At 49.2% G+C, this 72,089-nt stretch overlaps 1 protein-coding gene across 1 annotated transcript; it reads left to right on the forward strand.

Moving 5' to 3' along the window:
- The first annotated feature begins 5,688 nt into the window (after positions 1-5,688).
- LOC138511127 (zinc finger protein 845-like) lies at positions 5,689-59,773 on the forward strand. Its single transcript, XM_069626611.1, has 2 exons — positions 5,689-5,831; positions 54,948-59,773. The coding sequence occupies exon 2, from the start codon at positions 55,181-55,183 to the stop codon at positions 57,077-57,079; it is 1,899 nt and encodes a 632-aa protein (XP_069482712.1). The 5' UTR covers positions 5,689-5,831; positions 54,948-55,180; the 3' UTR covers positions 57,080-59,773.
- The last annotated feature ends 12,316 nt before the right edge of the window (positions 59,774-72,089 follow it).

Genomic DNA, 72,089 nt, shown 5'->3' on the forward strand with positions numbered 1-72,089 from the left:
CTTCCGAGCCCAGCTTACCTGCACATGCGCACTGAGACCACACCATCTACCGGTCACGAGTCAGGAAGTTACGCGGCTTCCTAGCCCGGCTTATCTGCACATGCACAGTGGGACCACACCATCTACCGGTCAGGAATCAGGAGATTACGCGGCTCCTGGGCCCAGTTTATCTGCACCTGCACAGTGAGACCACACCATCTACCGGTCAGGAGTAAGGAAGTTACGCGGCTACCGAGTCCGGCTTATCTGCATATGCGCAGTGAGACCACGCTGTCTATTGGTCAGGCGCCAGGAAGTTACGCGGCTTCCGAGCCCGGCTTACCTGAACATGCACAGTGAGACCACACCATCTACCGGTCAGGAGTCAGGAAGTTACGGGCTCCTGGGCCCAGTTTATCTGCACCTGCACAGTGAGACCACACCATCTACCGGTCAGGAGTCAGGAAGTTACGCGGCTTCCGAGCCCAGCTTACCTGCACATGTGCAGTGAGACCACACCATCTACTGGTCAGGCGTCAGGAAGTTACGCGGATTTCGAGCCCAGTTTATCTGCCCGGCTTACCTGTACATGCGCAGTGAGACCACACCGTCTACCTGTCAGGAGTCAGGAAGTTACGCGGCTCCCGAGCCCGGCTTACCTGCACATGCGCAGTGAGAGCACACCGTCTACCGGTCAGGAGTCAGGAAGTTACGCGGCTCCCGAGCCCGGCTTACCTGCACATGCGCAGTGAGAGCTCACCGTCTACCGGTCAGGCGTCAGGAAGTTACGCGGCTCCCGCGCCCAGCTTATCTGCACATGCGCAGTGAGACCACAGCATCTACTGGTCAGGCGTCAGGAAGTTACGCGGCTTCCGAGCCCGGCTTTCCTGCACATGCGCAGTGAGACCACACCGTCTACCGGTCAGGAGTCAGGAAGTTACGCGGCTCCCGAGCCCGGCTTATCTGCACATGCGCACTGAGACCACACGTCCACCGGTCAGGCGTCAGGAAGTTGCACGGCTCCCGAGTCCGGCTTATCTGCACATGCGCACTGAGACCACACCGTCTACCGGTCAGGCGTCAGGAAGTTACACGGCTTCCGAGCCCAGCTTACCTGCACATGCGCACTGAGACCATACCATCTACCGTTCAGGCGTCAGGAAGTTACGTGGCTTCCGAGCCCAATTTACCTGCACCTGCGCAGTGAGACCATACCATCTACCGGTCAGGAGTCAGGAAGTTACGCGGCTTCCGAGCCCGGCTTATCTGCACATGCGCAGTGAGACCACACCATCTACCAGTCAGGCGTCAGGAAGTTGCGCGGCTCCCGAGCCCGGCTTATCTGCACATGCGCACTGAGACCACACCGTCTACCGGTCAGGAGTCAGGAAGTTACGCGGCTTCCGAGCCTGGCTTATATGCACATGCGCACTAAGACCACACCGTCTACCGGTCAGGAGTCAGGAAGTTATGCGGCTCCCGAGCCCGGCTTATGTGCACATACGCACTGAGACTATACCGTCTACCGGTCAGGAGTCAGGAAGTTATGCGGCTCCCGAGCCCGGCTTATCTGCACATACGCACTGAGACCACACCGTCTACTGGTCAGCGTCAGGAAGTTACGCGGCTTCCGAGCCCGGCTTACCTGCACATGCGCATTGAGAGCACATGCGCACTGAGACCACACCATCTACCGGTCAGGTGTCAGGAAGTTACGCGGCTTCCGAGCCCGGCTTACCTGCACATGCGCAATGAGACCACACCATCTACCGGTCAGGCGTCAGGAAGTTACGCGGCTCCCGAGCCCGGCTTACCTGCACATGCGCACTGAGACCACACCATCTACCGGTCAGGAGTCAGGAAGTTACGCGGCTACCAAGCCCGGCCTATCTGCATATGCGCAGTGAGACCACGCTGTCTATTGGTCAGGCGCCAGGAAGTTACGCGGCTTCCGAGACAGGCTTATCTGCACATGCGCAGTGAGACCACGCTGTCTATTGGTCAGGCATCAGGAAGTTACGCGGCTTCCGAGCCCGGCTTATCTGCACATGCGCAGTGATACCACACCATCTATCGGTCAGGCATCAGGAAGTTACGCGGCTTCCGAGCCCAGCTTACCTGCACATGCGCACTGAGACCACACCATCTACCGGTCACGAGTCAGGAAGTTACGCGGCTTCCTAGCCCGGCTTATCTGCACATGCGCAGTGAGACCACACCATCTACCGGTCAGGAATCAGGAGATTACGCGGCGCCTGGGCCCAGTTTATCTGCACCTGCACAGTGAGATCACACCATCTAACGGTCAGGAGTAAGGAAGTTACGCGGCTACCGAGTCCGGCTTATCTGCATATGCGCAGTGAGACCACGCTGTCTATTGGTCAGGCGCCAGGAAGTTACGCGGCTTCCGAGCCCGGCTTACCTGAACATGCACAGTGAGACCACACCATCTACCGGTCAGGAGTCAGGAAGTTACGGGCTCCTGGGCCCAGTTTATCTGCACCTGCACAGTGAGACCACACCATCTACCGGTCAGGAGTCAGGAAGTTACGCGGCTTCCGAGCCCAGCTTACCTGCACATGTGCAGTGAGACCACACCATCTACTGGTCAGGCGTCAGGAAGTTACGCGGATTTCGAGCCCAGTTTATCTGCCCGGCTTACCTGCACATGCGCAGTGAGACCACACCGTCTACCGGTCAGGAGTCAGGAAGTTACGCGGCTCCCGAGCCCGGCTTACCTGCACATGCGCAGTGAGAGCACACCGTCTACCGGTCAGGAGTCAGGAAGTTACGCGGCTCCCGAGCCCGGCTTACCTGCACATGCGCAGTGAGAGCTCACCGTCTACCGGTCAGGCGTCAGGAAGTTACGCGGCTCCCGCGCCCAGCTTATCTGCACATGCGCAGTGAGACCACAGCATCTACTGGTCAGGCGTCAGGAAGTTACGCGGCTTCCGAGCCCGGCTTACCTGCACATGCGCAGTGAGACCACACCGTCTACCGGTCAGGAGTCAGGAAGTTACGCGGCTTCCGAGCCCGGCTTATCTGCACATGCGCAGTGAGACCACACCATCTACCAGTCAGGCGTCAGGAAGTTGCGCAGCTCCCGAGCCCGGCTTACCTGCACATGCGCACTGAGACCATACGTCTACCGGTCAGGCGTCAGGAAGTTGCACGGCTCCCGAGTCCGGCTTATCTGCACATGCGCACTGAGACCACACCGTCTACCGGTCAGGCGTCAGGAAGTTATGCGGTTTCCGAGCCCAGCTTACCTGCACATGCGCAGTGAGACCATACCATCTACCGTTCAGGCATTAGGAAGTTACGTGGCTTCCGAGCCCAGCTTACCTGCACCTGCGCAGTGAGACCATACCATCTACCGGTCAGGAGTCAGGAAGTTACGCGGCTTCCGAGCCCGGCTTATCTGCACATGCGCAGTGAGACCACACCATCTACCAGTCAGGCGTCAGGAAGTTGCGCGGCTCCCGAGCCCGGCTTATCTGCACATGCGCACTGAGACCACACGTCTACCGGTCAGGCGTCAGGAAGTTGTACGGCTCCCGAGTCTGGCTTATCTGCACATGCGCACTGAGACCACACCGTCTACCGGTCAGGCGTCAGGAAGTTACGCGGCTTCCGAGCCCAGCTTACCTGCACATGCGCAGTGAGACCATACCATCTACCGTTCAGGCGTCAGGAAGTTACGTGGCTTCCGAGCCCAGTTTACCTGCACCTGCGCAGTGAGACCACACCATCTATCGGTCAGGAGTCAGGAAGTTACCCGGCTTCCGAGCTCGGCTTACCTGCACATGCACACTGAGACCACACCGTCTACCGGTCAGGAGTCAGGAAGTTACGCGGCTTCAGAGCTCGGCTTACCTGCACATGCGCACTGAGACCACACCGTCTACCGGTCAGGAGTCAGGAAGTTACGCGGCTTCCGAGCTCGGCTTACCTGCACATGCGCACTGAGACCACACCGTCTACCGGTCAGGAGTGAGGAAGTTACGCAGCTTCCGAGCCTGGCTTATATGCACATGCGCACTGAGACCACACCGTCTACCGGTCAGGAGTCAGGAAGTTATGCGGCTCCCGAGCCCGGCTTATATGCACATGCGCACTGAGACCACACCGTCTACCGGTCAGGAGTCAGGAAGTTACGCGGCTTCCGAGCCTGGCTTATATGCACATGCGCACTAAGACCACACCGTCTACCGGTCAGGAGTCAGGAAGTTATGCGGCTCCCGAGCCCGGCTTATGTGCACATACGCACTGAGACTATACCGTCTACCGGTCAGGAGTCAGGAAGTTATGCGGCTCCCGAGCCCGGCTTATCTGCACATACGCACTGAGACCACACCGTCTACTGGTCAGCGTCAGGAAGTTACGCGGCTTCCGAGCTCGGCTTACCTGCACATGCGCACTGAGACCACACCGTCTACCGGTCAGGAGTCAGGAAGTTACGCGTCTTCCGAGCCTGGCTTATATGCACATGCGCACTGAGACCACACCGTCTACCGGTCAGGAGTCAGGAAGTTATGTGGCTCCCGAGCCCGGCTTATATGCACATGCGCACTGAGACCACACCGTCTACCGGTCAGGAGTCAGGAAGTTACGCGGCTTCCGAGCCCGGCTTATATGCACATGCGCACTGAGACCACACCGTCTACCGGTCAGGAGTCAGGAAGTTACGCGGCTCCCGAGCCCGGCTCATCTGCACATACGCACTGAGACCACACCGTCTACCGGTCAGGAGTCAGGAAGTTATGCGGCTCCCGAGCCCGGCTTATATGCACATGCGCACTGAGACCACACCGTCTACCGGTCAGGAGTCAGGAAGTTATGCGGCTCCCGAGCCCGGCTTATCTGCACATACGCACTGAGACCACACCGTCTACCCGTCAGCGTCAGGAAGTTACGCGGCTTCTGAGCCCAGCTTATATGCACAAACACACTGTGATCCTCCAGCCAGGCGTCATGAAAAAAAAATCACGGCTTCTATACACATGCGCACAATGATCCTCCAATCTATTGCTCCGGTGTTAGGAAGGTGCAAGTTATATCCGCACTTGCGCAGGGTTCGCCTGCATTCTACTATTCAGCCACGATCTTCTTTTACGTATGCGTACCGAGGGGGTGCCGGGCGTCATGACGTCACTCCCTCTCCTACACATGCGCAGTGTGAAGTCTGCCTATCTCGCAGCTAGGCGTCAGGAAGAGACGGGGCATCTTTGCAAGTGCGCATAGTGAAGTCCTCCTATGTCGTGGACCGGCGTCATGACGTTCAATTCTCTGCACATGCGCACTGTGACATGCGCAGTGTGAAGTCCCCCTCGCTTGCCTGCACATGCGCAGAGTGAAGTTCTCCTATCTCGTGGCGTGGCCTTGTGAAAAGGCGCGCTTCTCTGCACATGCGCAGTGTGAAGCCTCGTGAAACGGCCTCGCTTCCCTGCACATGCGCAGTGTGAAGTCCTCTATCTCGTGGCGTGGCCTCGTGAAGAGACACTCTTCTCTGCTCATGCGCAGTGTGAGGTCCTCCTATCTGGTGCCGTGGCCTCGTGAAGAGGCGAGCTTCGCTGCACATGCGCAGTGTGAAGCCTCGTGAAGAGGCCTCGCTTCCCTGCACATGCGCAGTGTGAGGTCCTCCTATCTCGTGGCGTGGCCTCGTGAAGAGGCACGCTTCTCTGCACATGCGCAGTGTGAAGCCTCGTGAAGAGGCCTCGCTTCCCTGCACATGCGCATTGTGAAGTTGTCACTTCCTCCTCTTTTCGTGGTCATCTGACCGGAGAGACGGAGCCATTTTCTTCACATCGTGGACCCTCGTTTGCCACTGAAATCTTGCGCGGCTGTGGACGGTGAGAGATTTCCCTCCTGACTGTATCCTGGACCCTGAGCTCTCACGGGCTGCCTGGTATATATACACCCCTGGGAGGGTAGTGCCACCCTGAAGTATCTGGGAATACACCCACATACAGCCCTGTAATACCTGAGACTACTCCCACCATGCCCCCCTGCAGCAGCCAGGACTACTCCCACCATGCCCCCCTGCAAGCCAGGACTACTCCCACCATGCCACCCTGCAGTAGCCAGGACTACTCCCACCATGCCCCCCTGCAGTAGCCAGGACTACTCCGACCCTGCAGTAGCCAGGACTACCCCCACCATGCCACCCTGCAGTAGCCAGGACTACTCCCACCATGCCCCCCTGCAGTAGCCAGGACTACTCCGACCCTGCAGTAGCCAGGACTACTCCCACCATGCCATCCTGCAGTAGACAGGACTACTCCCACCATGCCCCCCTGCAGTAGCCAGGACTACTCCCACCATGCCCCCCTGCAGTAGCTAGGACTGCTCCCACCATGCCATCCTGCAGTAGCCAGGACTACTCCCACCATGCCACCCTGCAGTAGCCAGGACTACTCCCACCATGCCACCCTGCAGTAGCCGGGACTAGGCCCACCATGCCACCCTGCAGTAGCCAGCACTACTCCCACCGTGCCACCCTGCAGTAGCCAGCACTACTCCCACCGTGCCACCCTGCGGTAGCCAGCACTACTCCCACCATGCCCCCCTGCAGTAGCCAGGACTACTCCCACCATGCCACCCTGCAGTAGCCTGGATTACTCCCACCATGCCACCCTGCAGTAGCCAGGACTACTCCCACCATGCCACCCTGCAGTAGCCAGGACTACTCCCACCATGCCACCCTGCAGTAGCCTGGATTACTCCCACCATGCCACCCTGCAGTAGCCAGGACTAGGCCCACCATGCCATCCTGCAGTAGCCAGGACTACTCCCACCATGCCCCCCTGCAGTAGCCAGGACTACTCCCACCATGCCCCCCTGCAGTAGCCAGGACTACTCCCACCATGCCCCCCTGCAGTAGCCAGGACTACTCCCACCATGCCCCCCTGCAGTAGCCAGGACTACCCCCACCATGCCACTCCCCCAGCAGTAGCAAGGACTACTCCCACCATGCCACCATGCAGTAGCCAGGACTACTCTCACCATGCCACCCTGCAGTAGCCAGGACTACTCCCACCATGCCACCCTGCAGTAGCCAGGACTAGGCCCACCATGCCACTCTGCAGTAGCCAGGACTACTCCCACCATGCCCCCCTGCAGTAGCCAGGACTACTCCCACCATGCCCCCCTGCAGTAGCCAGGCCTACTCCCACCATGCCACCCCGCAGTAGCCAGGACTAGCCCCACCATGCCACCCTGCAGTAGCCAGGCCTACTCCCACCCTGCAGTAGCCAGGACTAGCCCCACCATGCCACCCTGCAGTAGCCAGGATAGGCCCACCATGCCCCTGAAGTAATGAGGAGACGACCCAGGGAAGCTTTGTATAAGCTTTAATGAAAGGCCCCCGGTGGGTGGGCTGCTATGATGTGAAATGAATTGAACACTCTGAGTGAGAGCGTTCAATTCCAAACATTCCAGACTGACGTAAGGTCAGTGTGTACATATCATAACATCTCCCTTACAAGGAAGAAAGAAGGGGAAGGAAGAAATGGGAAAAAGGGAAAGGAGGACAATGAAATATAACTGTAACACTTTCTCATCAGGAATATAACTGTAAGATTTCCTCGTAGGAGGTTTCTTCTTGGCAGTAGACTGCAGTGCTTAGTGCATCAGTAATAAACGTAGTCATCGTTATAATTTTGGATGATTCTCCGGTTCCTCTTAGAGAGGCTGACTGTAGGTTCAGAGGTCACGTCACTGTACTCATCACAGTCTTGTTGATGTGTGTCTTCTGGCTGGATAACCTCTCTCGTTAGTATGTCCTTACTTGTACTGGGCTTTTTGTGGTCTCTCTCTATTTTCACTAGGTCATCGCCGGACCACTTCTTTCCATCCTCCAACAGTACAGATTTGCCAAAGCATCTCATTACCCTTTGCGGGGATCTAAAGCGGGATTCTCCCTTGAGGATCTTCTTGGGTTCTTTAACACAGACCAAATCTCCTTCTTGAATTGCCATCTTTCTTACTTTGTTTTTTGAGTCATAGTATGTTTTGTATTTGTTCTGTTTCTCTCTTACACATTCCTGAATGTGATCCATGTCCAATCTCACCTCTCCATTGTCCATAAAGATCCAGGCTGGTCTCAGTCGATTGTAGGCAACTCTGCCTCTCATCATTGTGAATGGTTCAACACTGGTGGTGGAGTGTGGAGTTGTCCTGTATGCGCATAAGGCCTCCTTGAGCGTCTCTTTCCACGGAAGTGTGTTGACGATGGCTAATTGAATCACACTTTTCACTAGCCTGTTCATTCTCTCTACGAGGCCATTGGAGATTGGATGGTACAAGGAGGTGGTGATGTGGTGGATAGCTTTGTTTTTGAGGAACTCCTGGAATTCTAGTGACAGGAACTGTGACCCATTGTCTGAGACTAGTTCTTTGGGATCACCTTCCCTATTGAATATGTCCGTTAGGAATTCAGTGATTTTCTTTGTGGTTACGTTTGTCTCTGCTACACCCCACTCTGTCCATTTAGATGTATAGTCTACTAAGACTATAATATAGATTTTGACCGCTTCTAGATTTTCGAATGGCCCCATGATGTCTATGGCCACTTTAGACCATACATTCTTTGGGCTTTCAATTGGCTGTAATGGTGTTTTCCTTGTGGTTTTGGACTTGTCGCTTGAGGAACAGGCGGAGCAGTTTTTGACTAACTCCTCTGCTTCCCTCCACATGTTCGGCCACCAATAGTTGCACCTTAATCTGTTCTTGGTTAGGCTTCTCCCCAGGTGCCCTTCATGTGCCAGATCTAGCAACTTTTTTCTGAGCTGCATTGGTGGGTTTAATCTGTCACCTCTGTAGATGTGTTATTTGTCCATGTATATTTCTTGCCTGATGGGAATGAAGTCTGTAAGACTTTGGGATGGCGTTGTCCAATCGTCTGCTATTGCTTTCCTAATTTCTCTTTGCTCAGGATCACTGTTTGTTTTGCTTTTCCACTTATCGATGGGAATGGCTGGGTTTATGGTTGCTATAATGTCTTGGTCTGGATCTTCAGGTTCAGTGTCTTGATTGGTCAATAGCCTGGAGAAGCAGTCAGCCACTCTATTTTGTGTCCCTGGAGTGTAACATATGTTGATGTTGTATTGCATAATATCGAGGATCCACCGTCTTATTCTCGGGGATATGAGATGCGGTGTCTTTGACTGAAGAATGTGTACAAGTGGTTTGTGGTCTGTTCTGAGTGTAATGGGTAAACCCCAAATTAGATTCCGAAAATGCTGCAGGATCCACCTTACTCCCAGTGCTTCTCTCTCAATCGTGGAATAATTTAATTCTGCCCCCTTTAGTACCCTGGATGCAAAAGCAATCGTTACTTTGCCCTTGCTATGGATTTGCTCCAGGACCCCACCTAGACCGATCTTACTGGCATCCACCGATATGATTGTTTTTGCCTTACAGTCAAACATACCTAAGGCGGGTGCTTGATTGATGTTGTGTTTTATTTCCTCAAATTCTGTTTTGCATTTTTCGGACCAGTCGAACTTGTTCATCTTGTTCATGATACTCCTTATGTTCCTGGTCTTGTCGGCATAGTTACCTACAAATTTTGAATAGTACTCGGTCATTCCAAGAAAGCTTCTCAATTGGTCTTTGTTTATCGGTTCAGCAATGCTTAGGATGTTATCTATTAGTTCTTTCTTGATGCCATTGGAGTCTATGGAGTGGCCAAGGTAGGACACTTTGTTGCATTTGATGTTGCATTTTTCTAATTTTAAGGTGAGGCCACTTTTCTCAATCACTCTTAATACGCTGGTAAGTATTGCATCGTGTTCTTGTTCTGATACAGCCGATATGAGGATATCGTCTTGGAAACAATGTACTCCTTCCAAACCCCCAAACAGGTGTGACATTAGTCTTTGGAACGCAGCAGCGGCAGATGCGAGACCAAAAGGCATCCTCTTAAATCTGAATGCTCCTAGAGGAGTCACAAATGAGGTGAGGCTTCTGGAACCCTCTTCCAGGTCTATTTGGTGATATGCAGATGAAAGATCTAGGGTACTGAAGTACTTCGCTGGCTTCATGGTCGTTAACAGCTCAGATATGTTTGGGAGGGGGTGCCTGTCAATCCATATGTTTTTGTTTAAGTGTCTCACTCAACGCACATTCTTATGGAGTTATCCGGTTTCTTCACAAGCACTATGGGAGCAAGCCATTCTGAGCTTTCAATGGGTTGTATAATGTCCTGCTCACATAAGCGCATTAGTTCTTTATTGAGTGCTTCTTTTGTTCCTATGGGGACTCCACAGACTCTGTGGGCTACAGGAATGGCCCCTTTCTTGAGAATGATCTTATTCTGAAACCCCTCCAGGAGTCCAATTTTTTTAGAGAACACTTTGGGAAACTGTATTGCCAGGGTATCTTTGGTGTTTTTCACGTCGCTCAGAACAGCCATTATGGGGTTCTCCTCGCCGGGATGGATTCTCACACAAAGAGCGGCTTGATCTTCCCAGCCTACTATGGATGAACCTTTATTTGCTACGAAAAGCTTGCAGTAGGTCGTTCTGTCGCGGAACTTTAGTTGTACCCATGTATATCCAATAATGTCAATGGGACTCTTCCCGTACCTCGTACTGTGGTGTTCTTTAAATCACTCATTTTACCAGATAGCTCAGACAGAAAGGTTTCTACACCAACCATTGTGTATGGGGATCCTGTACAGGCAGTGACACTCCGTTGATCTGCATGTTGACCCAAGGGCCCTTAGAGTGTTGTAAAGAGGTGACGGTCAATATTTGTATGGGTGGGCTCCTTATGTTAACAGTTAGCATCTCATCGTGTTCCTGAGTATTTTCGACAGCTCGCACAGTGCCTCTCGTTGGCCTGGCGAATGGCCTCTTAAAACCACTCGACCTGCCTCTTGTATTTTTGCACACTTTGGCGAAATGTCCAATCTGATTGCATCTATAGCACTCGACAGCTGCTGCAGGGCACTCTCTGTCAACGTCGCTGTTTCTGCCAACCACATTTTTGGCATCGTTGAGAAGGTTGATTGAAGCGTAGCGAGTTCCTCCCTCTAGGTGGATAGGGCCTCAAGGCATGCGATGATGTCTTCCTTACGAGGGCTGTTGCAGGTTCGCTTATATTAGCTTCGATGGATCTCACTTCAGAGGTCCCTGCCTGGTCGAATCTCTCCTTCAAGCAACGGTCACCCAACTCAATGCTCCTGGCGATCTCAGTGGCCTCCTCCAAAGATGGGTTCTTGGATTGCCACAGTCTCTGTTGAATTCGTGGATTAGCGACATTCAGCACCAGCTGGTCTCTGAGGTATTCATTTCCGACACCAGTGAAGTTGCAAGTCGACATGAGTGTCCTGGAAGACGCAAGGAAGGCATCAACAGTTTCACCTTTCAATTGTTTTCTGGAGAAAAATCTATACCTCTCCATGACGACGTTTGTCTTGTTGCCGAAATGTTTGGATAATTTAGCCAGTGCGCTTTCATATTTGCAGTTGGCGTTGGCGTCACCCCCTGCATCATCTGGCTCAGGAAGCGCCCTGAATATCCTGAGGGCCTCTGCCCCAGTACAGTTAAGTAGAGTCGCCTCTTTGAGGTCATCGCTGAATTTGTTACCACCAATGGCCCTCAGGTAAACCTGAAAGCCATCTATCCACTGTTCCCAGGGACATGTGGGAGTGCCAGGACACGGAAGAAACTTGGTTGGTGGAGGAACACTCTGCATGGCGGTGCACAAAGAAGACGCCCTATGAGATCAAGTGGGGCTGCGGGGGATGGTTCCGGCTTACAGGTGATGGATAAGTGGCTGCGTGTGTGTCCTACAGACTAGCCCTCTGGACGCATGCCATGGTGCGCTTCGGTAGAAACCTGCGTAGGTGGGGCACAGCACGTTGTGCACAGCTATGGATGGAGATGAGATGCCTATGGAATATTCTGTGCTGCAAAGTCTCCAGGTGTCAGTATAATGAATGGGTCTCGGCATGGACTGTGACTTCACAATGGGCTGACATGTAGGATGGCTGGTCCTGGAAAGTCTTTAATGGAATGTCCAGATCGGGTTCTGAAATTGGATCACAATGGCAGCAATGAAGGCTTGAAGCAGAGTGAAAGTTCCTGAAATTCCTTCTTGCTGCGTGCGCACAGCAGGGCAACAAAGTGGCAGCTTTTGAAAGAGAGACAACGTTCTAATCAGGGCAGCGGTGTCAGTTTCAATGGCAAATGAGGTGTATTTAATTAAAGCTCAAACAACCAACAAAAAAAATGCGTGCGTTTGTATGAAAACGCGTGCGTTTGCGTGACAGTTCAAAAATCTTAGTTATGTTCTTCCTCCCCCCACCTCTGACCTGATGGCTGGACAGCTGTTCTGCTGCGTGGAGCACCGTTGAAGCCGAATTTTATGAGATGTGCGCCGCTCTGAACTCCCAGCAGGGAGGAGCGGCACCCTTCACTGGCCTCTCTCGTGTCTCGTCTGGCAGCCGGGTGGGGAGGGCAGGACAGAAGGTGCGGCGCAGGATGCAGTGGGAGCGATGGGTACAAGATGGGGCAGGCAGGAGCATGGAATGTGAACCGCTCCAGGGGCCTTATGGGGTGTTCCTCGTCGCCATTTGAAGTAATGAGGAGACGACCCAGGGAAGCTTTGTATAAGCTTTAATGAAAGGCCCCCGGTGGATGGGCTGCTATGATGTGAAATGAATTGAACACTCTGAGTGAGAGCGTTCAATTCCAAACATTCCACACTGACGTAAGGTCAGTGTGTACATATTATAACAGCCCCCCTGCAGTAGCCAGGACTACCCCCACCATGCCACCCTGCAGTAGCTAGGACTATTCCCACCATGCCATCCTGCAGTAGTCAGTGTTGTACCCTGGGGAAGCCCTGTGATGGTGTGCGGGCCTCCCAGGGTCGGGGTAACAGCGCGCGCGGGTGAGCGCGCAAGAACACACGCCGGAGACGTCTGCTCGTTCCGGTGCTCCGGCGCGAACTGCCGGGCACCGCCTTTATTAACTAAACACGCATGCGCCGGCCCGCTGGGCCGCGCATTTGCACTTCGTGTACCACGTACACAACATCCCTCCTTTTCCCCCCAAACAACAAACACATTAAACAGGGGACCAACATGGCTCAAATCAAACTGTACTTAACAGGTTTTGTTACTCATGCCGCTGAGTCCATGATGAAATCTTGGAATCTTTGCGGTGGACGACGTCCTTCCCTGCGCGGGTACCTGGGCGAACCTCTCTCGGGGTTCTCTGGTCCCCCAGGGTCCTCGGGCGGCTCACCGCCTCCATGCGGCGCCTCCGCTGCTTGTCCTTGGTCAGGATTGGTTTCTTCATCCGCTGCCACGGGTCCTATGCGCTTGAAGAAGGATACGTTTCTGGTTACCGTACCTCGCTTTCGCAGCTGTGACCATTGACCCTTTGACATGAGTGACTCCCATTGGTTGGGTTTCGTAAGTCATCGAGAGTTTTCCTTCCGGTTTCCTGTTCCGGACTAGGACGGTGTCTCCTACCGCTATCTCTTTTTCTGGCAGCCTCCGCCTTGTTGTTTCGTTCTCGTTTCTCGCTGCTCTATCTGCTGTCACCCGTGCTCTATCGATCACCCCTGGGTGTCGGTCTCCCGCTTCGGGTATCAGCCCTCTGGGTATTCGCCTGAACAGCGCCTCGGTGGGTGCGATTCCGGTGGATCGATGTGGGGTGGACCGGTACTCACGAAGAAAGTCAATTAGATTGTGTCGTAGGTCCTCCCTCCCCCATTGACAGAAATCCGAAAAATTTTGTTTAGTGTCCGCATGAATCGCTCCACCTCTCCATTGGCCCTTGGCCATAGCGGGGTTACCTTCCGGTGCTTGATGCCTCGTTCATCGCAGTATCTGGCTAACCGCTGTCCTTGGAACGGCGCTCCGTTGTCTGAGCAGATCTCAAAGGGGAACCCATGGGTGGCGAAAATTTTGTCCATCGCCAGGATGGTGTGATCACTGGCGGTGTATTCCACGAGCTCCACTTCCGGATACCTCGTCCACTGGTCTGTGACCACCAGGAAATACAGGCCCCTTCCGGTCGAGCCGAAGTCTGCATGTACCGTTCCCCATGGCACGTCGCTCCGCTCCATGGCCTGAATGGGTGGGCCCCTTTCCACAGGACTCGTGGCCTGGCAGGGAATGCAGGTCCTCACAAACTCGGCCACCCTGTGCTCCAGATCGGGAAACCAGACCTTCAGCCTGAGGCGTGCCTTCATCTTGGCCATGCCTTGGTGCCCTGTGTCGGCCAACTGGAGGACCCTCATGACCAATGACCTGGGGATCACGATCTGGTGCCCTCGCAGTAACAGGCCGTCCATGGACACCGAGAGGTCGTGTCGAGCTTTCCACAGCAGTTGTAGGTCCCTTTGTACCTCTGGGTTCCTCCTGGCATTGTTCAAAAGGATGTCCCGCCACTCTCCTGTGGCCACCGCCCTTTTCACTCTTAGGAACGCCTCGTCGGAGTTCGAGTCGTCCGCAATGTCCTGTCTCGATAAGGCCTCTGGCAGGGCCGATTCAATGACGAGATGTACAGCGTCCCCAGCGTCGGTTATCTCCACGGGACTCTGGATATCCCTCGTGCCTGGATGACGGGAAAGGTAGTCGGCTGGGTTATGTGTACCTGGGCGGTATACCAGCTTGACGCCGTATTCAATGAGGGATAGCATCCATCTTTCGATGCGGGGAGGCGGCTTGGATGATGTTCCTGACAAAATAGGAATCAGGGGTTTATGGTCCGTTATCACGACGACAGGTTTGCCGAGGATGTAGATTCTGAAGTGTTTGCACCCCCACAGGATGGCAATGGCCTCCCTTTCTATCTGGGAATATCTCCTCTCCGTGTCGGTGAGGGCTTTGCTGGCATATGCTATGGGCCTCATGACCCCTAGTTCGTCTGCCTGCATGAGGACTGCCCCCAGTCCCACCGGGCTGGCATCGACCACAATCTCCGATTCCCGGCTGGGGTTGAAATAGGCCATTGTCTCCTGCTCTGACAGGGCTTCTTTGATGGCCTTGAATCTTGTTGTTCATTCTCAGTCCACTGCCAAGCCACGTCGTTCCTGGTAAGTGCCCTCAGTGGTTCCGACAGAGAGGCTAAGTCCTTGATGAAACGGCCGCAGTAGTTGACCATCCCTAAGAAGCTCCGAACTTCTGCCGGTGATGTGGGTGGAGGCGCATCTCTAATGTCCTTCACTTTTCCAGGTTCCGGGGATATGCCCCCCGCATGGAAGGTGAACCCAAAGAATTCCAGTCGGTCTTTTAGGAATTCGCACTTTTCTTGGTGCAGGGTTAGACCCACCGCCTGTAGTCTCTCAAAAGTGTTCTCTAGCCGTTTAAGGTGTTCAATTTCCGACCTGGCGAAGACCAAGATGTCGTCGGACATGTTAATGACACCTTTCAGTCCAGGCAGGGCTCCTCTAATGGCGTTTTGGAAGACCTCTGCTGCGGACGAGATTCCGAAGTTTAGTCTTTTGTACTGGTACAACCCCTCGTGAGTAGTGAATGTCGTAATGTACCTCGACTCGGGGTGTAGCTCTAACTGGTGATACCCAGACCTGAGGTCCAGTTTAGAGAAGACTTTGGCACCTTGGAGTTCTCCGACGATGTCATCTAGAGTGGGTGTGAGGTGACGCTCCCTTTTGATGGCGGCATTTGGGAGTCTCATATCCACGCAGATGCGTACTGCCCCCGGCTGCTTCGGCTTTGGGGCTACTACGATGGGCGAAACCCAAGGGGTGGGGCCTTCCACTCTTTCAATGATGTCCCGGTCGACCAGCTGTTGCAACTCCTCCTCCACTTGGGCTCTTAAGTGAAAAGTAATCCGGCGATGTTTGAGGGCTGTCGGCCTTACGGACTTGTCGATGTGTAAGCGAATGGGCTCTGCATTCAGCTTTCCAATGCCCTTGAAGAGAGTTTCAAATCTGTGTAGCATGCTTTTCAGATCGGCGTGGTATACTCAGAACGTGAAGTGGACAATGTCGAGTGCTTCTGACGCCGCACAGCTCAACAGGGAATGTGGGCTGACGCTGGTGACAAAGAACCTTGCTTTGATGGTGTTTTGTCCATGAGAAACCGGGGCTACGAACACACCTTGGATGGGTAGGGGCGTTTCCCCACGAACGCATATATTCGCGCCATGGACGCTGACAGCTCCGGTGGGCCTGGCAGGGCCTCATAATGTTTGGTGGCTAGCACACAGACCGAAGCCCCAGTGTCTATGAGAATGGGGGTGGGGACGTCATCGATGTTAACAGTGCATGTGGGTTGGCGTCTCGTGCCAGGACCTTTTACAATGCTTGAGATGAAGAAAATCTCTTCCTCCTCCTCCTCTTCTTCTGCTATGTCCAGGTCTTGCAGACCCTGATCGATCGATGAGATGCCTCTCGCTCTGCGAGCGCCTCCCCGTCCAAATCTCTCCGGTCCTCTTCCTGCCGCTACAGGGGCGGCAGCCCGGCACATCCTTGCATAATGCCCCGGTGTGCCACACCGGCCGCACGTTCTCAACTTTGCTGGGCATTCACCTCCGTGGGGGAGATCATACCCACAGTAGGAGCAAGATGAGGCGTTGCCTGGTGTGGGCGGGGCATCAGGCCTTCTCGACGCCCATTTCGACCTTCCCACTGCTGAACGTCCCACAGCAAATGCGTCTTCATCATTCTTCGGTCGCGTGGCAGCGTCCATTTTCGCACCTCTGGCTTCCGCCAGCTCATGTGCTCTTCCCAGGTCCAAAATTTGCTGGAGGGTCAGACCAGGTTCTCTCAGTACTTGCCTTCGAAGTTTGCTGGAGCTGCACCCCTGCAGTAGTTGGCTGCGGACCATTTCTTCCTCATCGACCCATCTGCAGGAGGTCGCCAGGTGTCTCAGACGGGCACAGAATTTGTCTAGGGGCTCGTCGTCTAGGTGTCTTTCGGCGCCCATGACAAATCTATCAAAATCCACATTAGCCATGGGGAGAAAATGGTCTTTGAGTGCCTGCTTGACAGCGTCATACGTAACCACGGGGATGACGAGGGAATTGTAGATTTTGTGGACTTCTGCGCCTGCCGAGTAGATCATGGTCGCGATTTTGGTGTCATCATCGTTCACCCCAGATACCCTGAAGAACATATCTAGCCTCTTGACCCACAGCAGCCACTTCGGGCCCAGTTTGGAAGGGGGGCCAGTAGTATCGAATTCAGGCATGGGGGCTAGGGAGCTGCGAGATCTGCGCGGGATTGGGGCAGCGGCACCCTCATCATCAGTGTCTTCGCCCATTTCTGCGTCACATACTCACAGTTGTCTTTCTTAGAATGATGGGCGGCTTGTCCTGGGCTCGTAGTAGTGTTGGGGTGTAGAAACCCACTTCTTTCTTCTTTAATGCCACAGCCCTGCGCCTGCAGGACTGTGGGAGTTCCAAAAATTATCAGTGTCCCCTAAACACAGCTGGTAGGTGGCGCACGAGCACCCTTTCGGGCCGCAACCACTGCCGCTACGTGTGAAGAGAGGAGCGAGCGAAATCAAAATGGCCACCGGCACTCCGCGGGTCCGTAATACGGAAGAGCTTTCCGTCTCTCCGAGGCTGTCGGAGCAGGGAAGTAGTCCGTACCTCCTCGTCGCCAGTGTTGTCCCCTGGGGAAGCCCCGTGATGGTGTGCGGGCCTCCCAGGGTCGGGGTACCAGCGCGGGCGGGCGCGCAAGAACACACGCCGGAGACGTCTGCTCGTTCCGGTGCTCCGGCGCAAACTGCCGGGCACCGCCTTTATTAACTAAACGCGCAAGCGCCGGCCCGCTGGGCCGCGCATGCGCACTTCGTGTACCACGTACACAACATCCAGGACTACTCCCACCATGCCACCCTGCAGTAGCCAGGACTAGCCCCACCATGCCACCCTGCAGTAGCCAGGACTAGGCCCACCATGCCCCCCTGCAGTAGCCAGGACTAGGCCCACCATGCCACCATGCAGTAGCCAGGACTACTCCCACCATGCCACCCTGCAGTAGCCAGGACTAATGCCATCATACCACCCTGCAGTAGCCAGGACTACTCCCACCATGCCACCCTGCAGTAGCCAGGACTAGGCCCACCATGCCACCCTGCAGTAGCCAGGACTAGGCCCACCATGCCACCCTGCAGTAGCCAGGACTAGGCCCACCATGCCACCCTGCAGTAGCCAGGACTAGGCCCACCATCCCACCCTGCAGTAGCCAGGACTACTCCCACCATGCCACCCTGCAGTAGCCAGGACTACTACCACCCTGCCACCCTAACAAAAGCCAGGAGAAGGCCCACCCTGCAGTAACCAGGACTACTCCCACCATTCCACCCTGCAGTAGCTAGGACTACTCCCACCATGCTACCCTGCAGTAGCCAGGACTACTCTCCCCATGCCACCCTGCAGTAGCCAGGACTAGGCCCACCATGCCTCCCTGCAGTAGCCAGGACTACTCCCACCATGCCACCCTGCAGTAGCCAGGACTAGGCCCACCATGCCACCCTGCAGTAGCCAGGACTAGGCCCACCAGGCCACCCTGCAGTAGCCAGGACTAGGCCCACCATGCCACCCTGCAAAAGCCAGGACTACTCCCACCATGCCACCTTGCAGTAGCCAGGACTACTCCCACCATGCCACCCTGCAGTAGCCAGGACTACTCTCACCATGCCACCCTGCAGTAGCCAGGACTACTCTCACCATGCCACCCTGCAGTAGCCAGGACTACTCCCACCATGCCACCCTGCAGTAGCCAGGACTAGGCCCACCATGCCACCCTGCAACAGCTGGGAATACTCCCACACACAACCCTGTAAACTCTGAGAATACACCCATCAAACCACCCTATAATAGCTGAGACTACTTCCATCACACCACCCTGTAATAGCTGAGACTACTTCCATCACACCACCTTGTGATAGCTGAGACTACTCCCATCACACCACCCAGTAATTGCTGAGACTGTGCCCTTCAAACCACCCTGTAATAGCTGAGACTATGCCCATCAAACCACCCTGTAATAGCTGAGACTATGCCCATCAAACCACCCTGTAATAGCTGAGCCTACATCCATCAAACCACCCTTCAGTAGCCAGGACTAGGCCCGTCATGCCACCCTGCAGTAGCCAGGACTAGGCCTCCCCATGCCACCCTGCAGTAGCCAGGACTACTCCCACCATGCCACCCTGCAGTAGCCAGGACTACTCCCACCATGCCACCCTGCAGTAGCCAGGACTAGGCCCGCCATGCCACCCTGCAGTAGCCTGGACTACTCCCACTACGCCACCCAAAATGCCACCCTGCAGTAGCCAGGACTACTCCCACCACGCCACCCTGCAGTAGCCAGGACTAGGCCCCCCATGCCATCCTCAGCTCTCTGGGGCTGTCTGATATATACACCCCTGGGAGGTTATACATGCACACCCCGACTGTCAGTGTGTAGTTCCACCCTGCAGTAGGCAGGACTACTCCCACCATGCCACCCTGCAGTAGCCAGGACCAGGCCCACCATGCCACCCTGCAGTAGCCAGGACTACTCCCACCCTGCAGTAGCCAGGACTACTCTCACCATGCCACCCTGCAGCAGCCAGGACTACTCCCACCATGCCACCCTGCAGTAGCCAGTACTAGGCCCACCATGCCACCCTGCAATAGCTGGGAATACATCCACACACAACCCTGTAAACTCTGAGAATACACCCGTCAAACCACCCTATAATAGTTGAGCCTACACCCATCACACCACCCTGTAATAGATGTGCCTACACCCATCACACCAACCTGTAATAGCTGAGACTACTCCCATCACACCACCCAGTGATAGCTGAGATTACACCCATCACTCCACCCTGTTATAGCTGAGACTAATCCCATCACACCACCCTGTAATAGCTGAGCCTAAACCCATCATACTACCCTGCAGTAGCTGAGACTACTCTGCGGATACCACCCTTTAGTAGCGGGGACTACTCCCATCACACCACCCTGTAATAGCTGAGACTACTTCCGTCATACCACCCTGTAGTATCAGCATACCACTGTGTAGTAGCTGAGACTACTCCCATCATACTACTCTGTAGTAGCCAAGATTACTCCCATTATCAACTCGGTAGTAACTGAGATTACTGAAATCATACCACTCTGCAGTACCTGAGACTACTCCCATCAAACCACCAGTAAAAGCTGAGACTACTCCCATCATACCACCCTTTAGTAGCGGGGACAACTCCCATCAAACCACCCTGTAATAGCTGAGACTACTTCCGTCTTACCACCCTGTAATAGCTGAGACTACTTCCGTCTTACCACCCTGTAGTAGCTAGGACTGCTCCCGTCACACCACCCTGTAGTAGCTGGGACTACTCCCATCATGCCACCCTGTAGTAGCTGGGACTACTCCCATCATGCCACCCTGTAGTAGCTGGGACTGCTCCCGTCATGCCACCCTGTAATAGCTGGGACTGCTCCCGTCATGCCACCCTGTAATAGCTGGGACTGCTCCCGTCATGCCACCCTGTAGTAGCTGGGACTGCTCCCATCATGCCACCCTGTAGTAGCTGGGACTGCTCCCATCATGCCACCCTGTAGTAAATGGGACTGCTCCCATCATGCCACCCTGTAATAGCTGAGACTACTCCCATCCTGCCTCCTTGTAATAGCTGGGACTGCTCCCATCATGCCACCCTGTAATAGCTGGGTCTACTCCCATCATTCCACCTTGTAATAGCTGGGACTGCACCCATCATGCCACCCTGTAGTAGCTGGGACTACTCCCATCATGCCACCCTGTAGTAGCTGGGACTACTCCCATCATGCCACCCTGTAATAGCTGGGTCTACTCCCATCATGCCACCTTGTAATAGCTGGGACTACTCCCGTTAAACCACCCTGTAATAGCTGAGACTACTCCCATCCTGCCACCTTGTAATAGCTGGGACTGCTCCCATCAAACCACTCTGTAGTAGCCAAGACTACTCCCACCATGCCACCCTGCAGTAGCCAGGACTACTCCCACCATGCCACCCTGCAGTAGCCAGGACTACTCCCACCATGCCACCCTGCTGTAGCCGGGACTACTCCCACCATGCCACGCTGAGTAGCCAGGACTACTCCCATCATATCACCCTGTAGTAGACAAGGATACTCCCATCATGCCACCCTGCAGTAGCCAGGACTAGGCGCATCATGCCACCCTGCAGTAGACAGGACTACTCCCACCATGCCACCCTGCAGTAGCCAGGACTACTCCCACCATGCCACCCTGCAGTAGCCAGGACTACTCCCACCATGCCACCCTGCTGTAGCCGGGACTACTCCCACCATGCCACCCTGCAGTAGCCAGGACTACTCCCATCATATCACCCTGTAGTAGACAAGGATACTCCCATCATGCCACCCTGCAGTAGCCAGGACAAGGCCCACCATGCCACCCTGCAGTAGCCAGAACTACTCCCACCATGCCACCCTGCAGTAGCCAGGACTACCCCCATCAAGCCACCCTGCAGTAGCCAGGACTACTCCCATCAAGCCACCCTGTAATAGCTGGGACTACGCCCGTCTTACCACCCTGTAGTAGCTGGGACTGCTCCCGTCTTACCACTCTGTAGTAGCTGGGATTGCTCCCGTCACACCACCCTGTAGTAGCTGGGACTACTCCCATCATGCCACCCTGTAATAGCTGGGACTGCTCCCGTCTTACCACTCTGTAGTAGCCAAGGCTACTCCCATCATGCCACCCTGCAGTAGACAAGGCAACTCCCACCATGCCACCCTGCAGTAGCCAGGACTACTCCCACCATGCCACCCTGCTGTAGCTGCGACTACTCCCACCATGCAACCCTGCAGTAGCCAGGACTACTCCCATCATACCACCCTGCAGTAGACAAGGCTACTCCCATCATGCCACCCTGCAGTAGCCAGGATTAGGCCCATCATGTCACCCTGCAGTAGCCAGAACTACTCTCACCATGCCTCCCTGCAGTAGCCAGGACTACTCCCACCATGCCACCCTACAGTAGACAAGGCTACTCCCATCATGCCACCCTGCAGTAGACAAGGCTACTCCCGTCACGCCACCCTGTAGTAGCTGGGACTGCTCCCGTCACACCACCCTGTAGTAGCTGGGACTACTCCCATCATGCCACCCTGTAATAGCTGGGACTACTCCCATCATGCCACCCTGTAATAGCTGGGACTACTCCCGTCTTACCACCCTGTAGTAGCTGGGACTGCTCCCGTCTTACCAGCCTGTAGTAGCTGAGACTACTCCTATCATGCCACCCTGTAATAGCTGTGACTACTCCCGTCAAACCACCCTGTAATAGCAGGGACTACTCCCACCATGCCACCCTGCTGTAGCTGGGACTACTCCCATCATGCCACCCTGCAGTAGACAAGGCTACTCCCATCATGCCACCCTGCAGTAGCCATGACTATTCCCACCATGCCACCCTGCTGTAGCTGGGACTATTCCCACCATGCCACCCTGCAGTAGCCAGGACTACTCCCACCATGCCACCCTGCAGTAGACAAGGGTACTCCCATCATGCCACCCTGCAGTAGCCAGGACTAGGCCCATCATGTCACCCTGCAGTAGCCAGAACTACTCCCACCATGCCACCCTGCAGTAGCCAGAACTAGGCCCACCATGCCACCCTGCTGTATCCGGGACTACTCCCACCATGCCACCCTGCTGTATCCGGCACTAGGCCCACCATGCCACCCTCCCACCATGCCACCCTGCAGTAGACAAGGCTACTCCCATCATGCCACCCTGCAGTAGACAAGGCTACTCCCATCATGCCACCCTGCAGTAGACAAGGCTACTCCCGTCACGCCACCCTGTAGTAGCTGGGACTGCTCCCGTCACACCACCCTACAGTAGCCATGACTATTCCCACCATGCCACCCTGCTGTAGCTGGGACTACTCCCACCATGCCTCCCTGCAGTAGCCAGGACTACTCCCACCATGCCACCCTACAGTAGACAAGGCTACTCCCACCATGCCACCCTGCAGTAGACAAGGCTACTCCCACCATGCCACCCTGCAGTAGCCAGGACTACTCCCACCATGCCACCCTGCTGTAGCTGCGACTACTCCCACCATGCAACCCTGCAGTAGCCAGGACTACTCCCATCATACCACCCTGCAGTAGACAAGGCTACTCCCATCATGCCACCCTGCAGTAGCCAGGATTAGGCCCATCATGTCACCCTGCAGTAGCCAGAACTACTCCCACCATGCCTCCCTGCAGTAGCCAGGACTACTCCCATCATGCCACCCTACAGTAGACAAGGCTACTCCCATCATGCCACCCTGCAGTAGACAAGGCTACTCCCGTCACGCCACCCTGTAGTAGCTGGGACTGCTCCCGTCACACCACCCTGTAGTAGCTGGGACTGCTCCCGTCACACCACCCTGTAATAGCTGGGACTACTCCCGTCTTACCACCCTGTAGTAGCTGGGACTGCTCCCGTCTTACCAGCCTGTAGTAGCTGAGACTACTCCTATCATGCCACCCTGTAATAGCTGTGACTACTCCCGTCAAACCACCCTGTAATAGCCGGGACTACTCCCACCATGCCACCCTGCTGTAGCTGGGACTACTCCCACCATGCCACCCTGCAGTAGACAAGGCTACTCCCATCATGCCACCCTGCAGTAGCCAGAACTACTCCCACCATGCCACCCTGCAGTAGCCAGAACTAGGCCCACCATGCCACCCTGCTGTATCCGGGACTACTCCCACCGTGCCACCCTGCTGTATCCGGCACTAGGCCCACCATGCCACCCTCCCACCATGCCACCCTGCAGTAGACAAGGCTACTCCCATCATGCCACCCTGCAGTAGACAAGGCTACTCCCGTCACGCCACCCTGTAGTAGCTGGGACTGCTCCCGTCACACCACCCTGTAGTAGCTGGGACTACTCCCATCATGCCACCCTGTAATAGCTGGGACTACTCCCGTCTTACCACCCTGTAGTAGCTGGGACTGCTCCCGTCTTACCAGCCTGTAGTAGCTGTGACTACTCCCATCATGCCACCCTGTAATAGCTGTGACTACTCCCGTCAAACCACCCTGTAATAGCCGGGACTACTCCCATCCTGCCACCCTGCTGTAACCGGGACTAATCCCACCATGCCACCCTGCTGTAGCCGGGACTACTCCCACCATGCCACCCTGCAGTAGACAAGGCTACTCCCATCATGCCACCCTGCAGTAGCCATGACTAGGCCCACCATGCCACCCTGCTGTAGCTGGGACTATTCCCACCATGCCACCCTGCAGTAGCCGGGACTACTCCCACCATGCCACCCTGCAGTAGACAAGGGTACTCCCATCATGCCACCCTGCAGTAGCCAGGACTAGGCCCACCATGCCACCCTGCAGTAGCCAGGACTAGGCCCACCATGCCACCCTGCTGTATCCGGGACTACTCCCACCATGCCACCCTGCTGTATCCGGGACTAGGCCCACCATGCCACCCTGCAGTAGCCAGAACTACTCCCACCATGCCACCCTGCAGTAGCCAGGACTAATCCCATCATACCACCCTGCAGTAGCCAGGACTACTCTCACCATGCAGTAGCCCGGACTGCTCCCACCACGCCACCCTGCAGTAGCCAGGACTACTCCCATCATACCACCCTGCAGTAGACGAGGCTACTCCCACCATGCCACCCTGCAGAAGCCAAGACTACTCCAACCCTGCAGTAGCCGGACTGCTCCCACCGTGCCACCCTGCAGTAGCCAGGACTACTCCCATCATACCACCCTGCAGTAGACAAGGCTACCCCCATCATACCACCCTGCAGTAGCCAGGGCTAGGCCCACCATGCCACCCTGCAGTAGCCAGAACTACTCCCACCATGCCACCCCGCAGTAGCCAGGACTAGGCCCATCATGCCACCCTGCAATAGCATATACTACTCCCATCATACCACAATGCAGTAGACAAGGCTATTCCCATCATGCCACCCTGTAGTAGCTGGGACTTCTCCCGTCACACCACCCTGTAGTAGCTGGGCCTGCTCCCGTCTTACCACCCTGTAGTAGCTGAGACTACTCCCATCATGCCACCCTGTAGTAGCTGAGACTACTCCCATCATGCCACCCTGTAGTAGCTGAGACTACTCCCATCATGCAACCCTGTAGTAGCTGGGACTACTCCCATCACACCACCCTGTAGTAGCTGAGACTACTCCCATCCTGCCACCTTGTAATAGCTGAGACTACTCACGTCCAACCACTCTGTAGTAGCCAAGGCTACTCACACCGTGCCACCCTGCAGTAGCCGGGACTAGGCCCACCATGCCACCCTGCAGTAGCCAGGACTACTCCCATCATACCACCCTGCAGTAGCCGGGACTAGGCCCACCATGCCACCCTGCAGTAGCCAGCACTACTTCCACCATCCCACCCTGCAGTAGCCAGGGCTACTCCCACCATGCCACCCTGCAGTAGCCGGGACTAGGCCCACCATGCCACCCGGCAGTAGCCGGGACTAGGCCCACCATGCCACCCTGCAGTAGCCAGGACTACTCCCAACATACCACCCTGCAGTAGACAAGGCTACTCCCACCATGCCACCCTGCAGCAGCCAGGACTTGAGTGGGTTACCAAACATAATTATGTTGGATTTGTTGGGATTGATCGCTTTGGCTGTAGTCCTATATGGGTGTTATCCATCAGTGTTATATCGTCAGCATATGCCAAAAAAAGAGCTTGCACTTGTCTATGGCAGGAGAGACAAAAGTTGAATTTTCCATAAAGGCAGGTAAATCGGCAAGATATGAATTAAAAAGAGCAGCCAAAAGACACCCTTGCCTTATCCCTTTAGCTGTGGGTATCAAAGAAGTTAAGTCACCCCCCTAGATTGATTCTAACCTGGACTGTTGTATGCTCATGGAGAGCTATAATGATTTGCAGCAGGCCCATCGGGATATTCCAAGATTTAAATTTAGTCCAGAGTTTTAACCTATTAACTAGGTCAAAAGCCTTTGACAAATCAATCAGGGCAATGTAAGTAGGTGATGACATTTATTGTTAAGATTGTGCTTTTACAATGTAAAGGCACAATCTTACATCAGTCCGTTGAGAGCTCTTTAGGAAAACCCACTTGGAATTTGGAAATTATATGGTGAGTAGTAGCCCAATTTTCAAGATCTTGTAGAACCAACCTAGCAAAGACCTTAAGATCGCCATCCTTTAGAGCAATTGGACGATAATTTACAGGATCTGATTTTAAGCTTTTTTGTAAATTGAAATCACTATTGCTTGTTTCCATGACTTGGGTATCTTATAGGTATTGATAATCTTCTGGAAAAGTTTGCTAAGAATAATTGCCCAGTTGTGAGGTTCAGAAGTAAAGATTGTGTTAGGTAGGCCGTTGAGACCGGCTGTACGAGATTTGGATAGATGTCTAACTATTAGCAATATCTCATCTTCAACAATATTGAGCATCCATGGAATATTGCAACAATATTGAGCATCCATGGAATATTGCAATCTGTGTGTGTGTGAAGATGTATTTTGAATGATGTTATCTGAGAAGTAAGCCTCCCATACAGCCGCTGGTATAGTAGAAGTTTGGCGGCCAGTTTTATGGTTATTGAGAGCCCAAATTGTTTTTGTTTGAGTTGGTAAAAGCATTGAAAGCATTTACTGACCGTCATAAATGTTGCGCAGAATTCTATGGCCAATGTTTGTATTTTTTTTCAGTTTGTTCTTTGTGGCGGAGTGGATATATGGATTAAGACACTGCTTTAAGACCTCATGACCTTTCATTGAGAAATGTTTTGTTTGTGTGGGTGATGGATTTTTAATTTTTATCTGTAGTGAAAAACGAGGGATTTAAGTCTCTTATAAATTCCATTAAAGTACCAAGAGAACAAAGCATGTCATGGACGCAATCGCATCCAAACCTGACTAAAGAGTCTATTTTGTTCTTTAACTTACTACCTCTATTTCTAAAACAAGCAATGCTGTTTCCATGTGAATGACATTAAGTTTGGCATCATATTTAGTTTTAGACACTTGACAACCAACAGCTCAAGCAAATAGCCTCCTGGAAGAAGTTCACATGCAAACCCGGACCTCTGAACTCTGGAAGGATATTTCAAGAAAGAATCAATGGAATCTGAGAACCAAGGACGGGTACTTATTCACGGATAATACTCTGGTCATCCCCACACAGAAATTACAACGTAGGATAATAAACCTCTGCCACGATACTCTTCATTCCTCCGTTTAATACAAAGGCAATTCTGGTGGCCTAGGATGAAGACTGACGTACAACTGTACATCCAAGCTTGTTCTGTCTGTAGTCAAAACAAACATGATAACAAGAGACCGGCAGGTCTCCTATTACAACCTACACCACCTACAAGGCCCTGGGAAATCATTGCTACGGACTTCATTGTGGAATTACCACCTTCCAGAGGATACACCACTATCATGGTCACCACTGACTTGTTCACTCATATGGCTCATTTTACACCTCTGTATAAACTGCCATCCTCATCAGAACTTGCTGGAATCTTCCTGGAACACATCTTCCGACTTCATGGACTTCCTTCCAAGATCATATCAGACAGAGGGCCACAATACATATCTGTAAACACCTTTGCCAGATACTAGGAATTCAACGTGCCCTCTCCTCAGGCTATCATCCCCAGACCAATTGAGCTACAGAACGTGTAAATTAAACCTTAGGACAATATCTTCGTTGCTTCTCTACTAAGGTCCAGGACGATTGGTCCCTTTTAGTACTTGTGGCTAAATTTGCCTACAATAATTCGGATCACTCGCCTGTTAAGACCAGCCCTTTTTTCTGTAGCCAAGGATTCCACCCTTCGGTTCTGCCTTCTGTCCTCCCGCATCCTACACCAGTTCCTACAGTTGAATCCTTTATTGAAACACTCACTCATCGATGTACAGAGAGAAGCCAAAGAACATTTAGAAAGAGCCCAGATTCAGACCAAGCACTATGCGGACTCAAGGAGAAGGCCAGGGCCCTCCTATGCTATAGGAGATAAGGTATGGCTATCCTCGAAACTACTGCCCCGGCATCTACAGCCAAATAAATTGGCCCCCCGATTTTATGGACCCTTCCCTATAAAAAAAAAATCATTAACCCAGTGGCCTTTCGGCTCAAACTATCAGACTCCTGGAAGAAGATACACCCAGTTTTTCATATATCTCTATTGAAACCTTACATCCAGACCTCCCAGACTAATCTCAGACCCAGCCCTGTACTTATTAATGATCAACTGAAATATGAAGTATCCAGAATATGTGACTCCAGATATAAACGTGGTCAGCTCCAGTAATTGGTGGAATGGAAGGGTTATCCTCCCAGTAAACTCCCCCAGGTTACTCAGAAGGTTCCATCTCATACACCCGGGCAAACCCGGCAGGACGGGTTTTCGGAGGAGGCATGCTGTCATGAGCCATCTAACACGCCCCTTGTGGGCCTCCTGGTCGCTGACACGTCGGGGCTTACACGCTGTTGTACGGTTCATAGTGATAATTTCGACTACAAAAATGTCGAAAGTCAAAATTTCGAAAAAAAAAATTACTTTTTTTTTCAATGCATTTTTTTTTCGGAATGGGGGTTCCCCCCCGACCCCCCTTTTTTAAAATTTTTTTTTCAATTTTTCCCTTTTTTTTAACTCCCGAACCCCTAAAATAAATATATAATTAAAAAAAACGAAAGTCGACATTTTTTTTGTCGACATTTTTGTCAGTCGACATTTTTTTTCGAAATTATGACTTCCCACCCTGTTGTACACCCAACATGGCCGTAAGCATGGAACGCAACCTACTAGCCTTCACGTCCTATGCAGCACGTTCTATAAATTAGCCACACACCCGCGGCTCCCCGCGTCTCAACACTACAGATAGCTGTGGCTAGACGTGTGCTCCGTAGTTCGCATTCGTGGAACTGTATTGTTTCCTGGTTCCTGGACTCTCCACTTACCTTCTGCCTTCTATCCCTCTCATTCTGACTTTTCCCCGAATTCCGTGCACCCGCTTCCGGGTACTCCTTCTCCTTATCCTGGACTTCCTGGAGATTCCATTGACCCCGGATGTAGAAGCTGAACGAACACTGGAAGCCGAAGACGGCCGAGCGGGCTTGTTCAAGACCCGGACCGTACGGAAGAAAACCCTGTCTAAGGATTCCGCAAAGCAGCGAGAAAGGGGGAAACCTGTGACACTTCTTCTCTAAGGCTCCCAATCCAGACTCAGCAAACTCGACAAACTTTACCTGACATTCACCATCGACGGCAACATTTCTGTCTCCAACAGCGTCAAAACTCTTGGGATTTACCTTGACTCCTGCCTTACTCTGTCAAGACAAATTAACGCCATCTCTTCCGCCACCGCCTACACATGTAAGCTCATCAATGCCAGCAGACCTTACCGCACTTGTACTTTCTAAAGTCGACTATTGTAATGCTCTCTATCTGGGTACCAGCCAAAAGAACATTAACAAGCTCCAAGTTATCCAAAATTACGCACTAAGAGCAGCCATGAACATACCCAAACACATGCACATCTCTGACGCCAGACGCTCCTGTCAATGGCTATCTATACCGCAGAGAATCGAGTATAAAACACTCTCACACACAAATGCTTATCCACCAAGCACCTAGATACCTCACGGACAACTTCACATACCACACCCCATCCCGCCCAACTAGATCAGCCCAAACACATTGCCTAAATATCCCCAGATTCAAGCTTCAAAAAGCAGACGGCACTAGCTTCACTGTGCTTGCTGCTAAACTCTGGAACTCACTTCCAGCCGATCTCAGATCTGAACCATCCTTTTACCGTTTCAGACACAGCGCCAAAACCTGGTTACTGTCTAAAGAAGTCTAAAACGCCAACTTTATTCCACACAAGTGTACATACTGCCTGTATAATCTGTACAACTTCAAACCTTGTATATACGTTATAATGTGCATATTAGCAGCAACTGTTTTTCATAATGTCCATACTTTCTGTAATGCCTACCTATGTTTACCATGTCTGTAATATTTTGGCTTTGTAATCATGCCAAGTGTCTGTATGCCCCAGGGCCAGGTGGCGCTATACAAATAATAAACTAGACTAAACACATGCATTTGTTGGAACACACTAGCCCTATATCGCAAAATCACAATGGACGGCGCCGTTCCGCAATTTGTAATCTTGCATCAACTAGGAACTGGCAATACTGGAAGCCTACTATCTTTGTGGTTTAGACGTTGTGAAAGCATACTAAACAACTTAGAAACCGATTGTGTAACCCTACATAACAACCCGGACTTAGTCAAAAATAAACTTTGGAAGCTTGACTGGATTACAATGGTAGACCAAAGGTCAGGCCAAAAACTAATGAAGGACGTTCCGTGTGAAGCCAGAAGGTTTAATGAATGCGTAAATGTGGCAGAGCACTTTCCAGCCTCTCACCACAGAACTAAATTTCTGCGCCTTCGATTAAACGCCTTCAAAACCAAGGAAAGATTGAGCACATGGACTAAAACCCGCAATCCAGACACAAGATGTAGATTTTGTAACCAACACGAGGAAACTCTAAATCATCTCGTTTTATTCTGCACTGCAATTCGATCGCAAAGGACAAAACGACTGGTGTCAATCATTGAAAGCCGACAAACCCTGATGTGTGAAGAATGGTGGCAGGTGATGTTTAGTGGACATAACAAAAGACGAACTTATGCCCTAATGTTTTTCTTAGAAGATTTAAGAGATGTATTAGCCAGAATGATCTGACATTATCCCTTCTTGAAACGAAGACCACAACACTCGAAGGCGGACCTCTGGAACTTGAGGACATTATGACTGGACACCGGATGATGGAAAATCACAAATGGAAATGTTACATGTTGGTCTTTTCTATTCATGTTTCGTTTCTTTGTTTTGTGCTTGATTATAAAAGACACACCTTCCAGTTCTGCAGTATTGCATCTGGATGAGGTGCCAAAGAATGCTCCCCGCTCTACTGGCCTCTCCCGCTCTTGCTCCTCCACTTATACAAGGTGCTTGTTTATAATCTACTCTCTCTCGGATACACTCATAACGGACTTTATGAAACGTGACCCCAAACCTTCAACCAGTCCACTGGCTGTGTATGCTGAAAGTTCATCAAGCATTTGATACCAAACGTCCAATGTGCATCCCTTCCTCTAGCGTAGACCTCTATTGTCAAGCAATGGATATGGTCCTTCTGTGTCTGGCCTCTATATGGTTCCAAGGTTGGGTCGGTGATGAGGACCAGTCACAGGGCAGTTCCCTTAATCTGCCACATCAGGTGCAGAGGGCCTTTCTTCAAGAGCCGCTCCTGTTCCCCACCCTGACGGTCTGTGCGGCTTGGTTCCAGGCACAGTGTACCGAATGGATCCTCATAACAAAGCTTTGATATTCTTGCACTGCGGAAGGGAGGATGGGACAGTGCAGTGAACGTGAGTTGGGAACCACGTAGGTTTCTTTCTTGGTCCATGATGCTGTTCTTGCTCCGTAGATGCATTGACCTTGGGCAGTGTATCTCCTGATCAGCAAGAGGTCTTTGCCCAAATCCCACTGAATGCCACACTGCATACTTATCCATTGTTGCTATTTCTGCTGAAGCAAACGCATAAACATGGTGGTGTCCTTCTCACGGGTGAAATTGATAGTTTGTATATTTCTCATTTGTACCCGATGAGGGTCAGTCAGTCAGTTTGCAACAAGTGATCTGATTGGCCCTCACCGGGTTCTTACCTTCCCCACAAGAAACCGGTTGCTGCTGTATCCCTCAATGTTCCAGCGCCATGAAAAGGCCCCCCGCCCCATTCCATGTGGGCCATCTTGTTTATTTACTTTTTAGATGACCGGCATGGAAAGGGAGAGTGGACTATGTGTCCCATGCAACGGTAGCCATCTTTTTCCTCTCTTAGTTTTCACAACTGAGAAATGACACTATTAGTACCCCGTCTAACGGGCTGGGGTACTAATAGCAATAAGCCCCTCCCTGGGGGGGGGGCATTGCCACTTCAGGTAATGTCCCAGTGTCCATGTTGTTGCCCCGTTGGATTATCTGAAGTGTTATCCCTCCTCCCCCCCAGCGTGGGGCTTATTGCCTAATTAGCTAGTGATAATGGACAGTTTGCAATAAGAAATGGTGTGTCCTTTGCATGCATGGAATTGAGTTGGGGAGTGACTTTTTAAGGTGGGCTAGTAGCTTGCAAGTTTCAATGTTTACCCCTGTTAAGTACAGTGGCCCTACTGCATGCTGGGGGCATCGGATATAATTGTGCGTTTCATGAATAATTTTAATTAATATTTCATGTAATGATTTTCATTTAGTTTTGTCCCTTCTTCACTACTGACTCTATATGATAGCCCGACTGTGTGTATGTTGATGTCAATCATGTTGTGCGTTTCGCAGTATTTTTTTCATTTTGCAGTATTTTTTTCATTTCCTCTACATCTACAGAAACATTGATGCACCTGAATATCCCCAGATTTACTGATCTGATTTTTTTTGCAAATGTTTCCATCGTTTACAACTTCAGGATAAAGAGCTAAACTTGTGCCCAAAACTCATACAAATCAAGGGAGACCATTTCAAGATGCAGCGGCTGAAAGTACGATTTTTCAGCCTGTATGGCAATCGCAATGCAAGAAAGCAGCCCTGTAGAAGCTGCCCGATCAGCCACATGCCATACCTGCTGCACTTTCATTGGGTAGGGGAAAACATGATTTCATGTTCCTATGTAATGTGTCATGTCGCCATAATATAATAGACACAAGTCCCTGGTTCTTTTGGAGAAGCTATAATGGGTCTTTATGCAAGGGGGGGGCGGGGATGGGGGCTAAAAGCTTTTGACACAGCCCCTGATATTACTGCTATTATTTAGGTTGTGACGGCCTCGACAGTTACCATAAAGCCTGCAGTCTTTTGCAAACACCGCCCGCTTTACACCGGACACATTACAGGTCTAGAGGCACTCCCATCCAGTAGTATTACAGTGAATGCTGTGGGTGGGCAATACCACATGACCTGGCCAGATGGAGGTTACAGCTGTAGAAGGTGCCCTCAGGTTTGGGGTTTTCTTTCCTGTAGTGAAGGCAGTAGGTACTACAGCTGGAAAGGGCACATGAGCTGTTACAGTAGCTACCAATTCCTTCGATTTCAAGTTAGCAAAGGCCACTGTCTATCCCAATAATGAACCTTTGCTCAGGTTTTCTGAATTAATTTTGACCAAGAACCTACACTTTTCTATTTTCCAGTGAGACATGAGGGAATGTAATCTCGGTTCTAATCGTATCGCCAAAACTGGAATCGCTCCCGGTAGATCCAGCAAGGAACGCAAGATTTTTGCCACCCGCTTTTGCAGCCAGACGACCGCCCTCTCTGGTAAAACTTCAAATGCATATAATATGCCTGGAATTATGCATTTTTTAATAGGCTTCCAACTTTGCCTCAATGGAGTGACCCCCCACACCAAGGCTTTGATGGAAGAACCTCAGAATAATAAATGAGAGCTGAAGGCCCTAACTGGGAGGCCTAAGGAATTGTAACTAGTGTCCTGTTCCAAGGGTATATCACTCATAACCCAGGATGGCATTGGCATTATGTTGGCTTTAGTTAGATTAATCCATAGGCCGTTAGATTGGGCGTATAGTTGCAGGGCATCCAGGGAGTGTTGTAGACGCACTGCAGTCTGATCTAGGACTGCAGTGTCATCCCCGTAAGAGAGCCCGCCAATCGTTGCCCCCCCAAATGTAGATATGATATGATATGTCATTTATAATGCACATGTACACAAGTGTTTCTAGGCGTGACAAGACAAGGGAGGGAAGACAGGGAGGACAAGACAATGATCTTACTAGGCCTTGTGACATTTAGATTCTGCAAGTGAGCTGCCTTTAGTGCCAGATCAAGGTCAGCTGCATAAAGATTAAAAAGGAGGGGTGCAAGAACACAGCCTTGCTTGATGCCTGTGTTTGTGGGAACATTTTTGGATGTGCACCCGTCCTGGTTCAGCCTTACCCTTGCAGATGTGGCACTACAAAGTGATTTAATGAAATATAGGAGAGATGGATCAGTTCCCCCATGCTGGCGAGAGACACGATCAGTTGGCGTGCAATAATCAACATAGTAGAGATATAGGGTAGTCGGGGTTCTGATGTATGTTCAATATCAGTGATTGCAAGACCCAGATGGTGAGAGGGGTACTGCAGCCTTTAAAAACCTGGTTTGGTGATAGCTTAACAGGTTATTCGTGTTCGACCAGGTTGTTAGCATTTCTAGCCGAATGCAGGCAAACATATTTGCTCCCGAGTCAAGCATTGCTAGCAGTCCTGTAATTGTTTGGGTCGAGACGGGAACCTTTCTTATGAACGGGGATAAGGATGGATTGCTTCCAGGAAGGTGGGAACTTACCCAGTTTAATGATGTTGAGGAAGAATTCATGCAATATTTGCACCCACAAAAGATCATCTTTCTTAAGTACAGCTTTGGAGAGCCCACTCAGGCCAGGGGATCTGGAGGCTTTTACTTTGGTTATCAGCCTGACCACATCCTCCTCTTTAAATGGGGCAGAATTGATTTACCCAATGACTGCAGCGATTTAATTCTTCTTTTTTGTTTCCTTTTCTTTTACTCATTTGTTTAATCCGTCTCCCAGTAGATCCCTGTAATATGAGTACCCCAGGCCTCTTCCGTGATACCGCAGATTTCAAGGGCATCCTCTCCTGTTCTGTAATAACAAAGCAGGTGCCAGCATTTTTTGGTGTCCTGAGTTTTTATCAAAGCCCGGATCATCTTTGATTTTGCAGAGGCTGTGTCAAATTTACAGCTACGGATCCAGTTCTTGTATTTTGTATGGAGTGCTGATCTGTTTTGTTTCTCAAACTTTGGAATCTGCCCTCCCCTCCTGATCTTACGGGCACCTGCATGTAAAGCTCTATTCCTCTTAACAATGGTCATATCATGTGGCACCCCTGGCTTTCTCATAGATGTATGTGCTATCGGATGTCTGAATTCAGTTGGTCAGAAATGATTTACCATTTCCTCGAGATCCCAATTACTGCTATTTTGTAATTACCCGGGGGTGTGTCCGCTTCTGAACAGTGAGGAGTTTCAACTATTGATATTCCCCATGGACCACAATGCTCGGTTTTCCTGGATTTTGACAATGTTCGTGCAGGCTTTTCCCTTGTTTTTGTGACACTTAACCTAAGAGACATTTTTAGCATAGCATGATCGCTTGATTCAGTCGACAGAATAGAACAATCTTCAAAATGAGCACTGACTATATGGTTAATAAATACAAAGGCAATACAGCTCTTTGATCGTCCATTGGACTAAGTAGCCACTGGGCACCTATCCATGCATGTAAGGGGGGGGGTGTTCAAACTATGGGAGATACCGAGTGAGTCAAGGAGGGGTCGAAGAGAGGTTTGGTGAACATGTTCTAGAGGGTAGAGGAGACACATGAGCCTAGTGGAACACCGACTGAGATGGGTTCTGAGGGGGCGCTAGCATTCTCAGTAACTACTTTTATGAATCTGTCCTCAAGAAAAGAGGAATCCATGATGTGGCTTCAAGCGAGAAGTTGGCTGCATGTGTGAGGTGTTGGCATAGGCTCTTGTGATCCACCAGGTTGAACGCTGATGAAAGGTCCAGGAATAGTAGGAGGGCTGGCTTTCCACCATCCTTAATCTCATAGAGCTGATTTTTTAGGTCGAGCAGGGCTGATTCTGTGCCATGCCCCGGGCAGAACCCTAATTGACGCATTCCCAAGATTTGGTTGGATTCCAGGAAATGCTAGATTTGGAGGTAAGCAGCCCTATTCAGGATTTTAAGGAGGAATGGGACTATGATGATTGGGCGGTAGTTGGAATAGATGTTGGGGCAAAATGATCCAGTCAGGCTTCCTTGAGACTGGTAGGGACCAGGAAAGAGGAGAAAGAGGCATTGATGAAAGTGGAGTAAGCACAGTCTTTGTTGATGGAAGGTGGGCAAGCGTCGCCTTTACATCTAGGCAGTTTAAGGCCATTCAGTATGTCAGTAACTTTGGGTACGGTGAATGGATTAAAGCGAAATGGAGCGAGGGCACACAGGGGGCTGTGGTGCACGACAACGTGCAGCGGCAGTGCTTTGGTGCCAATGGTTGCTTGCTTAATTTGGAATAGTGTTGTGAAGGGTGGACATTTTGTCTAGGAGTGCGTTATGGATTGTCGTGCACCAGGCCACATCCTTGGTGTGGTTGTGCAGGGGGACAAGTGGGATTTTCAATTCCCTGAGGATGGTGAAGATCCCGCGTGTATTGGACTTGGTGATTCTTGTGTTATAAGTGGTAGATTTAGCCAGCAGAATTGCATGTTTGTTTAGTTTGGCTGCAGTGGCGAACAGTGCTTTGTGGCAGTCTGATGGTGATCTTCTCCAAATGGAATCGGCCTCCTGTTTTTTAGAGTGCAGAGCTAAGTGGTCTGCGGTACACCAGAAGTTGCTGTGTGTAGTTCATTTGGTTTTGCGAGGGGCTGGGAAGGCCATGGTTTCGATGGCTTGTCCCAACGTTTTAGAGTAGAGTTCTGCTAGCAGGATAGGGTCGGTGAGGGTAGTCTGCCCAGAGTGGAGCGACCCAAGCAGGGGCAGAATACGTTCTATGGTGAGGTTTTGTGAACTGCATTCGATAGTTGTGAGAAGGTAGGCTGTTGGGTGAGATGATGTTGTGGTCTGACCATGGGCAAGGCAGATTAGGTCTGGTAGAGACTTGGCAGTTGATGTCAGCTATCCAGTCCAGATGCGACCTTTAGAGTGAGTGAGCGGGTGCTGTGAGATACCTGAAGGTGTCTCACCCGCTAGTACCCCGGGATCTGTAATCCAGGTGGCCAGGACACAGCCATTGCTATTGGATCCAGTTTCTGGGGGATGGACCAGTGCAGGAGGATCACCTGAATGGGGGGTCTTCGGGTGGAGGAAATGGGACACTGAAGGGTGAGACGCGGTATCCCCTTTACTGTAACACCTTTTCCCCATCCTACCATTTAGGATACTTGGAAGTTCAACCCCCCCCCCCTTTTCTGACACAAACACCTTCTCATGGACAGTTCATCATGAGCAACAACGGACTAACACCAGAGCCATATTCCTGACATGTCCCAACACCTTAGTCAGGCACAGTCAGGCAATTGCCAATCATCACACACCTGACTCCCGTTACACTTCCCCACACAGATAAAAGGCAGCGCATGACAGCACACTCTGACCAGAGAGGATTGAAATGAGTGAAGTACCCTTGACCTTTAGAAACCGCTACTTTCACAAGCCTTGGAAAGTGAGAAGCCTAAGACAAGGAACTGAAGCTGAGCAGACCTATGCTGTGCATCAAAGGTATCAGGGGTGCTCCCGTGTCGATAAGCCAGGCCAGGAGAAGCGATTTCTGCTGTGGTACTGTCATTGGCTCCTGCAAGAAAGCCACACCAGTAAAAGCGCCACAGCCGGTGAGTCGGAGGAACTGATGCAAAATCACCCTATGTTTGAACCAAAGTTGCAAGCGGCAACATTGTATGAAGAATTCCACAAAGAACTGTGTTTGAAACACATGTGTTAAAGGGCGCGAACACGTGGAAACTAAAAGAGTGAATGAACTGTTGAAAGCTAAGCAGATTCTGTATACAGAGTGGTCCAGTTCCAAGTGGGTGCTCATTCGAAGGTCTCTGAGTATCTCACTGAAGGGAAACACTGTTGTCAGAAAAAAACTTTAAATTGAAGTGGTCATCAGTGGGTCGAGCTAAAACCCGTGCACAATCGAAAGTTTTCAATACGTTTAAAGTATTTTACAATTGGTCCGACCCCGGCTGAGGGAGACTAGTTGAATGTGAAGAGGGATCTGGGCCCGGCTGAGGGGTATCCGGGGTGAACTGTGAGTCACCCGAGAAGGAACAGTTTTGGAAATAATATAAGGAAACACCCATGATCGTTTGTTTACAAGAAGAAATGAACTGTCTATGGTTTTAGCTTTATACATCAGCTCCTCCGAAACAAGAGACTTGAGTACGGAAGGCCCTGATTTTGGACCTGCCATTATATCCTCGTACCGCAGATGCCAGAGTATGCACTTTACTTAGAGTGAGAACTGCCTTGCCTCGTGCTAAAAACGTGGAAAGGGATCGCCCCAGTATCCCGATTATCATTTTCTGAACACTTCTTCCTTTTCATGAATTGCGCCCCACACTATTTTGCAACTAGTAGTAAGGATTGGCAATAGGTTTTTATTACTATAGGCCCCTTTTATTTGACAAGACTCCACTAGGACTGCATTCTTTATTATTTGATGGTCGTAGCTTGCTCCCATCTTAGATTTAGGTTTAGATAAGCATTTATCAACCCTCTTTGAAAGTTCAATAAACACACTTGAACTGTGGTCACTTGTGTCTGTTTTACTTTGATACCATGCCTTCCTTACAGTGCCATGATGCATTGTTGGAACCGTAGGTCCTCGAGGGGAATTAGTTACAGAGGTAGCATTTATGTCCTCAGCGTCATTGAGACCTAATTTCAGGTCGCCCAGGAGGATGATTTTGGAGGTGGGTTTTATGTTGGTGCCTAGTACATGTAAGAGGTATTTGTATTTTATTTATTTATAAAGCGCACCTGGCCCAGGGGCTTCCAGGCGCATAGTTTGGAGTACAGGCATAGTTGTAAGATAAAGTTACTATAACGAAATATTAACATGATATAAACAGGCAAAGTGAAAATTTACAATTAATATACACGGATTTACAAAATATATACAGGCATAGTGACAATTGCAGAATATTGTACAGGGAGGCATTTACTAGCAGTAAGACCTAGGGTCATTAAGGACGGAGCAGGTTGACTGATCACTCAAATCAGCAAGGGTTAGGCAGACAGCCAGGATTTAGCTTGCTTTTTAAATACATGGAAGGACAGTTCCACTCTAAGGGGATTAGGAAGTGAGTTGCCGCTGCAGGTTGAAGGGGGGTATAGCTAGACAGTTGGACTGTGCACTTCTGAGGGGTGTGTTTGAGGTGTGAATAGTGAATCTCTTGGCTAGATAGGAAGGTGCTTGGTTGGCGATCCATTTGTGCGTAAGAGCCAGGGTTTTTAAGGATACTCTTTGTGTGACTGATAACCAGCGGAGGCTTTTTCTCGTATCAGAGATGTGGGGATATTTAGTGCCGCTCTAATAGCATTGTTCTGGATAATCTGTAGCTTATTAAGGTTCGCTTGGTTGGTACCGAGATGGAGGGCATTACAGTAGTCAATTTTAGGCATTACCAAGGTCCTGGCGAGTGTAGTACAATTGGCTGGAGTTAAGAACGGGTGGCAGGCAGTAATAAGCTTGCATGTGTAAGCCGATGAAGACAATACTATATTAGTTTGCCTAGAGAGGGAGAGGGTGGAGTCAATATAAATGTCCTTGATAACTTTGATGGTGTTACCATCAATGACGAAGGAGTTGAATGAAGAGTCAAGTTTGTTGAGTGTTTGCTGGGTGCCTAGGATGAGAATCTCTGTCTTTTCGTCATTCAGACAGAGTTCGTGTTTTGCCATCCAAGCTTGGATGACTTGGTAAATGGAGTTGACGGCGAGAGTGTCAGTTAAGTGATTCCCGGTAATGGGTATGAGTATCTGGGTGTCATCCGCGCAATTAGTGTAGATGACACCCAGAGAGTCCAGAATATCGAAGAGATGCTTCTTAAACACATTGTAGAGTGTGGGTGAGATGCATGATCCTTGAGGCACTCCACACGTGACGGGAGCGGGTTCGGCAGATGCGGACGGGGAGAAGACCCTCATGGACCTGTTGTCCAGAAAGGATATGATCCAGGCAGTGGCTCTATCTGAGAAGTAGGCTGTCATTTCGTGGCGTTGGTAGAGGATTTTATGATTGACTAGGTCGAACGCCGCAGAGAGGTCGAGTTGGAGAAGAAGGGCTAGTTTACACTTGTCTTTAAGATCCTCGATCTGTGTCTTAAGGTCAATTAAGGCAGTTTCAGTGCCATGACGCGGTCGGAACCCAGATTGTCTAAGTCCCGGGAGACCATTGGTTTCTAAGTAATCTTGGATCTGCAGGTAGGCTGCTCGATCGAGTATTTTTAGCAAGAAAGGCACAGTGGTGATAGGCCTGTAGTTCGTGGGGATGTTGGCGTCAAGGGAAGTTTTTTTAAAGAGTGGGATGACCCAGGCGTCATTGAGGTTATCTGGGAGGATCCCTGATAAGAATGAGGAGTTTATGAATGAGGTGATGAAAGGCGCTAGATCATGAGAGGCCTCTTTAATAATGGTGGCAGGGCAAGAGTCGCCTTGGCAGTTAGAGGGTTTAAGGTTGTAGATTATATTTTCAACTTCAGAGATAGTATGGGGTATGAGGTTAAAAGGTTTGTGGGCGTGGTGATTGTTCTTTTGACTGGATTGGTGAGAGGTATTTTGTGAGTCGATCATCAGGCTGATGTCCTCTTAGAAAGATAGGAGAGGACCAGGTGGGCGGGAGATGAGATGCAAGGTAATAGCGTCAGTGTGCGATAGGGGTAGCTTGATGGTGAGAAAGTCGCTGTTAGCTACTTGGGTGGTTGTTAGGGAGAATTCTCCAGAATGGAGACTCAAGTCCCTCAGCAGCTTTGCTGGATTTCGAGATGTATTTTTTTCACCTGGTAAAACTGTGAGCCTTTTTACCACTCTTACATGTGTTTTGGCTGTGTGTTGTACATGTTTGTGTTCATGGATATGGAGTCTCACCAACTCCATAGGCATCATCTTTTTACTGTGTGTCACACAGCACCTTAAGTGCAGTGACACAGGGTTGTCTTTTCAGACTTCCCACTTTCAAACTCCATTTTCTGGGACTGATTACTGTCTCCCAGAACATGTAAAGTTGCCATTGACTTTACTAGTCTTTTTTAAACTCACAGATCCAGTACAAACTATCTTCCAGAGAGTACTGGAAGGGTTGATAGTTATCCCTTTTTGTCCGTTTCTCATGGAACATTATTTTGTTTCTCTTTCTTTAAGAATTGGCTGGTGGCAGCGGTATCTACCATTTTTTTCCTAGCGCGGTCTATGGAAATAGCCTTGGTACTGTTTAAGGCTAAGTTAGTAGCCTCGAACTTAAACCTGCTGGACCCCTTTTATTTTATTTCACTTCCGGTTGGGTTTATTCGCCATTTCTGTAAAGGTCTTTATCGTGTTTTTCTCTGCGCGCCAAACCAGGTTTGGTACCTTTGTTCGCCGTCCTTTGGCGGGCTTCTGCTCAGAAGCCCTCCTTGGGCGGCTGAATGTGAGGGAGGGGTTTAGGGCCCCTGCACAGGGTCTCCTTATTGCACTTTGATTTGATTGGGTAGGCGACTGTTCATGCAAGGACAGCCACCCTGCTGTGTGATTGACAGCCAGGCTGTGTGAATGGGGGAAAACTGCATAAAAGCAGGTCTCTGGGACTTGGAAGGCAGAGTCACCACTGGATCGAAAGAACCGAAGAGAAGCTGAAAGAGGACCACTACCTCGACTGAACCTCCCGGTTAAGACCTGCACCGGGTCCGAATCTCCAAACTTCGACGACAGAGAAGATCTTCAAGGAATCTTCTTTCCTTGAGATGGTGGGACCAACCAGTTCGCCAAACACCAAGCAATGCTTCCCGCCCCTGGTCGAATTTGCTGTGCACAGCTGCAGTGAACCGGATAGCCAGGAGGACCGGACCCTGTTTAGGGGTTTAAAGGAGCGCACCCTTTATTCGTTGCTTTGCTCTGCTGCTGGTTTCTTCCCTGGGCATTGCAGGACCCTCCAGTCTTCCTCCTTCGTGTCAGTCCGACAGTCACTGCAGGAAACGTGAGCCTGCAGGATCTGCCAGGAACTTTGCCTCAGCTACAGCATTCGTCTGCTTTCAAGGTACTGTGCAAACCCAGTTGTTTGTTCCGTCCAACCGCGGTGAAAGTGTTTTAAATCTTTCGCCAATCCGAGGGCTTGTCCTTCTCTACTCTTTTAAATAACTTTTCTTCCGACCAACATCGTTTCGAACCCTTGGCAAAGACATAACCGCAAACTACTCTGAACTGTGTTATCCTCTGCAAAGACTCTGTTCCATTGACATTGGCTCAGGCCCCTTGATTTGATTTCCTCACCGTAGTTGCCTTTTCTAGATTGCCCTGCTTACTTACTTGTTGGTGCTGCTTACTTTTGAATAATCTTGTCCTTTCCCTCCCTTTTAAATTGCTGGAGTGCCATTAAGCTCTCACTTCATTTTGAGCTTAACTTATCCAGACTTCATTGGGTGGTATGTAGTATATCAAGAGTGTGATTTTTCTACTGTTGTACTTTAGTGAACTGTTTTACAAATGATGTGTAAATAAATGTATATTCTTTTACTCCGAAACCTTGAGTCAGTTTTTGCTTGAACCATAGCGATTGCTCTCCTTTGAAACTTCTGATTCTGCTCACTTTACTCTTGAGATAAGTCTGGCTGCTCAGCCATTGCTACCACTTTACTGTGTAGTACAGGCTTGTACCAAAGGTGAATTTGTACTGTTACTTGTAGTCTTAATTGTGTGTGGTGTTCCCAAAGCCTGCCCTCCTCCTCCTCGACCTATCAGCAGCATTTGACCTAGTAGATCACGACACTCTCACCAATCATCTAACACACGCAGCACACTTTTCTAAGGACGCGGCCTCATGGGTAACTTCCTTCCTACAAGGCAGAGCTATGAAAGTCTTCTCCAACACAGCTCATGCTGCGCCATCCATCATCCACTGTGGGGTTTCTCAAGGCTCCTGCATGGCCCCTACGCTATACAACCTCTTTACTAAGCCCCTATTCGACAAACTGGACGCTATGGGGATCACTTACACGAACTACGCTGACGACACGCAGATACTCCTGCCCCTGACTGGTAACTATCATCAAGACTCCACTTCTCTTCAACTAATCTACTCCACCATACAAGCCTGGATGGCCACCAACGGACTCTGCTTGAATGGGGACAAAACTGAAATCTTCATCTTAGGCCAGAAGCCCACCCTTGCCAACCTTAACCCACTCTACACTAACTTTAGCATAGACAACTGCACTATCCCAGTCCTATCATCAGTTAAAACACTAGGAGTTCACATAGATGCCACCCTATCTATGGATAAACAAGTAAGCGCAATCGTCTCGGCATCGGCATTGAGCACTAAACTCATCAATGCTATAAAACCGTTCCTAACAAAAGAAAACTGCCTGTCCATCGCAAGAGCCACAATTGGAGCCAAACTGGACTACTGCAATGCGCTCCTAGCCGGCACCTCCAAGAACAACCTAGCAAGGCTCCAAACCACCCAAAATAATGCTCTTAGAGCAGCACTCAGCATACCTAAAAGAGAGCACATCACCCTAGCCAGGAAAGCCATCCATTGGCTCCCAGTCAAGGATAGGATTGCTTTCAAAATCCTGACCACCACGCATAAATGCATCAATCTCACAGCACCATCCTACTTATCTGACACACTGTCGAGATCCCAATCCACAAGACCAACCAGATCCACATACGCCAACCGTCTCACTATACCACGCATCAATAGATCCAAGGCAGGAGGTATAGGCTTCCCATACCTGGCACCCAAGCTTTGGAACGCACTGCCCACCAACCTCGGAGCAGAATCATCCCTCCTCTCCTTTCGGAAACAACTTAAAACTGCTCTCTTCAACTAACTTGTGCACCTGACCACCTCTGTGTTCTCTATGTACATATACTTAAGCATAACAACTGTGTTCTCTATGTACATATACTTAAGCATAACCAATGCCCAATGTAACCAAGGGTACAACTGCGTGTGACTAAGTTTAAGAAACACTGTAACCAGCGCCACGATGCCTTTGGTCTGATGTGCGCTTAACAAATGTGAATAAATAATAAATACTGCATATGATTCTGCCTAACAGTGGTGCTAAGCTGTCTGACTAGAAGAGAGTCTTTCACTGTCAATGCCACCCGTCCGCCTCTATCACTGCAAAATATGGTAAAGCCTGCGGGAATGGCGATACAAGGCTTGGCCTGATGCGGCATGTAGCCAGGTTTCGAGATGGCCTGGAAGTCTAGGTTATTGGCGATGATGAGATCATGTATATCTAGGGGTTGTGCTTGGATGGATCTAGCTTTGATTAACGCGCAGTTCATAGGCTTGTTGGGCAAGGGGGTCCTATTTGAGATGGGAAGTGACCACCTACCGTGGTCATTTGGTGCCCTGGACATTATAGTGACATAGTGTGGTGGCTGGCTGGTAACCGCTGTGTTGGCGAGGAGAGGGCTGAGCTGAGTTGTGGTGATGCAGGTTGGTAGTGCAGTAGGGGAATTAAGTGGGATTTGTGGTTGGGCTGGTGTTTAGCAGTGCACACATGGTTGTCGAGTTGCAAGGATTCAGGGTAGGCCATTGGGCATGGCGGCAGGTGGGGGCTGCAGAGTAGTATCTCTTGCAGGCACCTCCCTAGGTGAGGCTTGGTTCCTAGTCTGGGAGGGTTTAGCTGGGTGATGTATGATATATGATATGGCATTTATAACGCGCCTGTACACCAGTGACTCACACATAGTGTGAAAATTCAACCACACATAGATTCTACGTACAGAAATCTTATGCTTCCAAAAACATAAGTTTGGCAAATACTGCCAACATAGATATAAAAACAAAGGTAAATACTATACCAAATGTCACGTTGACTTCCCTAGACCAGTTTGTTTAAAAGGACAAGTAAATAGATTGATGTCATATGTTAACACAGTGTAAAAGGCAAATCACCTAAAAACACATACAACATTAAAAGGGACGAAGCATCCAATTATATCAATAATTAGAATTCTATCATTGCTCGCTTGTGGAATGCAAATATAGACCTACAATACATTGCAGACAATTCCACTGCTGCTGCAAGATATGTCACAGCCTATCTCACCGCAGCTGAAAAAACAGTGAAAAGACTGCTGGGATGCCATTTCATCTGATAAAATACTGTCACAAAAATTATACAGCTTCAGTATAAAAATGCTCTCCCATAGAGAATGCAGGTGCTACGAAGCTGCAGACCGATGGCAAATCTGAACACATTGTCTGGCTAAACCATGGTCCAGCTTCATCCAGACAAAAAGTACTCAAATCCTACCAAGAGATAGAAACAATAGCCACAAATGATCCCAACAGCCAAGACATTAAAGAGGGCACATTGCCCGGTGTTGTAGAAACTTCAGTGCTGAGTCAAATCAAGTGCATGATATAAGAGCGAGTTATGCTGATGAATCATATTGTGAGGATGGCAGGGAAGTTGTATTTACAGTGAATGCCATCAATGGCAGGGTGAAAAAGCAGAAACCTTATGCTGAGGTTGTAATTCGAGGAGTACCCATACGCATGCTAATGGATAGTGGTGCTGATTACACTTTGATAAGTGTGGAAGTGTGGAGGGACAGATTTGATTGTTGTACTCTGTGGGAGAATACTTTCAAAGCAAACACCTATGGAGATATTCCTATAGACATTGTAGGTTGCTTTGATGCTGAACTAGAATTTAAGGATAGGAAGGCCAAAGGTTACGTGTATGTTACCAATAAAGGGGGAGAGTTGTCATGGCGTGATCAGGCAGAATTGAAGATAAGGCTTGAGGCAAGTCACCCCGAGCAGGTAATGTCTGTTGCGGGTGGAGATTCCACAGAGATGCAAGCAACCTCGTCTGAAAAATTGGGGTGTCTGAAGGGTTTTGTGCATGTAATTTGCCTAAAAAAGGGTGCTATCCCAAAAATTGCAAAACTGCGAACCATTCCCCTTGCCCTTAAAGGAGATGTAGAGGAGGAACTCAAGAGAATGGAAAGTGATGGGGTCATTGAGAGGATAGATGCATCTGAGTGGGTTAGTCCCATAGTGGTGGTCAGAAAAAGTAATGGGTCTTTGAGGCTCTATATTGATCTTAGACATTTGAACAGTATGGTTGTGGCAGACAGATTTCCTCTTCCCAGAATAGACGATTTGATGGTAGGAGTATCTGGATCTAAGGTGTTCTCCATACTAGATCTTAAGTCGGCCTATCACCAAGTTGAACTACACCCTAATTCCAGGGATCTTACCGCCTTCATCACCCCGATTGGTTTATTCAGGTGTGTTCGTATGCCATTTGGGTTGGTCTCAGCGGCAAGTGTATTTCAGAGCATTATGCATAGATTACTTGGAGGTGAGAAAGGGGTGATGTGTTATCAGGATGATGTTCTTGTGTGTGGGAGTGACGAGAAGGAGCATGAATATCGGTTGAAGAGAGTTTTAGACATTTTGAAGGAAGTAGGGCTCACTGTTGCCATGGAAAAATGTACTTTCAAAGCCAACAAAGTGGTGTACCTGGGTCATGAGATCACTGGAGAGGGGGGTCAAGCCCAAGGAGGAAGCCATTGAAGCCATAAAAAGAATGGAGGAGCCCAAGTCTAAAGGGGACATATTATCATTTTTGGGACCGGTCGAGTTTTATGGCAAATTTGTCAGAGGTTTATCAGAAATGTCAAGGAACATGAGATTTCTTACCCGCAAGGGAGTAACCTTTAAATGGAATGACCAGTGCAAGAAAGAATTTAAAATGATAAAAGAGGCTATTGTCAATGCTCCCATCTTGAAGATATTTGAGGAAGGTAGGCCTACATTGCTCTTCGTTGATGCCAGTGATTATGGCGTTGGTGCTGTTTTGATGCAAGAGGATCAGGCAGGTCTACAGACTGTGGCTTTTGCATCCAGGTCTTTGAAGGGACCAGAGTCCAGATACTCTGTTGTTGAGAAGGAGGCCCTGGCATGTGTTTGGGGAGTTGAGAAATTTAAAAGATTATTGTGGGGGAGGAAGTTCACCATTTGCACAGACCATAAACCCCTGGTTGGAATTTTCACAAAAGGTGGTTTGGAGGGAGTTTCAAGGCGCATTATGAAATGGGTCACGGCATTGCAAGGTCTATAGTATACCATGCTCCACGTGAAGGGGGAAGTTAATGTGGTTGCAGACGCATTGTCCAGATCTGTCCAGAGAGAGTTCTCTAATGATGATGATCTTTTGAGTTCAGGGGAGAATGCAGAGATATTCCAGGTACATGAAACATTGAAGAAGAGTGTGTGGGACGTGTCTTGCACTGAGGATGATGTATATCAAAAAGTACTTACACTGGTTGTAGAAGGTAAAATTAGGAGCCACAAAGGCGAGATGAGTGATTTTGCCAAGGTAAGGGAGGAAGCCTCCAAAAGTGGTGCCACTCTGTCTGCGAGGGGGTTTAGGCACTCTGGACTGAGTTACCTTGGTAACTCAAGTCGCACTCTTGTGTGAATGGCCCAAGTGGTTAGCCGGCCGGCTCACCACTTAGCATGTTTGAGTAACAGCTAGGCTGAGTGAATGGGGGTTTTCTGCATAAAAGCAGGGCTTCGGGTCCTGGAACTTCAGAAGTCGCCACAGGACCTGAGAATCCGACGAGGGAGAAGCTGAGCCGACCTACCACGACGACAGCACCGGTGGAGCCCTGCAGAACCGACTCACCACTTCCCGACGACAGAGAAGATCTCCCGGCTGGAGAGGCTTCTTCCCCTGACTGGTGGGCACAACCAGTTTACCTTTCTTTCTTCGCACCCCAGCCCGGTTTGTGGTCGAACGGCCCGTGCCAAGCACCCCGGCAGCCAGATAGCCACTCACCACTGAACCGCGAATCACCGGACCGCTCCTTGTACCTGAGAAACTCCGCGGCTGGTTTCTTCCCTGGCAGTGCAACGAACTCCTGTCTTCCTCCACGACGAGATCCTCTCTTCCCCTGGACGAAGCACCGACTTGCACCCGCTGCCAGGTACAACTGCCCCCGCTGGAGGGTTCTCACCACTTTAAGGTACTGTGTCCGCCAGGCCTCCCTTTCTAAAGATTGCTACAAGGTGGTAATAACCCCTTAACCTTCTGGACTGGGCTGGCCGCCTTGACCCTCTAACTGGTCCCTTTCTTTGGTCCAACTCCTTTTTGAACCATTACAAGACTTTTGTGCATTGCAACTGTGTGACCTTGGACACATTTCGTTTGGATCCTCTGTAGGTGGATCCAGCCTCTTGAAGCCTCTTGTTCTACTGTGTTCTCTTGACATATCGTGAATACTCTGTATACTGCCTACCTCTTCTTGAGGGAAGTCTGACTGTTCAGCCACAGCTACCAAGTGAATCTGTGTGGTACAGACTGCTACCAAGTGGGTTTACTGCCAAACACCTGTAGTCCTAAATCTTTTGCAGTGGTCCCAGAGGGAACTGTACAGGTTTCTGCCCAACAGTCCTGTCCTTTGGTCATCTTGCCCCTTCACTTTCCCCAGGTCGAGTCGACTCGGGTCAGTTCTTGGGTCATGCACTTTCCCGCAAATTCCAATGCTTTTGCAGGCTTCTGCATGCCTTGTGTGTGTGCCTCCAGGATGTGGGCTGGAACGTCTGGTTCCAATACACATCCCTGGTGCCAGAGAGTCTGTAGTGCCATGAATGACTGGGACCACCGTGGTCCGTGATTGGTCCACGTATGGAGTGTGTGTTTGTGAGATCATCTCCCATTGGGTCCTCTCCGTTTTGGCGCGAAGGGCACTTTGGATAAGAGGAGGCTGAAAACACCACTACCATGTCGATCTCCTGAGTTCTCACTGAACAAAGGATAGGATCCAAGTATCCTGCAACACAAAGCCGAGTCGAGGAACCGCTGGTGACCCGCTAGAAGGTTTGGCACCCTGAGCACACCGTCGTCCCGTGGGACCGCTCTGCATCTGGTCATCCTAGAATGTCTGCGAAGACGCTTCGACCCATTGGAATAGTGGGACCAACTATTCTCGGTACCTTCATCCAACCCTGCAAGTAAGCTTTCTCAGAAGTGTCCCTGGGCCAACCAGTGGACTGACCAGCTACCCAGTTGTTTTGCTCTGTCACTGCCACCGTTTCAAGGAGGCCCTCGAAACTTGGTATACTGCTAGGTCGGTGTCCCCGGCACCCTCACACTGAATTACGTACACTTGGCATTCTCAGGTCTGAAGTGAAAAGAGTGCGCCAGGACCGGAGTAAACGCAGTTACCGTGTTGCCCTGCCGTGGCAACGTCCGTTGCAAGTCCGCTGCATTTGTGACCCTCTTGCCCATGAAGCCTGCCGCAGTGAAACTGGGTCGATTCATCCACCCGGAGCGGAAAAATCGCCACTGTCACGTTTGGGAATCATCGCTGTATCTCAGGAACTGAAAGGTGCCGCGACTTCCTTGCCATGCCTGTCAGCCTTTCTACAACTGGCACATCTGCTTTCATCCCAAACGCTCAGTGCTACCAACCCACATGGCCTTCAGAACTGCCAGGCCATTCTGCACGCGCTGGAGACTGTTTGGAAGGCTGCCTGGTAAGCGCCACTATTAAGAGAAAGCATCATGTCCAACAAACGCATACTACAAAGTTCCTTCTTTTTCATGCTTTTCTGCCTTGTTTATGTTCGGTACATGCACGGCTTCTGTCACGTGATGTGTACCTGCTGTGTTCTTGTGTACGTCTTACGCATTGGTCATGTGATGCGTACATAACACAGCATTTCCAGTCAATCAGTGCTTCTGATCGTTATTTCGTTCTGGAGTTGAAGTTGCGATTTCCTGTGGCTTCGGTTTCCAAGCTTCTATCAGCGTTGAGTTTATCCTGCTCCAGTTCCCTGAGCAGCTGTTTATTCCGCATTCCATCGCGGTGCCTTACCAGCTGCGACTTAGTTCGGAGCCTCTGGTTCCGCATCCGGCAACCTCCTGTCTCCGTGTTTCTACACAACAGGAGCCATCAGCTGTTTCCCAGGCGGCATCTGACTTCCCGCTCCAGTTAACTCGGAGCCATCAGCTTTTCTTCAAGCAACGTCTGACTCCCAGCACCAGCCTCTGTCAGAGCCATCAGCGGTCTTCCCACGCAGCGTCCGACTTCCATCCCAGCTTCCCTGCTACTCAGGTGGACTCTCATAATACCTGTAATACCCACCTTCACGCCAGTTTAGTTTGGAACAAGTGCTGTGCTATTCTACCTAACCTGACAACTGCCATACCACATTTACTTTGTAGTAGAATCCTACTTCCTGGTTAGACTGGGTTTATTTAATGTTTACTGTGAGAGCAGTATACTTCTCGCAATCCAAAACGGAGTATTCCTCAAAAAGAGCATGTAATTTCCTATACCTGGAGCAATATCCACCTCATTCCACCTTCTGGATTTTCCATGGAGAGTTGTGCATTGGACTAATGGACGCTATCCTGTATGCACCAACCCGACTCTAGTGTGGTACTCGTTCCGCTCTGGTTAGATTCCTCTACTAACTTCCTTCCTTGTCGTTGTTCTTTTGGATTACTTGCTGACTTCCTGGAATCTATTTGTGGCTGTCCTAATCAACAGGTTAGTGTACACTAGATAGACGCTTATTGCCAGTCAAGTCTTGGTTCAGGTCCTAATGTAATCCCTTTTGTATCAACAGCCTGGTGATATAGTTCCATACACGCCCTTTCCACCAATAGCTCTCTTTGACTGTCGATTTTAAGTCAGAGAGTGATACTAGTTGGAAGGTTCCCCTTGACAACGTCGTTCCCCTTGAGATCCAGGGACCTCGGAACGTCTCGAGTGTATCCTTTTTTGGTTACCTATCTGTATCCTTTGATTGGCGTTTTACTATTGTATTCTGAATCATAACATCCTTTTTGCCGCATTCGAACCTGCAAGCGAAGTGGACTGAAATAACAAAGTTTGGGTACGCTTGCGTTTGGGGACCTGTGAGTACTCATACCCCAACCGGTGGTCCCTAGCGCAAGGGCCCATTTAAAAGCACGAATGGCCCCTGGGGGTCCCTCTACATTCCACTGCTATTGCGAAATAGCGACTCCATCCCGAACTCTCGAACTGCCTCTGCCTTCAAGTGGAGGTCCTTCTTGAATAGTGGGAATTTGTTCTGCATCGCCTAATCCGCCTTCCCAAGCTGCTAAAGACCCCCGAAGAGACCCTATTCTGCCCATTGGAACAAGCGTGTGTGCTGGCATTGCATGTACTAATGAGCACAAGGCTCCTCTCTTCTTAGGGCTTGGACTGCCTCTTAGTTAGGTGTATTGTCGATGTCCAATTGGGCCTATAGACTATCTGCACTGCCTGTTTCCTTCCCCTCTAGGTTGTCGACCCCAATTGTTTTGTGTATATATATTGTATTGATTGTGATGTGTTGGTGTACTTAGTGTTACTGTAATTATTTTGCTATGGTCTGTGTTACAAAGGCCTTCTAATGTGTCTATAGTTTTGATATAACACCTGTCTGGAGTAATTTGTAAGTGTCCTTGCTCTGTGTGCTCATTGAGGTCTTTCAGTCACCCTCAACCCTCCTGAGACTTAGTCTTGACCGCCAGTCATAGCTACCTTAATTGGTCTGGCTTGTCCAGAGGCTACCCTGTTCCAAACTAGGCTGGCCTTTTGAGCATCTGCCCACCAGGTCAGAGTTCAGAAAGCCATCTTAACAAGTGGCATAACAGAAACCACAGTGTCGACATGGTACAATGACATCATCACGCTCCGGCATTAAATGTCAATTACGTTGCAAAGAAAGCAGCCATTTTCGGTCCAGAGCGTGGGTGCTCCGAGATCGCAGAATGGCTTTCTCATCACAGAATGGAGGTCAGACCCACTCATGTTCTGTCCATTATGTGTTACTACTTTTAATCTAGAGTAAACCTAACGGGATGCATCCCAAATTGATATTTTATTCTTGATTTCAGATGTGTTCCCTTGTGCACCCATTGGCTATAACAGGCGTAATCATTGTGGAATTACAGTGCCTGAGCTTTGCTCTCTCCTCAGGTGATATCCAGGAGAGATTTCTACCAGATAGTTTGATTTCTTCTTCATAACATTTTGTGTATTTAAAATACTTTGACCCATAATGCAAGAGTCACTGACAATTTGCACTCAACCATATTTTATGGTTCTTTTAAAATAGGTCACATACTGTCACTACAGAGTCCACGATCCTGACACACTGTAGGTGAGCGACCATATACATATACACTTATTAATGGAACTGAATTACTCGCTAAAAAAGATGACTTGTGTTTGATCCCAGCTATTGATATACTTTTTGCAGATCTATAGGCAGGTCCACTAGTTAACGTCTATATGCTGGATCTCCAGTGAATGGTCCTGTAATCCAAGCGCAATTAAGGTCTTCCTCCGTTTTACAGGTAGGCACCTAAAGTGATTTTTTTAAACTAGAATTGTTTGATACATACTTTCATTTGAGTGATTAGAGATATACATCATCTTCTGTGTAATCCCACTATTAGGTGGTGAGATCCATTGAGAACATTAAGGAACAGATCATTTATGCCGTCAGAGAAGATATTTTATGGACATTATTCCCCGTGAAGTCAGCCAGGTGATTGGCAGCTGAGCATGAGCGAGACCAGCTAATAAGTTCCTGTATAGAAAGCATGTAGTCATGTTTGACACACGTCCCGGTGTAGAAAGCATGTAGTCGTGTTTCACACGTTCCTGTATAGAAAGCACGTAGTCGTGTTTGTCACACGTTCCTGTGTAGAAAGCATGTAGTCATGTTTGCCAGACGTTCCTGTATAGAAAGCATGTAGTCGTGTTTGTCACACGTTCCTGTATAGAAAGCATGGTCATGTTTGTCACACGTTCCTGTATAGAAAGCATGTAGTCATGTTTGACACACGTCCCGGTGTAGAAAGCATGTAGTTGTGTTTGTCACACGTTCCTGTATAGAAAGCACGTAGTCGTGTTTGTCACACGTTCCTGTGTAGAAAGCATGTAGTCATGTTTGCCAGACGTTCCTGTATAGAAAGCATGTAGTCGTGTTTGTCACACGTTCCTGTATAGAAAGCATGGTCATGTTTGTCACACGTTCCTGTATAGAAAGCATGTAGTCGTGTTTGCCAGACGTTCCTGTATAGAAAGCATGTAGTCGTGTTTGTCAGACATTCCTGTGTAGAAAGCATGTAGTCGTGTTTGCCAGACGTTCCTGTATAAAAAGCATGTAGTCGTGTTTGTCAGACGTTCCTGTGTAGAAAGCATATAGTCATGTTTGCCAGACGTTCCTGTATAGAAAGCATGTAGTCGTGTTTGTCAGACGTTCCTGTGTAGAAAGCATGTAGTCGTGTTTGTCAGAAGTTCCTGTATAGAAAGCATGTAGTCGTGTTTGCCAGACGTTCCTGTATAGAAAGCATGTAGTCGTGTTTGTCAGACATTCCTGTGTAGAAAGCATGTAGTCGTGTTTGTCAGACGTTCCTGTATAGAAAGCATGTAGTCGTGTTTGCCAGACGTTCCTGTATAGAAAGCATGTAGTCGTGTTTGTCAGACATTCCTGTGTAGAAAGCATGTAGTCGTGTTTGTCAGACATTCCTGTATAGAAAGCATGTAGTCGTGTTTGCCAGACGTTCCTGTATAGGAAGCATGTAGTCGTGTTTGCCAGACGTTCCTGTATAGGAAGCATGTAGTCGTGTTTGCCAGACGTTCCTGTATAGGAAGCATGTAGTTGTGTTTGCCAGACGTTCCTGTATAGGAAGCATGTAGTTGTGTTTGCCAGATGTTCCTGTATAGGAAGCATGTAGTCGTGTTTGCCAGACGTTCCTGTATAGGAAGCATGTAGTCGTGTTTGCAAGACGTTTGAAGACATGCCCATTTCCTCAAAGACATTTGCTCCAGATGAAGGGTTGAGCTCATTATATTATTTGTTGATGTCTATTAAAATACAAATATAAATGGATACTCTGTTATTTGCTCTTTAAATGTAAATGTATCTTATGAAACAGTCACAATGTATTGATTAGCAGACCAGCTGTTAACTGACACAGCTCAGTATTTATGTTGTGCTGGGGACAGGAGTGTCCAGTATTGATTAGCAGACCAACTGTTAACTGACACAGCTCAGTATTTATGTTGTGCTGGGGACAGGAGTGTCCAGCACTTGATGACACTCCTTATCTGTTTGTTATAGCAGCAGCTTCTTGTGCCAGAGCTGCAGTTCTCTCCCCGCACCCTAATTCAACTGAGTCATAAACCTACTCCACAAAGCGTCACAGGCAGAAGCAAAGTGGGATCTATTCCATGAGATATGCAATGTGGGTGCCTAGACTACACCCTCAATGTTCATCCATCACCAGGGGTCTAAGTTCCAGAGACTGGAGAGCATTACTTTGGGCCTGGGGTCCTTTGGGATGCACCAGCTTGAACACTTGGTATTGCACAAAAAACCCTAGGTTTTGCACCATTTAAGTGTCAGTGGGCCTCATCATGAGTTTGCTGGTCCGCAAACAAGGGTGCTGGTAAACTCACCGTCCCCCTTCTTTCTAGACCGGCAAACTACGTGTCTGCCTGCTGTGGCCGCTGTGACCGACATGTCTGACCCTGCCGGGTGCAGCAGCCACAGTAGCCAGACTCCTCACAGAAGTGCCGGCACCGTTAACAATGGTGCCGGCGATTCTGAGTCCCCCCTCCCATAGAATCCTATGAGACTCTATGGGAATGGGGACTATTTTACTGGCGCCTGACTTCCTGGGCCGCCGGACATGGAATCTCCAGGTGGCACCAAGAAGTCAGGCGCCGGACTCGTAATGAGGCCCAGTGTCTTTTTCTTTTAGATCTGAGAGTGAGATGATTTGGTTTTGTTAAACTTCATTGTACGTACCATTACTTGCCGTAATTACTCCTTGTCCTAGAGTTTCTCTACATCCACCTCTCTTAACATGGAGAATGAATTGCTCCCGCCTTCGTATCATACAGAAAGTCCCATGAGAGTTAAGGAGTCTAATGCCTGAATGACAGTGGGGGGAAAAATGACAAAATCATTTTTGCAAGTAGACTGAATTGGTATGCACAGTGACGAGGAAGAGTGGGATTAGGAGAACATAATTTTACTCTTAAGAAATTAGAACATTATCCTGCAGACTATACAATGATTATGAATAATATATGAAACCTTTTCTTCTTTCAACAGAGAGCAGAGCCATAATTAAAATCAAACTCTGGAAATGAACATGAGAAATTGAGCTATGCAGAGGAATATGAGAGGTACCACAGAAGCATAATTTCACGAAGCCTATAACGACATTCCCACCCTCACAGGAGAGCCCAGTGACCTGCACATCGACTAGGATTCATACAAACAAGAAGGCATTGGTCTGCTGCTTCAGTCACAGGCTCAGTCAAATCACGCATTTGAAATTTCACATGGCTGAGAAACGGTACAAGTGTACAGAGTGTGCGAAAACCTTCACCCACAGATCAAACATGTACAACCATCGGAAGACCCACACAGGGGAGAAGCCACATGAGTGCACAGAGTGCAAGAAAAGCTTCACTTTCCCTGCATCTCTGAGAAGACATCAGAGGGTCCATACTGGAGAGAAGCCATACAAGTGCACCGAGTGTAGGAGAAGCTTCAGTCTCTGTAGTGCGTTGAATCTTCATGAGAGGACCCATACTGGGGTGAAGCCCTACCAGTGCACAGAGTGCAAGAAAAGCTTCAGTTTCTCCTCATCTCTGAAAAGTCATGAGAAGATGCATACTGGGGTGCAGCCTTTCCAGTGCACAGAGTGCAAGAAATGTTTCGGCCTACCTTCATCTCTGAGCCACCACCAGAGGATCCATACTGGGGTAAAGCCATACAAGTGCACAGAGTGCATGAAAAGCTTCACTGACTCTACATCTCTGAGAAGACATCAGAGGGTGCACACTGGGGAGAAGCCCTACCTGTGTACAGTGTGCAAGAACAGCTTCACCGACTCTTCATCTCTGGGAAAACATCAGATGGTCCATACTGGAGAGAAGCCCCATAAGTGTACAGAGTGTGAGAAACGCTTCAAACTCAAATCACACCTGTACCTGCATCGGAAGATCCACACGGGGGTGAAGCCCTTTGAGTGCGCAGAGTGCAAGAAAAGCTTCAGTCTGCCTTCGTCTCTGAGATACCATCAGAGGATCCATACTGGGGAAAAGCCATACAAGTGCACTGAGTGTGGGAAAGGCTTCAGTCTATGTAGTACATTGAATCTTCATCAGAGGACCCATACTGGGGTGAAGCCCTACCAGTGCACAGAGTGCAAGAAAAGCTTCTGCAACTCCTCCGCTCTGAGAAGCCATGAGAAGATCCATACTGGGGTTCAGCCTTTCCAGTGCACAGAGTGCAAAAAATGCTTTTCTCACAAAGCAAACTTGAACAAGCATGAGATGATCCACACTGGAGAGAGGCCCTATGAGTGCACAGAGTGCAAGAAACGCTTCACTGACCCTTCAACTCTGATAAAACATGAGAAGATCCATACTGGAGAGAAGCCCCACAAGTGCACAGAGTGCAAGAAAAGCTTCAGCAGCTGCAATAAATTGAATCTGCATAAGAGAAGCCATACTGGGGAGAAGCCCTACAAGTGTACAGAGTGCAAGAAAAGCTTCAGTCAATACACACATTTGAGAACACATCAGAGGATCCATACTGGGGAAAAGCCGTACAGTTGCCCAGAGTGCAAACAAAGCTTCAGTCAATCTACAGTTCTTAAACGCCATCTGAGGATCCATACAGGAGAGAAGCCGTACAAGTGCACAGAGTGCAAGAAAAGCTTCAGTCAACCCTCAGTTCTTAAACGCCACGAGAGGATCCATACTGGGGTGAAGCCCTATTCATGCACAGAGTGCAAAAAAAGCTTTCGTTTGAAAGGGGCCTTGATTACCCATCAGAGGATCCATACTGGGGAGAAGCCCTTCAAGTGCCCAGAGTGCGAGAAGTGCTTCACTCAGTCCTCGGCTCTGGTACTGCATCAAAGGATCCATACTGGAGAGAAGCCCTACAAGTGCTCTGAGTGCAAGAAAAGATTCTATGGCATCGGAGCTCTGAAAATCCACCAGATGACACATACTGGGGAGAAGCCCTACAAATGCGCAGAGTGCATGAAAGCATTTGGTAAGTTTTGTCATCTGAAAATCCATCAGGGAATTCATACTGGAGAGAAGCCCTACAAGTGCACTCAGTGCAAGAAAAGCTTCAATGATCCCTCAGCACTGAGAGTCCATGAGAGGATCCATACTGGGGTGAAGCCCTACCAGTGCACAAGTGTGCAAGAACAAATTCAGTGACCCCTCAGAACTGCAAGTCCATCAGAGGGTCCACACTGAGCAAGAAAAGGGCCAGTCTTTCCTCAGCACTGATAGTCCATCAGAGGGGGGGAACCCTATAAGTGCACAGACTGCAAGAACAACTTATGTGATACCTCAGCACTGAGAAGCCATTAGAAGATCCATTCTTTAAAAAAAGGCTTTTGTGGGTCTTTAAAGACCCTAAAGTTCCTGTGGCGCTGTTAAGCCTTGCCCATAAATGGAATAAAAGAAATACATTCACAGCAATGAACATGACTTACGATGCATCAGGCAATTAAACTCGAACAGGCATTCAAATAAGGGAAATAGACGTGATCCTATATTGCACTGCGCTTCACACCCTCTGCAATACTGAATATAACTAAAGAATGAAGAGTAGATCTGGCAATACTTAAAACACCTCTGATTAGAATATTGCAGCCAAAGCACTGAGAAGCATTAATAAAATAAAACGAACAAACACCACCGTGACTGAGAATGACGTGATATTCTTTACATGTAAAGAGGAATGAAGATCTTTCAAGAAGCAGAACTAGTGAGACGATTCTACCGAGCATTCAGCAAAACAATAAAGTAACACTAAAACACCACAAGTTACCCCAAAAAACTATTTTGCAAAAATATATATCAAGGCCCCATTAGAACATTTTACGCAATTTACCTACCTGTGATTGGTGAAATAAGTGCAGCCATGACAAATGAAATAGTTATGAAACAAATAACAAAAGTAATCCTAGAAAAGCTTAAAATGGCAAAACACAAGAAATCCCATGTCTGATCTGTACCAAATTTCAGGATGATACAACTAATCTTGATGCATGAGGACTAACAGAATGCAGCAAATATCTCTGCCAGTGCTGGAAATCAACACCAGCGACGCTAGCAACAGGAGAAACATGCCTACTCCTCAAGAACCTCCGCCAGTGTGGCAAATCAATACCAGCCAGGCTAGCAACAGAGAGAACATTTCCACTCCTCAAGAACCTCTACCAGTGCTGCAAATCAACACCAGCCAGGCTAGCAACAGGAAGAACATTTCCACTCCTCAAGAACCTCTGCCAGTGCTGCAAATCAACACCAGCCAGGCTAGCAACAGGAAGAACATTTCCACTCCTCAAGAACCTCTGCCAGTGCGGCAAATCAACACCAGCCAGGCAAGTAACAGCAAGAACATTTCCACTCCTCAAGAACCTCTAGCAGTGCTGCAAATCAACACCAGCCAGGCAAGTAACAGCAAGAACGTTTCCACTCCTCAAGAACCTCTAGCAGTGCTGCAAATCAACACCAGCTAGGCTAGCAACAGGAAGAACATTTCCACTCCTCAAGAACCTCTACCAGTGCTGCAAACCAACACCAGCCAGGCAAGTAACAGCAAGAACATTTCCACTCCTCAAGAACCTCTAGCAGTGCTGTAAATCAACACCAGCTAGGCTAGCAACAGGACGAACATTTCCACTCCTCAAGAACCTCTACCAGTGCTGCAAATCAACTCAACACCAGCCAGGCTAGCAATGGGAAGAACATTTCCACTCCTCAAGAACCTCTAGCAGTGCTGCAAATCAACACCAGCCAGGCAAGCAACAGGAAGAACATTTCCACTCCCCAAGAACCTATGCCAGTGCTGCAAATCAACACCAGCCAGGCAAGTAACAGCAAGAACATTTCCACTCCTCAAGAACCTCTAGCAGTGCTGTAAATCAACACCAGCTAGGCTAGCAACAGGAAGAACATTTCCACTCCTCAAGAACCTCTGCCAGTGCTGCAAATCAACACCAGCCAGGCCAGCAACAGGAAGAGCATTTCCACTCCTCAAGAACCTCTACCAGTGCTGCAAATCAACACCAGCCAGGCTAGCAAAAGGAAGAACATTTCCACTCCTCAAGAACCTCTAGCAGTGCTGCAAATCAACACCAGCTAGGCTAGCAACAAGAAGAACATTTCCACTCAAGAACATACTGCTTACTCTACAAATTTCTACCAAATTACCTGCAAACTATATGCTAGATGTGGGTAAGGCACATGTTCATACAGCAGTGACACCTGTCTACCTGCTACCTATACACAGTACCATGGGATATATGTGGACAGGATATATACCCATATAGAATCCACACCTGTCTACCTGCAGCCTATACACTGTACCATGGTACATATGTGGGTGGGATACATGTCCATATTGAATCCACACCTGTCTACCTGCTACCTATACACAGTACCATGGGATATATGTGGGCAGGATATATACCCATATAGAATCCACACCTGTCTACCTGCAGCCTATATACTGTACCATGGGATATATGATATGATAATGTATTTATATAGCACCTATACACAATGTGTTTCAAAGCACTTCAAGGCAAGGGAGGGAACAAGGGAAAATACAAACACATTCATACAGGCCATGAACAGGAAGGATGTGAAATTAACTATCGTACTCGGCCTGACGACATTTCAGATAGTGCAAGAGCTAAGACATAGATAAGGAAGGGAGGGGGAGAGTGGGAAGAAAATGGAAACAGACAGGCGACTACCGTATTAGGCCTGACGACATTTCTGATAGAGCCAGAGAAAAACAAAAGGTGAGGGAGAGTGGCGCAGAAAGGGAGGGGAGGAACAAAATAAGCGACTATCGTACTAGGCCTGACAACGTTTCAGATAGTGCTGGAGGGAAGGAAGGAGGAAGGGAGGGAGGGAGGGAGGGAGGGAGGGGAGGAGGGGGGCACAGTAAGGGGAGGGGGCGGAAACAGACGAGGTTGCTATTATACTAGGTCCAGGGACAATTCTGATAGAGTAAGTGAGTAGAAGAAAGTAAGGGGAGGAGATGGGAAAAGGGAGAGGGGAGGAGAGAATAGAGAGTAAGCAGGCAATAAGAGTAGAGAACCAAGATGTGAGAGTGAATACAACATGCAGAAGTCAGTAGTAGCACATAATGTTGCAAGCCAGGATACAAGATAAAGATGGGAACAGCATGAATCATGGTCACCGTGAGTACAAGATGCAAAGGAAGTCCAGCATGAGAGTTGAGAAAGGGTAACGCACCATGAATCAATGATGTCCATAAAAGTAAAATCCAGCATTGGCCACAAGACGGTGATGGTGAAACCAGAAAGTTGCAGGACAGACTCTTGTGTGTGGGAAGGGGGGGGGCTCAATGGAACAACACAGGGGGACCAGAGAGGGTGGGGATGACCTGTGGGGACAGAGGGTGTAAACACATGTTGGTGCATGCTTACCTGCTGTCTTAACAAGGGTTCGGGTCCTGGATCGCCCTGGTCCGAACAGGTCCAAACAGGAATTACCCTTTTCGTTGACTGCCCTTTGCTTTGGACGCCTGGGCGAGAGACACCCTTTATCTAAGAGTCAAGAGCAGGAAGGAAGAGGCAGGGCTAAGAAGGTGGGTGGTGCTTAGGCCAGGTGACCTGGATCCACTTGCACCTGCTCCCCAGCTGCAAAGGAAAAGAAGCTGGAGGGCGCCGCCTTAAGTAGGAAAAACCTACCTGCTACCTAAACACTGCACCGTGGGACATATGTGGGTGGGATGCATGTCAATATAGAATCCACACCTGTCTACCTGCCACCTATTCACTGTACCTGGGATATATTTGGGGGGTTGCATGTTCATATGTAATCTATACCTGCCTGCCTGCTCTCTATACTCTGCACCATGGGATAGATGTGGGCAGTATATAGACTCATATAGAAGCATCATGGCACTAGAACAGAGGGGCAACAGAGTAACATCTTGTGGAAACAAAGAACAGGCAACAATGAATTCTAGCCATCATGCAGGAAACATACAGTGCACATGTAAAGCACATACAGTGCACACGTAAAGCACATACAGTGAACATGTAAAGTAGGCTCTAAGTGTAGCCATATTTGTCAAATCTACCCTGGTGAAGTAATCATTGCGGGACATATACTCAGAGCTTTAAATAGAGCCTTTTTTAAATTCTTATTGAAAACAACATTTTAAATTATGTTTTATTTGATGGCCTGAAATGAAAACATTCAATCAGACTTTCTAATTACTAGTCATTTGTTAAGCAGTTTTAGCACCCTGGTGGGGGCGCCAGCCGATCAGGTGGCTAGGGACGTGGGCTGAAACCTACTATCTCACCCCACGTTCTAAGCCATTTGACGGCTGATTTCCCCTGCCGCTTTCTTCCCCACCCTCCATCCCTCTTTTTTAACACCTTCCAACCCCCCACTTAGCAGCAGCGGCCCTCGTCGCAGCCGCTCCTTCTCGGCTCCTACTGGCCACCATGGAAAGGTAAGAGGGGCTCCATACGGAGCCCAGCCTTCCCTTTCCTTGGCAAACATCTTGGGAAAGTATTTTACTTCATTCTACGGGACGCGCGCAGTGTCCCGTTGCACGAAGGAAAATACTTTGTTTTTTAGCACCCTGGGTTTCCACTTTGGCAACCCCGGTGCTAATAGCCTTAAGCCCCCATTCCAAGGGCTGGAACGGGGGCGTAACGGCCCGGAGCTGGGGGCGATGCTGCCAGGCCGTTACCCGGAACGGGGATTAACTCCATAATAATATACAATACAAATATATACAATGGATGGGTAAACTATATGCACAGCCATTATGGACAGCTGAAATAACGGCTGCCATCAGACCAGACTCGGCAACAGTGAGTTAGCTTCACGGGCATCATGTCTAAGAAAGATCCTCGTCAGGAGAAGTGAAAAGGAGCCCCAAAGGAGCGAATAAACCAGAATCGACTTGAAGGAGAGCCCGGAATGTGCCACTCGCCCCATGGGGATTGGACAATCTGAAATTACTGATGGGGTACATATCACCTGACCATCCTCTGTCATGTGATGGGGGCCAAAAGAGCATGATGGGAAGGGAGCTGAACTAAGAGCTCTTACACCAATCCAGAAGCTGAGATAAAAGGAGAAAACTTACAAATGAAAACAGAGAAAGGGGATTATTACCGAGTCTCCCAACAAGAGGCCGGCATCGACGGGAGCAGACGGAATCAAGCTGCTGTATTGAGAGACTGGATTGCCCCTGACACCTGGTACCAGGCTGCCACGTGAGAAGGCTGATGTCTGTAGGACCTGTGTACTTGTGCTAGACAGCTCAGGTGAGGGGTATTCATGTGTTCAGACTGCCAGGTGAGAAGGCTGATGTCTGTAGAACCTGTGTACTTGTGCTAGGCAGCTCAGGTGAGGGGTATTGATGTGTTCAGACTGCCAGGTGAGAAGGCTGATGTCTGTAGAACCTGTGTACTTGTGCTAGGCAGCTCAGGTGAGGGGTATTGATGTGTTCCGAATTGTCTGAGACTCTTTATAGTTTTATCAGAATAAATCATCATTCTTGAAATGTGAAGATAGTGATGTAATAACTCATAACATTTTTCAACTTCTGAAACATGCAATGTCAAACACAATTTGCCTACAAAACGACCCCATATGCATGTTTGTACATTCCCAAAACACATTATAAAAGGCTGCATCATATATGATGGGGAAATTAAATCCTAGACATTTAAACTTCTATAAATGATTATATAATACTGATATTAAAGAATATTTCTAATGAATACATTTCTCCCAGATGCCTCATCTTTTTAAGTTTTCTTAATATACAGTGTTGACCAGTACATGTGTTGACCACCACCAGGGGGCGCTGTGCAAGTCTGAGGTCCACTCCATCACAGCTCCTTTGCATACTTTTGTGACAAAGGATGTTGTCCATTTATACACGTGGAGCCACTGACTCAACCTACTTCAGATTATTTATTTTTTTGTTCACTCACTGTAGGAAGGTTTTTTTCAGAAAACAATGATTATCTTTCATGATGTTAATGTTAAAGGACATTTGTACCGTGCACTATCACCACCGGAGTGGTCCCCTGGCGGCTCTGAAAGAGGAGGGGAGGTTGAGTTAGTGGGAGGAAGCAGGAAAAGTGCCGGAGAGCAGTGATGTGCTGTTGGCGGCCTCATCCCGGTGGGTCTGTTGGTTGGACCTGGGGTGTTTGCGGCCGGCAGTCATTGTGTGCTGTTGTGCAAGTCTATGTGTCTTTTTTGTTTTGTTGTTGCAGTGTAGTGAAGTTAGTGCGGTTTGTTGTGCTGTAGGTTTTGGTTGTGTTGGTTTGGAATGTGAGAGGTGTATGCAGAGGGGAAATTGTTAGTGGAGTTGGTTAGTTGGCATCTCTATCCTGAGTTGAGGCGCTGGGCTTGTGTAGTCTCCTCTGATGCGCCTGTCCTGATATGGGTCCCTCTGACATTCAAGGTTCCTTACTCCTCTGGTCCCCACCTCTATCAGGCTCTCTCATAACCCACCTGTCCTCCCTTCATGCTCCTGTGGCCAGTGCACCAGCCGATGTCAACGAGTCGGGTTGTGTGCTAATTGCCAATATCTCGGTAATTCCACAACACTGTGGTAGCTGGTGATAACTAAGGGGCGGGTGGGGTAGTTGACTCGGTCTCCGTGGGTGTCGTCTGAGTTCCAATCTATCCGGTGTCACCCGTCCAGGTGCCGTGGGAGCTTCCCCGTCATTTCTGGGGCTGTACGTGTCCTTTTCTGTTTTAGTCATCCTTTTCTCTGTTTCGGTTTTCAGTATGAATCAGTGGTGTTGAAGAGCCAGGTTTTTAGTATTTTCCTGAATTTTAGGTGATCTTCGGTGTTTCTTACTTATTTTGGTATGTTGTTGTTAGGTAGAAACCTGTGCAGTTCCCTCTGGGACCAGTGCAAAAGATTTAAGACTACAGGTGGTTGGCAGTAAACCCAATTGGTAGCAGTCTGTACCACCCAGATCTACCTGGTAGCTGTTGCTGAGCAGTCAGACTTCCCTCAAGAAGAGTTAGGCAGTATACAGAGTATTCACAATAGGTCAAAAGAACACAGTAGAACAAGTAAACACTGACCAGAGATTGGTGTAAATGAGATAATTATTTATTTAAAACCCCATCTAGTAAAACACACAGGCACTAATGTTAAGCAGTTCAAAAACACGGTCACTAAAAGATATACACTCCCTTAAAAGAATATTAGACAATTCTTAAGTAAAGCCCCACTTATTTTCAGACAGCGGTGAGCGCTTAACGCAGATGGCACTCTAATAATTTGTTTTAAAAAGGGAGAGAAAAGCAGAGTATAATTTGAAACAGATCCCAACACTTTCACAAGAACACAACAAGAGAGGAAGGCAAAGTAAAACCGTGAAGTTCGAGTTCAGAAGGACGGATCCACTTTAAGAGGATCAGAACGAAATGTGTCCAAGGTCACACGGTTGAAGTGCACAAATGTTCAGAAAGAGGTGGACCAAAGAAAGGGACCAGTTAGATGGTCAAGGCGGCCAGCCCAGTCCAGAAGGTTAAGGGATTATTATTACCTTGTATCAATCTTTAGAAAGGGAGGCCAGGCAGACACGGTACCTTAAAGTGGTGAGAATACTCCAGAGGGGACAGTTGTTCCTGGCAGCGGATGCAAGTTGGTGCTTCGTCCGGGGGAAGAGAGAATCTCGTCGGGGAGGAAGACAGGAGTCTGTTGCACTGCCAGGGAAGAAACCAGCCACAGAGTTCTCAGGTAAAAGGAGCGGTCCTTTTATTTGCGTTCCAGTGGTAAGTGGCTATCAGGTTGCCGGGGTGCTTGGCACGGGCAATTCGACCACAAGACGTCCTGGGATGCGAGGAAAAGAAGGTAAACTGGTTGTGCCCACCAGTCAGGGGAAGAAGCCTCTCCAGCCGGGAGATCTTCTCTGTCGTCGGGAAGTGTTGAGTCGGTTCCCCAGGGCTCCAAGGTCGGCTCAGCTTCTCCATCGTCAGATTCTCAGGTCCTGTGGCGACTTCTGAAGTTCCAGTCCCCAAAGCCCTGCTTTTATGCAGCACACCCCTATTCACTCAGCCTAGCTGTCACTCAAGCATGCTAAGTGGTGAGCCGGCCGGCTCACCACCTGGGCCAATCACACAAGAGTGCGACTTGAGTTACCAAGGTAACTCAGTCCAGGGTGCCTAAACCCCCTCCCACACCCCCTGTGGTACCCAGACAGAGTGGCACCACTTTTGGAGGCTTCTGTGGAGAAGCCTGCCAAAATGTTGAACAAAGGGCTCGACTTGGGTTGGAGTCACAGAAGAGAACACAAACGCCATTTTATAATAATAGAAATTCTTTAATGTGATATAGTATGAAAATAAATTCAAACTTTACACATATACCAAAAATCAAAAAGGTTATACATATAAAATCATACATAAAAATAAAAACTCATACGATCATCAAGCATTAGTCACTAAAATAGCATCTAATACAAGATACACAATCTAAATTCGAAGAAACTAACTTCCTTCTTTACTGATATTTACAACTGCTTTCACAAGTTAGCAAATGAACCTACGCCACTTTATGCTAATTAATAATGGGGTGAGCTAAAATTCCCAATCCAAGTTCTATCTGTTGCCAGATGTTATAGAGGGCTATGAATAGGTGCATATTGGATGTATTAGTACAATACAGCCAAAATGAAGAATTTAGATATAGTACAAGGATCATGCACGAATTCAGCCAAAAACTTAACAATAATCTTCTTAAGTGCAGTGCATTGAGTTAGAACGTGTCTGGCTGTTTCAGGGCACAAGGGAGATTTACACATGCGGCAGGTTCGCTCTGCAGTAGGAATGTTTTCCCTAGCTCCTGTGATCGACAAGGTAGGTAGTTGACCTAGTCGGAACAGAATAATGAATCGGCGGAGTCTTCTGGTGGAACAGAGAAAAAGGTAGTCCTGCGGTTTCATGAACTTGAATATTCTATAGTTCACAAAACGGTAAGATTTAAGAGTATCCAGATGGGCGAAGTTCTCCAGCCAATCCCATAGGTCCACCTTTTTCCCTAGGGCATTTAACATTTCCTTGGTCACCGTAGTCCCTTTGTGCGTCCAACCAATTTCGTTGAGGAATTTTCCCATGTCTTTATACAGAGATGAGGAAGTAAGTTTTTTACTAAATTCCTGATGTAAGACTGCTAAGAGGGGATTGGCCGATCCACTTGTCATTTTCAGATAGAGCCCAGTTCTTCTTTTCAATACCATGGCCTTCAATGATGGCAGGCCCAGTTCTAATCTTATCAGGGCCATCGGCACCCCCGGGGGAAGCCCCAAAATGCGTCGCCAGAACTTTCCCTCTAGCACTTGGAGCCAAGCCAGGTTCACCGTCAGCAGAGATTCTAGTCCATATATGACCATTGGTGCAAAGACTTGCATGTAGAGGTGACGTGTTCCCCACAGAGTGAAACCTCCTTGTTTGCTAGTGAAAGATGCAATAAGTGAGATCACTTGGAGGGCCCTGGTGGTACGGCCCTGTTTACATAGTGCATAATCACCTAAGGGCTCTATTTCCACTCCTAGGTAGCGATAGGACGGAACATACATAATTATGTGTTTGAGTACTGTTAGATTCACACGGGTCACCCTTTTCCTGGTGAATCGCAGGACATTAGTTTTCTCTAGGTTAATGGTCAGGCCATTGGTCTTTGCATATTCCCAGAGGGCATGAGCAGAACGCCTGAGGCCACCGATGGTGTTATCGAGGACTACTAGGTCGTCTGCATACGCCAGGACCGCACATAACATATCCCCTATTTTTGGTGGACAGTTGTTAACCTCCGCTAGAGTCGCCGGGATGTCGTGTACATATAAGTTATAGATGAGAGGCGCTGTAACGCAGCCCTGCTTTACCCCTCTATTTTGTAGTACATTTTGAGTCGATTGGCCCTCCTGATTAAGACGAAGGCGCACTGAGGTATCACAGTGCAAAAGTCTGAGGTAATAGAGCAAACCAGGGGGGCACCCCAATGCTTCAAGCTTGTTCCAAAGCCTTGCTCTTGGGATCGAGTCAAATGCGGCCTTAAAGTCAATAAATAGTGCATATAGAGGGGGCTGATCCCTACTAAGTGCCCTCGTACGCAGTACATCCATTATAAGGAGATTATGCGTTGTTGAGAAATCCCGCCTAAAACCGCACTGGAATGTACTGAGTATTTGCTTGTCATTCACCCATTTTTGCATTTCACTTAGCAGAAGTGAGGCAAAGAGTTTCCCAGTGACATCCAACATGGATAGGAGTCTGTAATTATTTGGATCTATACGATTGCCTTTTTTAAACACCGGGATCAAAATAGCAGTTTGCCAAGTTCGAGGAATTTCCCCCGATGCAAAGACCTTATTGAACAGTATGGAAAGTAACTCTGCCCAGAAGGGCGGGTTGCTTTTTATCACCACATTAGCTAGCCCATTGGGGCCTGGGGCTCTCGACGACTTAAGGATAACAATTTTGTTGAGAATAGCCCCCGGGGAAACATCAAAAGGTTGTAAAATAGGAGGCTTCCCCATGGGACAGCTTGTAGATCCATCCTCTTCCATATTGCGATTTAGGAGGAATAGTTCCCAGATTTTCTCATTGATAGGATTGACAATAGTGCCTTTGCCCTTGATTCTATTCTCATTTAAGAGTACCCAAATGCTACGCGAGTTTTTAGAGCAAATAGTTTTGACAAGTCGCTGGTAACAATTGTTCTTCTCAGTTCTCCTGATACTCTTCACCTCAGCTCTATAACGACTTTTAATCGTTCTTAATTTTCACAAGATATAAAGCTCCTGTGAAATTCTGGCATTTTAGGCTGCGTATCCCTTTTCTAAGACCTCTCTTGGCATCCCGGATTTGCCCGTTATATCGAGGAGGGGCGGTTCCTTCTTTCATGAGATATCCCTTTTTGATAGCTGCATGGTGACCTGAGAATCCCCGTATCCACTCTTCTATTTCATTAGCAGTCATAGCCAGAAAATCATTCCCGCCCTCTTCTGTGTCCAGTTTAAGAGCTTCTGCGGCAGCTCTAACATTCTTCTCCGACCAAACTATTCTAGTTCCTGGGCAATTAGTTGAAATATTTCCAATATTCAACTTCGGAGTGTCAGGAATTAAGGTCAGGAGTGAGCATATTACTGCTGCATGGTCACTCCAACTGTTAGGCTTAACCCACAGGTCCTCCACTCTAATCTGCATCAAGGGGCACATAAATATATAGTCCAATGTGCTCCGAGACGATCCGTTGGACCAGGTATGCTTCCCCGGCCTATCACCCGGGGTGCGGCCGTTGATCATTGCCAAGTCCCAAGATTCAAACAGTTGCAGCCACCCCAGCCCTTCCTTCTCTCTCTTTTTATGTGTCATCGTACAACTGGTACTGAGGCCCGGATTGGAGGAAATAGAAGTTTCGTCGGTCATGTGACAGTTAAAATCTCCAACAACCACAGCTGCAGTATTACTAGATCCCAATGACCAGGAAGACAATAAATTCTGTAGAGAGTCTCTTGCAATTGCTCCGGGGGGGTTATATAGGTTAATAAGAAGAAACTTAGTACTTCCCTGGTCATGGGGGTAAGCAACTTCTACTGCCAGTAGTAGGTCCTCAGCTCCACATTGAATTTTGCGCGATATCAAAGAATTGGCGATCCCCGTAAGAAGGCCGCCAAATGGGCGTCCTTTGGGTCCACGTCGTGCCGGAGACTGGTATACAACATAGCCATCCATAAAAAGAGGGTCCAATGCCCAAGTCTCTTGTAGACAGATACAGTTCTGCTGAGATAGAAGATCAGCCGAGCCCTCCTCTCTCAAAAGATGGGAGAAGCCTCTGCAATTCCAGGATAATATTGATAAGCTTCAATGCTTCTGTATCAACTGGGGAAGGGACTCCAGTAGGGATTTGATTGCCTGTTGCACTTCACACAGTAGGGGATTCTCCCCTAAAACTGGCTTGTTTTCAAATTCCAAGTTCGGTGTAATCTCTGGGGCCTCAGGGATTGTTGAGAGGTCAATTTCTTGCAAATCCACATCAATGGCGATATCCACTGCTCTCAGCTCTTCTTTATGGTCTCTTAATAATTGTGCTGTGTTCAAAAACACACAGTGTAACGCAGATACATTCGGGTTAGGCCCCGATAGTGGCTCAAGAAACAGAAAGTCATCTGATTTTAGCACTCGGAGTTGCGGGATATGATAGAGCCTGGTCAATAGCTCTGAGCGTACCAGCCAGGAATGGTTATCCCTAGTATATAGGTTCTTTATGAAGCAGATGCAGTTAGTATGATTTTCCTGTGCATCCATCGTTTTCTCTGGTAATAGCGGCTCCGAAAGTTCACTCAATGAGTGTCCCTCATATACAGGCTCTGCCGGAATAAGCAGGCTTAATTCACCCTCTGATTCCGAAACCTCCCCCTTAATGGAGTCCAGGTCCACCTCGCTTTCCTTTTCTTTGGGCATCAGCCATCCTGTAAGAGGGCCTTTTTTTCCTGCCGCCCGGGCTGCTGCTCTCATCATCCTTTTCCTGGCTTTTTTTGAACGGGTTTCAATAGCGGGGCCACTTCCTATAAAGGACGGTAGGGGGCCCGTTTTTGGAGGCATATTTTTAAGAGCCTTTTTCGCCCGTCTCCTCTGCTTCCGTGTGCAGGGGCTCCGAGGGCTGAGATTCAACTCAAGGTCTACTTCCTCGATGGGAGCCTCTACAATCGAGATGTTAATCTCCCGTGCCTCTTGGGCCCCGCTCTCCTCCCTCTCGGCTGCCTTATCTTCCATCTCTTTGGCAATTAGGAGGGCATCTGATAAGTTTTCTTCCGTCTCCTCTTGCAGTGTGTTCTTCATATCCAATGCTAGTGCAATGGCATTGGAATTTGCCAGAATACGCCCTGTCATCTGTAGCAATATTTTTAAAGCAAATTGTAGAGCTCCGACAGATGTTTGTAACTCTGCCAATTGAGTGGAGCTAGCTACTGATCCTGTGCCCCCGTTTATCTCATGTTCCGGCTCGTCCTCCATCGAAACCATTACCAAATTTGGAGATGCAGAGAGACGATCGTGGTATCCTGCCGCAATGTGCTCCTCCACTACATCATTCAGGTTGTTGTCTTTCTGGATCGGTAGGCCACTTACAGTGGGCTGTGAGGTATAAGGCTGCATTCCTCTCTTTATTGACAGACACAGGTCCAGAAGGGAGTTGTTATCGATGTCCTCATAGTTGGAAGAAATAATGGATTGACAATCCCTGGGCACTTGTACTGACCCTTCTGACCCTTCATCTATTATGGTGGAATTAATCTCGGGAGGAGGGTTCACCGGAAAAAACTTGGTAATGGCACCTTGTACTGCGGGAAGATCGTGTTTGGCGTTTTTCCTACGTTTAATCCCCTTTCTGTTGGCCTCCTTTTGCTCTTTCGAAGCTTGCGGCTTGTTGTTCCTCAGGTTGTATAAAGAGTGTGGGGCTCTCTTCCCCCGCTGCATCTCTACACTGCTGTCGCCTTAATAAGCTAGGTAGGGTTTAAGGGCTCCTTCAAATCACTTAACCAACTCAGTTGAGCCCACGGTCTGTGAGCAGACAAGGTATCCCGGGCCACACAGACACAGAAAGTCAACAGGCACCCTGGGCAAGTCAGACACTGGAATTAATCCCAGGCCAACCTTGGCGAGACCCTAGGGCACAGCCAGAACCCGTGGCCCCCTTGGCCCCTCCACTTACTTGGCCACAGTCGAGGAGCCGCCTTGGAGCCGCCGTCCTAGCCCCTCCGGCTTCTCTGGTGCACACGGAGGCGGTCACAGCACAGACACGCACGCCACAGATGTAATAAATACTGGGGGGAAGCACAGCTTTCCGTGCACTGCTGTCTCGCCTTCCCAGGGCACCTCTGTGTCACACCAGGGGGGGGATCCGGGATCCGGTTAACACCGGACAGCACCTCGCACTCGCGGGCCCTGCTGCCGCTCGCTCGGCTCGCCTCTAGCTCTTTCGGGTCCCGTGCTAGAGGAAAGGACCTGCCGGCGCTTACTGATCACGCACTGTCGGCTCGTACCGTGTCAAGCCGCACCTCAAACTCGTCTCATCTCGTCTCTCCTGAGGCCGCTTCCGACAACTAGGTCATGCTCCCTAAGCCATTTTAGAATCGAGTCCTGGCAAAAAATACCAACCGGCGAATTAATATTAAATAAATAAACCGGCGGTATGTTCGAGGCTAGGAGAATTAAATAATTAAAGTTGGTTGCCTCGAACAATGGGAAAATCCCATAGGGATATATTCGCGGTCGAATATAAAAAGTAGTATCCACTGCCACCAGCCAAAACTCGATCAGGGGAGACGGAGACGTGCCCCCTCAACTAACAGACCCCGGGGCAATCAAATTGCCCCGACCAGTACATCCACAATATGATGGTTTGTACCGGTTTCTGTTAATAATTTGGGACTAGTAAAGCCAATGGTGACTTTACATGCCCTGGGAGACAGTAGTCAGTCCCAGGGTATGGAGTCTATGGTGGGGTGTCACTATGACATACTCATAGTAAAAACACATGAGGCCCTATGGAGTAAAGGACCCCATAGCCCTAATAACACATAAACAGTCAAAGGAACACCATAAATCATGTCCAAGAGTGGGAGAAAATGAGTCTCACTCTTGGCAGGAGAAAAAAAAAATCCAGAAATCCAGCAAAGCTGCTGGGGGTCTCACTAGGTTAGGAATTCAGCCTAAAGAGAGAATTCTCCCTAACAGTTGTTCCAAGTTTTTGCGGCTAAGTGATAGAAGGAAGTGCCTCCAAGTTTTTTCTTAAGTATGGTTTGATTTTCAGGTGGACTTCGTTGCTTGATCGGAGGGGTCTTGTTTGTTTTGTAGATTATTTTCTTTTGTAGGAATTCTGCTCCTTGTTCACTGATTGCCCTGTGCGTTATGCACATGTTTTTGAAGGTGATGCGATGTTTAACTGGGAGCCAGTGTAGTGTTTTTAGGGCTGGGGTGATGTGGTCTCTTCTGGATAGTTTGAGGACTAGTCTTGCTTCTGCATTTTGGATCCGTTGCAGTTTCTTCCGGAGGTGTTCTGGTATTCCGAGGTAAAGGCTGTTTGCATAGTCGATTATTGACATAATTAGGGCGATGATAGTGTGTGTTTTGTGCGTGAAGGAGAGGAAAGGTACAATTCCATTTGCCGTGTGGAGGA

The sequence above is a fragment of the Ambystoma mexicanum genome, chromosome 6p (genome assembly GCF_040938575.1).
Source record: "Ambystoma mexicanum isolate Mex_15411 chromosome 6p, UKY_AmexF1_1, whole genome shotgun sequence".
In the NCBI taxonomy this organism is placed as follows: domain Eukaryota; kingdom Metazoa; phylum Chordata; class Amphibia; order Caudata; family Ambystomatidae; genus Ambystoma; species Ambystoma mexicanum.

Excerpts from the sequence above, each read along its gene's own strand:
- LOC138511127 (XM_069626611.1), top strand. The coding sequence starts at position 55,181 with ATGGCTGAGAAACGGTACAAGTGTACAGAGTGTGCGAAAACCTTCACC.